Genomic DNA, 72,089 nt, shown 5'->3' with positions numbered 1-72,089 from the left:
TTGCAAGTTAGCAAGAATCAAAGTCTAAGTAAAAGAAATGATGCTTTTACAGAGAATTTCAGACAACATGAAGAAGAGGAAGATTCTTTGTGTTTGTTTTGTTGGACAAAATTTAAAATATTCGGGTGATTTCTGTACCATGTACATTTTATGAAGTCATAGAAGTATCTACATAAGTTTCTTTCCCGGGCATGTGTGCAACTATATAATTTACATACTGTATCTTAGATTATAACTTTTTTTGGCATTTGAAATTAGCATATTCAATAATAATTTTTAAAAAAGTTTCAATTCTTCCATATTGGTAGAAAGTTATGTTCAACTTGAAAATATAAGAAAACATGCTCTATTTTATTACTTTTTCACAAAATTTCATCGTTTCTGGCAATATTAAATCATTTTATCCCTTTCAAACATATTAGTGTACAAATATAATTTCAAAGAGAAATTTAAGGCATCCATGCTAAAATTTTACAATTTTAGCACTTTTTTTGTATTAGTGATTCTATTTGTGCGTGTAGTACATAATGTTAGATATAGTAGTATAATGGTATGTGACTTTATTAATGTGGCAGTTAAGAACATAAATAATATAAGGAAAATTTGGATATGCCAGAAAAAACAAATGCAAAAATTTAAAATCAATTTTTCAAGAAAATGCTGTAGCATATCTTTAATAATGTGTAGTTTATATTAAGCTTGGTTATAGTATACAGGATGATTTTAAGGAAATAATGGAATAATCTTCAAATATCAAAAAGTAACCACAATGAAATATAGGATTTAGGTCAAGTCTTTTCCTTGTGAAATATACAGATAACTGACCCAAGGAAATAGATTGTGGCGCAAGCCTTAATGCTCCGTTTCACTTCACTTTGGTGCTGTAGCAATAAGCATATTATGAATTTTTAAAACATAATTTACAAAGTAATGAACAAAAATTAGATCTAAAAATTCATTTTGAAAGAGGAAGTAATCAAACAATAAGAAACAGTTAATTTTTCTTAAATAGGATACAATAATTTTAGATACTTACTCATAACTAGCTATTTGTAAAATGGGAGTATATAGAAGGTTTCTAGCATTACCTAAAATTTCATAACAAGGTATAGCTTTTCTTTGAATAACAGTTGGTCTATCAGAGACCAATGATACAGTTTCTAAGTTTGTTGATTTTCAGTTGCTAAGAAAAAAAGGATGACGTTGCTTAAACCTGTTTACCCCTTCTTAGATTTTATTAACAAAATCTGTGATGTGTTTTGTGTACTTGAAAATATGATAGGCTGACAGGTGCTTCAGTGCTGAAACAGAAAGAATAAAGTATGAAATTTTATTATCTTATTTATTAGCCTCAGATTTTGTTTATTTAAAATATTTATTTCCTTAAGTATGAGTAACTTTTTTTAAAGAAAGAGATGGATTAAGTAATTAAAACATGAAGGGACTAAAGAAAAATTTCCCAAATTGTATAACTTTAAAAAATCAATTCCATTATGTTCGTTAAATGTATACTGGTTTTAGGTAGCACAGTGAGAACAGAGGTAATTTTAGTGTTTCTTTGAAGTTTACTCTTCTGGAGCCAGAAGGTAGAAGAGAACGTTTTGGAAGATGTCCAACATTTAATTACCTAAATTTTGATTTATGCTAATCAATGTCAGTACTTTTAACCAATTGAATTAAAATGCTTATTTTATTTATTTATTTATTTTAAAGATTTTATTTATTTATTTGACAGAGAGAGACAGCAAGAACAGGAACACAAGCAAGGGAAGTGGGAGAGGGAGGAGCAGGCCTCCCGCAGAGCATGGAGCCCGATGTGGGGCTCGATCCCAGGACCCTGGGATCATGACCCAAGCAGAAGGTAGATACTCAATGACTGAGCCACCCAGGCACCCCTAAAATGCTTATTTTATATTGTATGCTACAGAGAATATATCAAAACTAATAAAAAATATTAATGAAGGAAAGAAAATGGCTAATATTACTTTAACATTGTCCTTCTTTTTTTACTAGCACATTAAAAAATGCCCAGTCTGCTGTCTGTGAATATTCTTGCCTATGTATGCATAAATGGTACCAGAAATCATAAAGAATGATGGATGTTTTATTGGATTTTAATTAAACTGTGTGTAACTTTGAACTATAAAATAATCTAGAGAGATGAAGCAAAAAATTAACTATAGGAAGTAAAGCAGGATTTTTGTTAGTAGGAACATGTTTTATCTGCCAGCAATGCAGATTTCAGGTTTTCTTGCTGATTATTAAATTCTGTCTTCTAAGGATAAAAGAGAAATAGATGTAGAGATACAAGCTATAGCCAAAAAGATCTTTCAAATTGGTGAGACTACTCGTCCACCCAGCCCAGTAGTCTGTCCCTGATAATGAAACCCAGTTACTTTGTATAAGGCACCAATGTGGTTCTTAAACATCAGGGTCTGCATGGATGTCATAATGAAACTTCATCCTGGAGTACATCTAACTTCCCTGGGCATAATGAAACAGTTGTTTACACCACTGAATCTGCGGTGGATTTTTATGCATCAGTACATCACTGGGACAATATTCGGCATCTGGAAGTGAGGTGCTGCCATTGCTTTTGGGATCAGGCGTGTCTTCTTGTGTGTGTTTCTGTTGTCACATGGCATTCTTCCTGTGTGTGTGTGCCCAACTTTCCCTCATTTGAAAAGGAAATCAGTTGTAGTAGGCTCAGCCTAATGGCCTCATTTTAACTTGATTACATCTGCAAAGACCTTATTTCCAAATAAGGTCATATTCACAGGTACCAGGACAACAACCTATCTTTTGGGGAGGCACAGTTTAAGCCATAACAATGGAACACCAGAAAAATGGAGGGTATCTAGCCAGGCACCAACAGCATTGACTGCAAGATGTGTCTAAGTTCCCAGTTTCCTTCTGCATTTGGTTTTTAGATATACCAAATTACTGACATACTGAACAATTTTCAGATTCCAATTTTCATGTCTTTGCCTGTTGTTGCCTAAACCAGGTCCCTGGCATCCACTGCTTGGTGAAAGTTTCCTCACTTTAAGAAATTCTGTTGTATCCCGAGAGCAGCCTTCCTCCACCCTCCCAGTGTCTATACCAAGTCACTCATTCCATTCCAGATGAGCTTGTTCATTAATTCATTCAAAACATTTTAATGCATATAATGTGGTACAATGCTAGATATTGGGCATAGTGCTCGGTTACTAAGAATACAGACCCTGGCTCTAAGGTAGGTTACAGTCTTGTAGAATACATAAAATATAAATAATTATAACAAAGTTCAATAAGTGATAAGGTAATCATAACATGCTGTGGTCACTGAAAGAAAGAACAACTTGGCAGTGGCTGAGATAAAAGGGATGACACTAGGTGGAAAGATTTTGACACAATAAAGATTTACATTTTAAATGAAAAAATAGTTCTAAATCAGCCTTTAATAAAGTACCTAGTTTGACTCTATAAATGTTCTCTACTAGTTGTTTAACTATTTTGTTAATTCATTCATTAAATCATTCATTCATTAAATTCTACAGTTATTTCTAGAATGAGGTACTGAGTTAAGTTCTGTCACACATATGTCTGAGTACTTTGTATTTTAAATTGTTGATCGAGCTGTATTTATCTACAATTGATTAGTTCCCTAGAAAAAATTTTTGTAAATCTGTAATTTATATATCTCAAAGTAGTCCACAAATATACCAGAGGTAATTTTCCTAAACAGACATTTTAGAAAGCGTGCAATTAGAGCTACAAGTGATGACTGTCTGCAATAGTAATTTTCTTGTCTTAATGGCAATAAGCTGCTCATTATTTTTAAAAAAGTGTGCCAACCATTATTCCTGTTTAGAATGCTGCCTTTTCTCCAGAAGCTGATAAAACACTCTACTTCCCACTGACAGTGCAGTAAAGTGTGAGGGAAGATGCCAACCTTTGAAGACTGACATAATAGAAGTCCACGCTGAATTTTGATGGATTTGTTTTAATATTATTATCCTTAAAATAGCAATTTTCAGAGGTTAAATGCTTTACTTTTATATTTGTCAAAGGTTTATATTCATTCATATTATTGTTACTATTATTATTTTAATATTCTGTTTTTAAGTAATCTCCATATCCAATGTGGGGCTCGGACTCACAATCCCAAGATCAAGAGTCACAAGTTCTGTCAACTGAACTAGCCAGGCACCCCTCCATTCATATTATTAATACAAATGGAGACGTAGTATTTCACTAGTACATCCAATTTCTTGTATCCATAATATTTTTTTTTATTTTTTTAAAGATTTTATTTATTTATTTGACAGAGAGAGAGACACAGCGAGAGAGGGAACACAAGCAGGGGGAGTGGGAGAGGGAGAAGCAGGCTTCCCGCCGAGCAGGGAGCCCGATGGGGCCTCGATCCCAGGACCCCGGGATCATGACCTGAGCGGAAGGCAGACGCTTAACGACTGAGCCACCCAGGCGCCCCTCTTGTATCCATAATATTATAAAAGAGTAACATCAGTTGATTCTTCTTACTATACCCCTGCCTTATATTTACACAATACAATAGCAAGGGTGAAACAAAAATATCACATTGTTTAACAGGAGTCTTAGCTTTTTGTTTTTGAATGTCTCTAGAACAGGGTTTAGTCAAAAAAAATTTTTTTTTGTCAAGTATCTTTATAGCCACATTAAATAAAAGAAACGGATACACATTATTTTTTCTTTATTTTTTAAGATGACTTTTAAGAACGCTGAAATGCATATAGGTGAGACAATAGAAATGAAAAGATTTTCAGCTAGCCTTTTCTGTAAAAGTTGTTCTGCTAAAGATGGTTTTAGTTTTTTGATAGGCCATTAAACCTTTTTATGACAGTATCAACACTGGCTTCTCCTTGTTCATTTTGGACATGGGAGAAGTCAGTGGTAATTGCTACAGGGCCTGTATATTAGTGGTAACAGCTTAAAAAACAGTGACAAAGACAGTAAGACCGGGTGCTGCCCTGCTTTCACAGTGTATCCTACTAACAAGCCTTACCTATCCAACAGTGTTTTCACTTGAAATCTCATTGCTTTCCTCTTCTCTACCTTTTGTTTCTTTCTTTGTCCTTTCCCTTAAAATTTTTTTGGCGTGTGTTATTAACGGGAATTCATTTGTGGTGTGGCTTAACAGTTATTTCAGGTCATCAGATTGTGAGACTGCTTCCTTGAAACATTTTTGTGCTATTGTTTTAAAAAATAATAATTAAAAAAAACAGTTGGCATTAATAAAAAAATCAATGTGAAATTGAAAAAAAATGGCTCCAATATTCAAAGAAAACTGACCTCTCCAGAACACTGATTGCTTAAAATTACTCTGCTCCGGGACGCCTGGGTGGCTCAGTCGGTTAAGCATTGCTTTCGGCTCAGGTCATGATTCCAAGATCCTGGGATCTAGTCACGCATCCGGCTCCTTGCTCAGGGGGAAGCCTGCTTCTCCCTCTGCCTGCCATTCCCCCTGCTTGTGCTCTCTATCTATCTGACAAATAAATAAATAAAATCTTAAAAAGAAAATTACTCTTCTCCTACGTGGCAGAGTCTACATGAGTTTTGAACTCAGTTTAACTCCAGAGTCTGGGCTTTTAAATAAAAACCTGTGAAACTTGCAATTTTATAGGTAGAGAAACTTTAGTACTTCTTTCATTGTCTTATTATAATTTCATTATTTCATCCCTTTATCCACCCTTTGGAGCTGGCTCTAGGACTAACTGCTTTTACTTTCATATTATGGTATAATTTTAGGCAAAAACTTGTAGATATTAGGAATACAACTCTTTCGCCCAAAAATCTGAGAAAATTTGGTCACTGGATGCTCCATTAGGCTAATACGAATTGCCTCTCACTTTAATTTGTTACTTATATAGTTAGTAAGGATCAATACAGTTGGGTATTATTAGTGCTCAAATGATGCAGGAAGGAGAAGTTGCAGCACTCTACCATCTGGCAGGTTCTACAATGACCACTCTTTAATGTCTTTCATTTAGAGGGTTTTTTTTTTTATTACTTTGGGGGGGGGGCAGAGGGCGAGGAGAGCGAGACTCTTAAGCAGACTCAGTGCTGAGCATGGAGCCCCACATGGGGCTTGATCTCACAGCCCTAAGATCATGACCTGAGCTGAAAACAAGAGTCAGAGCCACCGACTGAGCCACCCAGGTGTCCCTCATTTAGAGTTCTTAATGAAGATCCACTTCATACAGCTGGGTACCTTACATACATCAGCCCTAGGGTGCAGGGAGGGGGCGTGGTAGGAAACCATTACTCCAGTTACTTAATTACCTTTTTGATCCCAATCTTGTCTATAGGGCCAAAGTTTTTGGATGAAGACATGTTCTGTGAGCCACAGATTTTATCTAAAAATGTTTTCCCCTCAAAAATCAGAAACCTACCTTTTTTGGTTCTTCTTGGTTTTGTCCTACTGGGGCATGATGGATCCACCAGCATACAAATATTTTCTGTGATCTTGCATCCTAGGAAATTCCTCCCTTGATTCAATATTTCAGTGTTACAACTGCCCTCTTTCTCTGCTTCAGTCCATAAATTCCTTAAAACCATTGTTTTCACACAGTATCTCTACTTTCTCATCTCACTGCAGTCTGGCTTCTGTCTCTACCCTCCATTGTAGCTGATCTCCCTTGTCAACATAACCAGGGTCCTACATTTTGTTAACTTCTCTGTTCATTTTTCTCTGGTCATTTATCATTTTATTTGAAAGTAGTTCAAGATATACTTGATTATTCCCTTTGTCCCAAGGTCATTTTTTTGGTCTTAAAAATAATGTTTCTCGCTGTTGAATGAAGAATGGGTAGGATAGGGCCAAAATGATTTCTGGGAGACTGGTGGGAAGGCTGTTAGTGATAGTAGAATTTGATGACAGATTATAGTAATTGGGCCCGGAAGCTCTCAATGGAGATAAAGATACATGAATAAGAGAACAATACTTAGAAGGTAGAAATGGAAACTGAAAAATTTTGGTTCAGTTTTGGATATGTTGGAATTGAGGCACTTTTAAGATGTCCAAATAGAGAAACTGAGTAGACATTACCCATGGTGGATATGGACCTCAGAGAAGAATTCTGAGATAAAACTAATTTAGAACATCATCAATTTAGAATTGACTTGAGGCCATGGACTTGGAGGTGATCACTTCAGGACAGAAGAGTAAATTGAAAGAGAGGTCTTAGAAAAAAACATGCTATAGACTGTAATGTATTCTGGCTCTTCATTCACTTAAAAGAATGGCTATAGAGTAAGTCTCAATATATAGGAAGTGACAAGATAATAACCCTTGGATTCTTTTTATTCTTTATCCCATGTGATACATTTTTCTTTCAGTTTGTGATGAGACTTAATGTAGTTGAAGGCACACAAGCAGTAGATTTTGTCACATCTGTCACTCTACTTTTAATAATACATTTTAGTCATAGCAAAGTCTTGCATGATGTATAAAGTCAATATTCAGTATAGTAGTGCTATATTTGATTATGATGATGAAGTTTCATATAAATATCTTTTTCCTATTTTAAGAGAAAAGTTTTGCTACCACTGTGAAATGCATTGAGTGCTTTGCTCTTGACTGGGAATATCATATCTATTTTTTTTCTTTAGCTGCCTTTGAAATGCTTTAGTTTTAATGGTTGAGGTTGTAGTAAATAATAGTGTTTCTACCCTAATCAAACAGGTTGTTTTTTTTAAAAAAGTCTCAGTAAACATATAAATCCAAGGTGAAAAACTAAATAACAAATGTATATCTCACTTACATTGGGAAAAAGCAATATATGCATATAAAAAGTATGTTAGCTTTAATACACTTATAATAAGAGAACTAGAAAATGGAAAGTATTCATTTGTCATAAAAGCTGTTATAGGCATTGGTATCTTCTTACTAGTCTAATGTTGATAATTTATGTGGATTATTAAGCTGTATAACTTCTTTTGGGATACTCTTTTTTCTTTTTTTTAAAGACTTTATTCATTTTAGAGAGAGAGAGAGAGCAAGTGCATACGCATTAACGGGGAGGGGGAGGGGCAGATATATAGAGTTATATATAGAGTTACTAAACTCTATATATCCTGGCTATATTGCAGTTTTGTTTAGCTCTGTAAACTACACTCTTCCCCACCCTCACAAGCATTTCCATGCTCCTATTTCTCTTAACACCTACTCCACCATCTACATACACAATTTATGCAACAGATTAAATAAACTGGTCTTATTTCATTTCACGGTATTTTTAACTAGTTAGAAATTGGGAGATCCTGACTTCTAAACAAAGAGTTTAGGAATGGTGCTGTACACTAACATTTAATATTTCAAAGAATTTCTGATTGAAGTAGTTTTTATTCTTAAGTCTGAATATTTTATAAAATAGAAGAAAAGACAAACTCAAGTGGTAACTGTATGTACAAATCTGTGTGTCCCGTTTTCCATTTATAACTTGGGGGAAATTCATGTTTTTATTAATAGAATATTCCAAATACACAGGAAACAGTGTAGCATAATTAACAGGGTGAATTAATGATGTCTACTAGCACCTGTTCTTCCTCTAAGAATTGACTTCCAGCCTTTGCACATTCTTCTAACTGGTTATTTACTTTTTATTATTGATTTTTAGATTCTTCATAAATTTCATGTAATAATTATTTGTCACTCATAGTAATAGCAAATATCTTCTAGTCTGTGGCTTTTTAAAAAATTTATTTATTTATTTATTTATTATTTTATTTATTTGACAGAGAGAGACACAGCGAGAGAGGGACCACAAGCAGGGGGAGTGGGAGAGGGAGAACCAGACTCCCCGCAGAGCAAGGAGCCCGATGTGGGGCTCGATCCCAGGACGCTGGGATCATGACCTGAGCTGAAGGCAGCCGCTTAACAGACTGAGCCACCCAGGCACCCCTTTCTTTTTTTTTAAAAGTTTATTTTGAAATAATTGTAGTTTCATAGGAAGTTGCAAAGATAATATGGAGAGGTCCCATGTACCCTTTACCTAGTTTCCTTGGAACGTAACTGTAATTCAATTTCAAAACTTGGAAAGTGACAATGGTACAATGTTATGCAATTTGATATCATATATGAGATGTGTAGATTTGTGTCATCACTGCCACAATCAAGGGGCAGAACAGTTTCATTAACACAAACATCTTCAGCATGCCATCTCTTTATAGTCACACCTCCCTCCCCTCTTCTCCATCATCCTGTAATCCTGGCAACTACTAATCTGTTATTCATCCCTATAATTTAATTATTTTGAGAAAGTTATATAAATGGCACCACACAATATGGGACCTTTTGAGATTAACTTTTGTCACTTAACATCATCTTCTACACAGACCACCATGTTTTCTGCAAACTGGCAGTTTTGTTTCTTCCTTTCCCATCTATATGCCTTCTATTTTTTCTTGCTTTATGTCACTGGCTTAAAGTTCTCATACCATGTTTAATGGCAATGGTGAGACTGGATATCATGCCTTTTTCTGATTGTAGGGGTAAGTATTAAGTCTTTCATCATTATGTATGATTCTGGTTACAAACTAAATTTGTAGATGTTCTTTATTAAGTTGAAGTCCTCTAATCCCAGTTTTCTGAGAGTTATTTTTTTAATCATGAAGGGTGTTTCATTTTGTCAACTGTGTTTTCTGTATCAATTGATATGATCATGTGATTTTCTTTTTAAGCGTGTTAATATGATGAATTACATTACTTGATTTGCAAATATTGAGCCAGTTTTGTACCTTGACCATTTGATCATGGAACATAGTTCTTTTCATATATTGTTGAATTCTATTTGCTAATCTCTTGTTAAGGATTTTTACATCTATATTCATGAGGAATAATGGGCTGGAGTTTTGTGTGTGTGTGTGCGTGTGTGTGCGCGCACATGCGTGCATGTATGTGTGTATGCACGTGTGTGAGTGTGCTGTTTTTGTCTGGGTTTGGTATCAGGATAATACTGACGTCATAAAAGGTAAGGTGACTGTGTAGATTAATGATCTGAAAATTTACTTTTTTCTTATGTAAATGTTCAGTGCTATAAAATTCTCTCTCAGCCCTGCTTTAGCTGGGTGCCACAAATTTTTCTTTTTAATACATAAACTTATTAAGTATAATAATTACATCTACCAACATATTTTAATCAATTTCTGTGCTCTCTTCAGTTTATTTATTTATTTTTTTAAAGATTTTATTTATTTATTTGACAGAGAGAGAGATAGTGAGAGCAGGAACACAAGCAGGGGGAGTGGGAGTGGGAGAGGGCGAGGGAGAAGCAGGCTTCCTGCCAAGCAGGGAGCCCGACGTGAGACTCGATCCCAGGACCCTGGGATCATGACCTGAGCTGAAGGCAGATGCTTAACGACTGAGCCACCCAGGCGCCCCTCTTCAGTTTATTATGTTACATTTCTCTGTCTTTTCTTGTTGGTGAAGTACATATTTAAATGTTATCTGAGTACTTACTATCTTGTAGATACAGGCAAAGAGTTAATTTGGGAATGTAAGCAAACTGAAACCATAGGAGAAATAACCCATGAATATCTATTTAATATTTTAAAAGTGGAAATAATTTCATTTGAAGGATTAGGTAACAGTCTTTTGCCTTTTTTATCTACATATGATTACTTTTTAAATATCTTCATAATGCATAATTTGGGAAATGTGTCATTTTGTATAATTATAGTTTTGCCATGCTATCACTGCAGATAAAAAAATTGGGGAATGGACTTAATTATAGTCATTGTCTCTCAAAAACTGTGCATCATTGACCTTCAAATTGTAAGTAAAAATTCATTAGATTTATTTAGCCTTATTTCTACTTAACCATATTGTCAAGCCTGAACATAGATGATCTCAGCTCAAAAACTAATGATGTAATGTATGCTGATTAACATAATAAAATAAAATTAAAAAAAAACCAAAAGCATCAGGACTGGTGGAAAAAAAGAGTGTAAGTATAAAAGGAATGATGTTTTTAGAGCTAGTCCAACTCCTTCCTGAGTTAGGTAAGCAATTTTCTTTTATGTTCACAAACAGCAGGGCTTATATTGTTTTTGTCCTATCCAAAATAATAGATACTGGATTTTCATCTTTGTTAGGTTTTACTGTGCATGTTTATGCCAAAACAAGGTAGGAAGCAAATAGTTCACGTAGTCTAAATATATTACATTTAAAAAAAAAAAAAACTTGATTTGTGTGTTTAAATGCCACATCAGTTTCTTCAATTAAATTTAACAAGTGTTTACCTTCTTACCATGTATAAAAAACTCTGAAAGACACTGGGGTATAAAGACACAACACTATCCTCAGCCATTTTTAGTCATCTCTAATAATTCCAGTTGCTCAAGAAAAAAAGGAAGTAAACCTGGCTTCTTGGTTACCATACACAATTTAAGCACTGACAAGAAATTACATTGATTCTGAAAGAGGGAAATCAAGATTCCATAGTTTTTCCTAAATGGAAATCAGCCTACTTCTAACAAAATGTATTTTTCTGCTACTCAGTGAGACAGATACCCTGGTTTTACAATGATTGTTCACAAGATAATGATTCTTATATTCTTTTGATAGGCAGTAACTTAAACAGATGGTGCTCCGTGCGGGCAGATTGTTTCTTACAAATGTCAATTAAGTCTTAAGGCTCCATGCTCTCTCATGTATGAAGCCAACTCTTATATAACATGAAGAGATGCCTTTCACACCTCAGAGTGCTGGCTGATCAGTAAATACATATATTTTAGAATATCTTGGAATGATTGTATATTTAACCTTGTCTCAAGCAGTGTAAGACCATTTACAGAGATTTGCCATATGAGTCTATAACAACAACAGTAAACCATCACTCTTCAGAGTGGGTGTCTTATTTTGTTTATGGATCTGACCCCTTTTGGGGTACTACAAAACTGCAAAACAAATGCCATTTCCAAAATACACTACGTGTATCAGTAAGAAAAATCAGAGACGGTTTAAAAAAAATTAGCATTGGCACCTAATATTTTGTCTAATATATTGTGGTCCCGAGACTGGAATATAACGCGAGGCTTGGCTTTTCATCTGAAACCAGGATATCTTTTCTTAAAAATCAGAATGCTGCAAACCATAGTTCACAGATGAGAGTTTCAATTTTTGAATGACATAATACATTTATCTTTACTGGGCAGATCTAATCTTATTGCCATGACAACCTTTAAAATGCACATACTTATGTGTGCTCACACACACGCTCACACATTCACAAAAAATACAGTGCCCCTGATAATTTAGTCACCTTAATGGATATATATGCAGGATTTCACATGGCAAATGTCTGACAGAAGAAATTCTAAATGGGGAAAAAATGATGGATATATTCTCAGATTATTCAGATCATGTAAATTATCTAGTTCAGTTAATTCTGACTCTGATCTTAAGCATGAGGTCTGTGAAAGGGAGAAATTTACACTAGAACAGTATGTTAGAAGGATGTCTTAGAAAATCATTCTAGGGACGCCTAAGTGGCTCAGTTATTAAGCGTCTGCCTTCAGCTCAGGTCATGATCCCAGGGTCCTGGGATCGAGCCCCGCATCGGGCTCCCTGCTCAGTGGGAAGCCTGCTTCTCCCTCTCCCGCTCCCCCTGCTTGTGTTCCCTCTCTCGTTGTGTCTCTCTCTGTCAAATAAATAAATAAAATATTTTTTTTAAAAAAGAAAATCATTCTAAAATATTCAGTTTCTATTCTGTAGACACTGGGTACATGTTGGAGATTAGACAGATTAGACTAACCCATTTAATCAGATTAAGCTATCTACTCTTTATTTTATTTTATTTTATTATGTTAATCACCGTACATTACATCATTAGTTTTTGATGTAGTGTTCCATGATTCATTGTTTGTGTGTAACACCCAGTGCTCCATTCACTACATGCCCTCCTTAATACCCATCACCAGGCTAACCCATCCCCCTCTAGAACCCTCAGTTTCTCATAGTCCATAGTCTCTCATGGTTCGTCTCCCCCAGATTAAGCGATCTACTCTTAACTGGTTATCTCCAAAATTTCAATGGCTTCACAAATTAACACATTTCTCCTGCTCATCTCATAGTATAGTGGGTCAATGGGAGGCTCTACTTCATACACTCATTCAGGGATCCAGGGATCCTTTCACCAGATCCTAGGACCTCAGTGTTTTCTACTGAGTCCTCGGCACCTAATTTAATATATGGGAAGTATTTTTTTTTTTTTTTTGTGGAGGCAGGACTGAAAGAGCATTTCTGTTCTGCCCACATTGTGTCAGAACTGATCTACATGACCCTATCTAATCTCAGAGAATGTAGAATAGGTAGTCTGGAAGAAATTGGGAATGGAGGAAAGAGATATGTTGAAGGTGGAGAGGCCAATTAAAAGAGAAATTTGATGGTCCAGTGTAGCATAGTTTGGACCTGGTTATAGAGAGAGCTAAGGCAAAAACTCTCAACTCATATTTCTACACTATTTATTTATTTATGAGAGAGAAGGGTAAAAGGGGAGGGGCAGAGGGGCAGGGAGAGAGAGAATCTTAAGCAGGTTCCATGCCCAGTGTGAAGCCCGACACAGGGCTCGATCCCAGGACCCTGAGATCATCACCTGAGCCGAAATCAAGAGTTGGATGCTTGGGCGCCTGGGTGGCTCAGTCATTAAGCGTCTGCCTTCGGCTCAGGTCATGATTCCAGGGTCCTGGGATCGAGTCCCACATCGGGCTCCCTGCTCTGCGGGAAGCCTGCTTCTCCCTCTCCCGCTCCCCCTGCTTGTGTTCCTGCTCTCGCTATGTCTCTGTCAAAAAAATAAATAAAATCTTTAAAAAAAAAAAAAAAGAGTTGGATGCTTAACCAACTGAGCCATCCAGGCTCCCCTACATACAACATTTAAAAGTGACCACATTTCTAATACAGAGGTACTCTGATATTGTTTAAAATAGGGTTTGTGAAAATTAAGTAAGGCACTCTTTGTATTCGTAAAAAATATATATATTTATAGCCTAAGTTTACCTCTGTTAACATCAGAAGATAATGACAGAGAAGAGAAAAGGCTAAAAATATTAAGCAGCCACTGGGGACAAGAGTGAAATTTTCAGTAATATAAGAACCACCTGTCAAGCCAGGGGGCTTTGAGTATAGAAAATGAGTAAGAGATCTATGCCATGTACAGATGTGGCGTAGAGAATCCCTATGTGAGCAGGGCAGTGCAATAGCTGGGATAAATAGTCTATTTTAATTTTATCACAATTGCATGCATTTGAAAGAATGAAAACACTGAGCAAGGAGCAAGTTTACAGATGGCTTTTATCTCCCAATGAGAAGAGAAGCACCACAACGTGAGCTTATTTGCCTACAAGCTCAAGAAGGTGTTTGGATCAGTCCTACCACTGAGGCCAGTTTCAATTCTTAAAAAAGGCTAAGAAATCCATAAACCAGAGTTGGGGTTCTTTACTACTCACACAATTACTTTTGCCTTTGGCTAATGTTGTAGACACAAAGATAATTATGTGAAGTCTTCCACTTGTCTTTGTCTAAGAACCGAAGAACTGGAGGTGGATATCGACAATAGTATTGTCTGAGACTATTCACTTCATTATTTATTCACTGTGTGACTTGGACACAAAAGTTTACTATCCGAAATAGAAGCACATACAACTGTTAGAGTAGCCGAGAGAACAAATGTCAGTGAAGTTCTCGGCCTAAAATATCGAAGTGCGTCCTTACTTTGCCCAGAAGCTTTAATAGTCTAGAATCTCTGGGAAACTACCCCCAATTCTCTCAGTCTGCATTAGTGAAATGGCTGGTTTGCAAAAACTTGCCAGGAAGCTTCTGTGAATCTCAGATCTATGCATGCAGTTGACTGTACTTACTTCAAGGAATCTGGATTTTCCTCTTCTGCTCTCAAAATCTTGTGCCAGAGCCTCTCTTTAGAAAATCCTAACCTAGAACCAAACAGGGAAGAGGATTCTGTGAAATGTAAACCCCGACTTCTCTCTGAGTCACAAAAAAAGATCTTGGAAGGGGGCAGGTAGTAACGCCAGACTGACTACACGTCCTCGTGACCCAGCATTCTGGCTCTTACCCGCTGATTTCCAACTGGGCTTCTGATATGCACTCTGAAGTTTCCCCTTTGTATTGTCAATCTAATTAGTGGATCTCTGGGTTCCTGAAGAAACTATACAATATCTCCCAACTCACAGATAAAGGAGGTTCTCTGGATATGAGAGAAAGGTAGTAGAAGCCTACTTAAGCAGGAGCCTGCTTAAGATTCTCTCTCTCCCTCCCTCAAAAGCCCATGGTTATATAACTCTAATTTTTACATATCCAATTTTTTTTCCAATACCCAAGCTGAACTTTGGGAAATTCCAAGTTTGGAATGACAGTCTTTGTGAATGGGAAAAAAATATTTATCCGGTAGTAACTCAAAGGTGGTAATAGGTTACTTGGCTAAACTCTTCTATGCTTGAGGCAGAATAAGAATCCAGGCTGGTGCTCTTCCTATACTATTCATTAATCAATTTAACACATGCTTGCTGAGTCCCTACCATGCACTATTACAGTGGAGAATCTGTACACATAGCTCCTATATTCAAAGTACTCGGTTTTGTGGGGAACACAGGCACTGTGGTAATTATGAAGGGAAAGATTAATTATTCTTTATACAGTATTTTGTTTTGTTTTTTCTCTACTGGACTGTGAGTTACTTTAAGGTGGTAAGACTGGCTACCCATACATGGTAGTCCTGGAAAGAACATTTTTTATTCACCTTGATATCCTGGGCACCTATTGCATAACAGGTTCCTAATGATATGCTGAATTGAGTTATTCTACTTGACCTTCCCCCAACACACAACTCAATCTTTATTTATTATTTCAGAGCAAGCTTTCAACCCACAGTTATCTTAGAATTCTTTTTTAACTTTTAACAGCTCCTTAATAAAATATGTCCCATCTGGTTTTATTAACTTCACGTAAAGTGCATAGCGCTTTGCATTTAGTAAGTCTAATGGGTCTTGTTTGTTAGTTTATTGGAATGATGTTTTATTTCCTTTCCACACAATTTAAAGCTGTTATTTATTATTTTTCTCTCCCCCCTCCCAACACTGAGATTTGTATTTTATGTAGTTATTAATTCATGGTTCACATTGCTATCTGTGGAGTCTGTTAATGTAACATCAATAATATGTATTTCAATTGACTTTCTTTCCCTGACAGCAATGCCAGAGTGGCTCTAAGAAAATAAGAAGCAGAAGAATAAGAATAAGAGAGGAGAAAATAATTAAAATTTCCTCTGAAAAGCATGACAATAATCCATTCTTTTGGCAATTTTACACAAGATAAAATAATTTAAATATAATTAAATACATTAAAATATGCATTTATAATTGGTAAAAATGCTTAAGTACTAATTTTTCCTGTATAGTGTGTTTGTTCACTTGAATTGTTTTCACTAAGGGGAAATAAATATTTGGCCCTCCTTGTTCATGCTCATTTATGGCAATTATAGTTTGGCAATTTCATTGTTGAATATCACAGATATAAATGTGAAATAGTGTCAGTATATATATATATATATACCTATATATTTCTTACACTATAATTGTTATAAAGATGGCCATTGGTCCCTAGGTTGTTTATTTCTTCACTGTAAGTTGAGACTTGTTGGCTCAAAAGCCCATGGTTACGAAACTCTAATTTTTACACATCCAGTTTTTTTTCTAATACCCAAATAAATAGATTTTTAGCCATTTAGAGCCTGTCTTCTTTTTGTACCTTGAGAAATCTTACCCACTTCTGCTGGCCATTGATACAATAGAGCCTTGTAGTTATAAGACGTCAAGCTGCTATGGCCTTTGGAGTCCTCTGACCCAGATACTCCCACCCACACTGTTCAGTAGCATCTCCTAGACATGTTAGCCTCCTCTGTCATACCCATCTCCCCCAAGTGTTTCCTTGTCCTCCTTGCTATATGCCTCTGGATAATCTCATGCTCTGAGGGACTTCTCTCTTATGCAACTCTGTCAAGTGCAGCCCCAGAAAGCTTGTGTGTGCTACATTACATCTTTTTCCTTGATCTGCCACCAAATTCTTCCATCCCCTACAGTATTTATTACTACAATACTTATATTTAAATATAAAGATTATGTAGCCTACTCAGTCATCCTGATAACTTTATTTTAATGGAAATTAGATACAAACCCTGTTATTAAAACAAATATATAATTTTTAAAAATAACGTGATTTATAATCAGCTTTGTACTGTTACTCATTTATTTAAATTTTTAAAAAGGATTTTATTTATTTGAGAGTGAGACAGAGCACGAGTGGGGGTAGGGGCAGAGGGAGAGGGAGAAGCAGACTCCCCACTGAGCACAGAGCCTGAGGCAGGGCTCGATCCCAGGACCCCGAGATCATGACCTGAGCTGAAGTCAGATGCTCAACTGACTGAGCCACCCATGTGCCCCTGTACTGTTACTTAAATGAATACAGAAGAGTCTTTTTTATATGGCATGATCCATAATTGCTTGAGTAACCAAAAAAATTGGCTCTTCTATTAAAATAATACACACACAATTAAACATTTTAACTTAAAGCACTTACATGTACTTTATTCATTTATATTTAGGTAGAGAGCTGAGACATCTTTTTTAATACATTTCTACTAATTGCAGTTCATTTTGTATTTCTTATGCCACAGTCTTAAAACATAATCAATAATTTTCTGTTTCTGTTTCATTCAAGCGGAGTGAGAACTTGGACACTTATGAGGTAATCATGGGTAGAATCCTTCCGGGTGTTTATAAGTTTTACTCTCATTCTTCTATAGTTGCCTCAGCTATAACTAATTAATTTAAAATCAATTCTGTTATATGACTTCCTTTCCAAACATTATAACTGGTCTTACATATAATGACTCTGAACTTTTCAAACTCCTATTTCATTGATCTGTATAATATCTGAATAAATTACTTAATAAGCAACCAAAACTAGATAAAAAGATTTGGAAATTATCATAGCTGACTCATGGTTGGTCAATTTAAATGGTGGATTTTGGTAATTTAAATGTGGAAGCAAAATTAGAGGTGGCCTGTTGCCCTAGGAGTAAACCCTACCAATAAGCATTTGGAGTTAGCAGGTTTCCTACAGTGGATTGAGATTAGCCTGTTAACTATGAACACCACTGAATAGTGAATTGTATCTCCCTAAAATTGAAGCTGTAATGCTTAATGTGACTGTATTTGGAGACATGCCCTGTCAAAAAGGTAATTAAAGTTAAATGAGATCATGGGGGGGGATGGCTAATCCAACAGGGCTGGTGTCATTAAAAGAAGAGGAAGAGATGGGGCACTTCGCTGGCTCAGTTGGTAGAGTGGGCGACTACTGACCTTGGAGTTGTGAGTTCAAGCCCCACGCTGGGTGTAGAGACTACTTAAAAAAAAAAAAAAAAAAGAGGAAGAGACGCTAGTTGTTCAGGTACATGGGCAGCTGTCTTCAAGCCAAGAAGGGAGGCTTCACGAGAAACCAACTCTGCCAGCAACTTGATCTTGAATTTCCAGCCGCCCCCCCCCCCGCCCCCCCCCCCGCCGCCCAGAAGTGTGACAAAATAAATTTCTGTTGGTTAAGCCATTCAGACTGTGGTATTTTGTTATGGCAGCCCTAGAAAACAGATACAGACACTGAGAGAAAGTATGATTTACATGGGAATGGTTCTTGTTAAGTAGCTGAGTTCAAATAAGTTTCTATTGCATTAGTAAGTATGTCAATATGGTGAACTGCTTGTCAGTGCTCACTGCCACTCCTTTTTAGGCATGACATTCTCATTCCTGGATTTTTATTCTTGTCCTTCAGATTGTCTTCAATTCATATGGTTAGGAAATATATCTGGGAAATGTTATCTGCACGCTTGCATATCCAATATCTTTCTGCTGCCTTCACACAAGAATTGAGAGTCTTCCTGGAAATAGAATTCATGGATAACTTCTTCAAAGTTTGGTAAATATTGTCTCACAGGCCCCTGGCATTTAGTGTTGCAGAGCAATCTGGGCCAATTGTATCTTATTTCTGGGCACATTATTATTTTTTTCCCTAGATGGCTGTAGGATTATTTCTTTACCTTTTAACTGTGACAATTCCACTAGCTATATTTTGATATTGCTTTCTTTTTATTGATTTCCTGAAATATAGCAGTTACTCTCAGATTTCAGAATGACGTTTTATTAGATGAAGAAACTTTCCCATTCTTTAATTATTGATTTTCCTCCATGTATTCTCATGTACTTTGATTAAACTTTACCAATTTGTTTTCCATATAGCTTGTTTTCTTCTCATTTTAATCCTTTTCTCTGTTTTAGAAGAATTTCTCACATTTTTCAACATCTTTGATTTTTTGTAGTATCTAATATGCCTTACACTTCATTATTATGTAAAATCACAGATCATAATTTAGAAATGAATAAAATGTGTGCAGTTATTCTTTTTCATAACTTCCCATTTTACTGGTAATTTGTTCTGGATTTAAATGTTCAGTGCCTCTGTGTAAACATAAAGGAGATTATCTAAATTTTTTTGTTGTTCTTGTAGTTTATTTCAAAGAAAAGCAACTCATAATCTTTACAGAAGTAAAGATTACATCCTTTGAAATTCAGAATTTCTTCATAGGCTATGATGTTTCTGTTTTTACTTATTCCTATAGGGGACAATGTATCCCAGCTCTGCCACTCACTAGCTGAGTGATCTTTGACAAATTATCTTAACTCTTTGTACCTAAATGTCCGTATCTATAAAACAGGGTTGGTAATGATAGTGTTCATCTCACAGAGTTATTTTAAAAATTGTTTATCAATATATTTTTAGTAATCTTCTTAGCTAAGAAAGTGCTTGGCATACAGTAGAAATGCACTAACCATGACAATGAAATGAAAGAACAAGATAAGTTGGTTTCCAGGAGAAAACATTATTCTTTCTATCCATCGCTCCCTCTAACTTGCTCTTTAGGGGTAGTCCTTTTTCACCAGTGCAAGTCCTGTGACTTTTCTGGTCCCTCTCTGATAGTTAAAACAATTCTCTGGCAATCTCAATCACAGAATCTCATTGTCAGATCTAAGATGTTTATAAGTGCATTGAAAGTTAAATCTCCTTTCTCCTGGTCTGAGCCTGCTTCAGGCTTGATGTCCATTGTGGGTAAGGTGTATTGTCAGCATCTTTCATATTTCCTGAGCCTTGTGCTCTTCCTCCCCGCCTCCTTACTCATTGGCTCAATTTCTGATCCTTCCAGTTTAGGACTATGGAGGGTGAGTGAGGAGAACTAACATGCAGAAGACATCTCTACTCACTAGTTGATTCTAACATGACCTGGTATTGGAGTGTTCTGGGCAGACAGATGTTCAAAGCTAACTTAATTTTTTGGCAAGCGTTTTGGGGTCCTTTAAAGACTGCCATGGGGACTGCTGTACCGCAAGTTTCACTGGCTTGGATGTGGAACACACTCTAACCCTCTCTGGACCTCCCACCCCTCCTTAGAACCTGGAGCTCAGTAGGTCCCTGCACTCTGTCAATTCAGAACCATTTAGAGTCAGTGGTCCTTTAAGACAAGTCAAGGTGGGCGACCTTCCAGTGCATCCTGGAAACTCCCCATCCTTGCCTTGCCAAACACGGCCGGAGAAAGGTCTCGGGGTCTATAGTGAGGGCACTGTAACAATCTGCCCCCACCCTCCAGCCCTCATCCTGAGTTCCTGAAAGAGAGAGGGTTTTAATAACTAACATACCTACTATGAGAGACAGCAGCTGTTTGGGACCCATAACAATCCCAAACGCCAAAAACAAAGAGAAGTATTGTTTTCCTCTATCAGGGCCATTGTGCAGCTTTGGCATTTTCTGTTGTCTGGAGCTTCGGTGGTGGAGCCTTACAGGAGAGGGTGCTGTCTGGAAGAAGATGGTGAAGGTTCTGATATTCGATCTTGAAAGCATCGGTCAGGAGATGATTTCAGCAGACAGGAGATAAACAGCAGTCATGCCTGGAAAAATGGAGTATGCAGGGTTGAAGCAGTCGTATTTCAGCTGCTGTGGTCACCCGAGAGGCAATGACATGTGAAAAATGCAGGGGTGCCAGGGGGTAGTAGTGGCACCATGGCTGAGAGGCTACAATGCCCAACAAAGGCAGAGCATTAAACGGACACTACTCTAGTCCTGAGAAGAGTTACCCTCAGGGACTTCTATGTTTATTTTGGGAGACTGTGAAATCGCTATATATTCACCTTTGTTCAGCTGACCCAGCTACCCCAAGTGAGTCATTAATACTATCATTATTTTTTAAAGATTTTATTTATCTATTTGTCAGAGAGAGAGAGCAACAAGCAGGGGGAGCAGCAGAGATAGGGAGAAGTCTGATACCAAACCCACTGAGAGTTTTGGAAAGTAAGAATGAAAGTCACAATGAGAGATTACTGCGGTGGTAAAACTGAAAAAGAGTGATAGCACCAGCTTGGGCAGTGATGGGCAAAATGGTACTTCCTGAACTTGCCATGGGAAAAGTGAGCTTGAGTGGCTTCTTGACAGCATAGTAAGAATAAAAAAATACATATACCTTTTGATCTGGCAATTCCACTTCTGGAAATGTATGCTACGGAAAAAAAAGAGCAAAAATACTTCAAGACTGATTATTATGGTATCTCTGTAGTGGGAAACACTGGAAATAAAGTAAATGCTCTTTAATAGGGAAATGGCTAAATATATTTTAATATATAACTTGAAATTATCCTGCCATAGGTCTGTAACATTCGGCTTGCAAAATAATGTTCAAAATTACATGAAGAAAATCTCCCTAGGGCCAGAGATAAGACTATAAAGATTACCCCTGGCCATCTGACAGCACTGAGCTCTCGCCTCCCCTAACCTCTTCTAGTACATGATCATCTAGAGTTTGGGGACACGCTTCCTTATATCTCTAGCCTAGATATTTTAATGTATATATCTTGTCTCCTTAGCCCTTTGATGTTTTATGTTTTCACTTTACAATGTAAAGGCTTTCTCTGGTGCATAGTAGGCAGACAGGAAAGCTTTTTTGATTGATCAGTTGTCTTCCTGAGTGAAACTTGTTAATGGATGACAGGCTCCTAGGCCTTGGTGTTTGTCAGTAAGACCGTTTCTTATTCTTGTCCACTGTGTACTCAGGGATACAGCTACTCTATTCAATTATTCAATCATTTTGCTGAAAACTTGGAGAGTCTATTTGTTACAGAACATAATAAAAATGTAAAGCCATTGCCATTAATAAATAACATAACATACATGTCTGTTTCCCAGCAGCAAGCAGACTGAGTATTCATGTTGTTCAAGATTAAGTAAATCACCACAGACAAGGAAAATTACGCCATTGCTTATGCGATCAGATCAAAACAGTCATTTTCTTCACCAGTGATTCCTATTAAATGAATTGTATGCTAACAGTTTCCAATAATGAGTTGGGTTTAATAAATTATGTACTCTTCATAACTTTTTAATGTACATTCTTCCAACACTGGCCTGTCCCCAGAAGGGAATTTATCAAACGGCTTCTGCACATCAGAAATAAAAGCAAAATGAATGAAATTGGAGTGGTTGAAGCATAACTAGTGGTAATGGGATTGGTTTTGCTTCACTTTCTCTGTCACCCACCAGACATGAAAAATCTCCCACGGGTGGTTCAGTGTTATCTTTTCTCCCTGTTTTTCCCATAAGTATCAGATATTGGCTACAGACCACAACAGGATAGTGTTTGTGATTGATCTGTGTACTGCTCTATTGCCCCCAAAACTTTATTTCTAAAATATGGTATGTAGAATGAGGCTGCTGAGAATATCCAAACACAGACACACACACACACTCACACACACACACATCTCTAAAGATGTACAGAAGAAACCACAGCTTATTCAACAATTCCTCTTGATCTTTAATCTTCATAGTGTAGTAAAGAAACATTAAAAATAAAACAAATCAAAAGTGATATTAAAGATACTTTTTAGGTTTTGACAAACCATCTAGAGAAAGTAAGTTCCAATGGCTAAGATTCACTTAATAAACATAACATTCACTTTTGCATTCTAAACCAAATTTTGAAAATCACCCTTTTTTATAATCTACTGTATCAAATACTCAGTCTGATTGAACAGACTTTTTTCCATTCAAAAATAAACTTGATCTTTGGGAAGATACTACATATTAATCCCATCTATTTTGTATCTCTTTCCAGTATGTAGACAGGATATCCCTAATTTTATTGGAGTAGGAAAAAGGATTCTTTGTGGACTATATATAAGGGGAAAAATTTATCTTTCAAAGCATAACACTATTTTTAAGCAAGCTCTACTGCCCAATGTGGGGCTTGAACTCATGACCCTGAGATCAAGAGTCGCATGCTCCCCTAACTGAGCCAGCCATGCGCCCCATCAAAGCAAGATACTCTTTTTTTTTTAATGTTTTTTTTTTTTTATTTATTTATTCATGAAAGTCAGAGAGAGAGAGGCAGAGGCAGAGGGAGAAGCAGGCTCCCCGCCTAGCAGGGAGCCCGAAGCGGGACTCAATCCCAGAACCCTGGGATCATGACCTGAGCCGAAGGCAGACGCTTAACCATCTGAGCCACCCAGGCGCCCCAAAGCAAGATACTCTTAAGGTAGAGCACTTTTTAGTCGAGTAGGTGGTATAGCAGATGATTTTTGTGCTTACTGCCCCACATCATTAAGCAAATACTGATTTTTTAAAAAAAGTTATATCATAATTGTTAAAGAAAAATTAGAGATAATACTATGTGTATGCCAAACCTCTTTCTTCTTCCTCCTGACACATGAATTGACTACATTTCCCAATTGATTAGGTGGGGTTACATGACAGAGGTCCAGGTATTGGAATGTGTGTGTCTCTTTGTTTCCTCATTACCTCTTTTGTCCCCATTATATGCCTGCATATAAATGAGGTGGAACCACACTGGTCTACGGATGGCTGCATGGAGCACAGACCTCTGCTGACTCAAACTTGACCGTAAGGTGAGCAAGAAACGAATTTCTATTGGCTTAAGCCACTGAAATCTTGGATGTTTGTTACTGCAGCTAGCTCTTCTGAGTAATATATTATGTGCCATATATGATGTTTCAGATGTAACATGAAGCCCAACTTAAAGTGACCTAAGCAATAAGGACATTTACAATCTCACAAAACAAGAAGTCTAAAGTTGATTAAATTCCAGTGTGATTAACTCAGCGACTGAATAAAATCATGAAGGATCCAGATTTTTCCATTTTTCACTCTGCAGCTTCTTAGGCTGGCTCACCTTTTGGTCACAAAACAGCTCCTACAGTTCCAGACATTACACAGAGATGATAACTGCCAGAAGTGGTAAAAAGACATTTCCCCTCTTGTCTCTTTTTTAAGAACAAAGAAACCTTTCCCACAAGCCTTCCTGCAGACTTTTTCTCATGTCTCATTTCCCAGAACTGAGTCAGTCACATGCTTTTTTCTAAACCAATCACTTGAAAGGGCAATAGTGTAGACTAATCAAGACACAGCCCTTGGGAACTTGTCTTTTCTGAAATACGTGGTCAGTAATACCTGAATGAAAGCAGTATTCTTTTAGCAAAGAAGAAAAGAGGGACAGCTTTTAGGTAACCAGCAGTATATATTCAGATCTTTTAAGGTTTATTAGAGTCAAATACTGTGGAAAATCTCAATCTATTCTTAGGTAATATAACAATGCACTAATTTAAGGGAGGTGCTTAAATAATAAAAAATAGAATTGACTATACATTTCATATATTCAAAGTCAGGTGGTATTCAACTTCTGTAGTACTAAAGGTACATATTTAATCTTATCAGAGGATTGTAGGTGCTGTTGCTAGCAACTTCGACACTGTGTAAGGACATGATAGCTAAGCATTTTTTAAAAAGTGTGGACAGATGTGGAAAACGGAAACTGTATTTGTTCAAATCTTCTTATTGAGAAAGCCAGAGGGATGAATACATTTACTCACTTTTGTTTATGACTGCATAAATAACATAATATATATTTTAGTCATAGGAATTAAATGAACTAGGTCAAGAAGGCAATTTAGAATTACTGAGACCAACACATATCACAGACAAGGAAATTGAATTCTGTCATGATGAAGTGACTTGTACCAGGTCATATAAAAAAGTCCAGTCCTTGGCAACACAGGAACCACAATAGAAATTTATCTATGTTCAGTCTGGGGTTCTTTCTAATGCAGGATAGTACTCTTAATGCACAAGTATCACTTAGGAAAGTGGCACTTAAAAGAGGAATGCATTACACATGTGCAAACCAGCATACTACGCAATTCTTAAAATAATGATGATAGTTAAATGTATTGAGCTTTCCCTGAGCTCTGCACTGAATTTTCTACATTGCATTAGTTCATTTATTTGTAACAACAACCCTATGATGGAAGTATTATTAATGCCCCATTTCTTATGTAAGATGAGCTTTCAGAGAAGGATAATCTATTTTATCATTCAGGATCCTTTTCCCATTTTTTGTTGTTGTGGACCTTTGGGTTAACAAATACTGGTATAATTTGAAACAATAAAAAATCAGGCAGATGTCACCTTTTTATCTTTGTGTGGCATAGGAGCCAGAGAGAAAGGCAGCCCAGTACCTTAATCCAGTCTTTTTATTTTTTAAATTGATTTTTAAAAATATATTTTATTTACTCTTTTAAGTAAGCTCTATGCCCATCATGGGGCTTGAACTCATGACCCTGAGATCAAGAGTCACATGCTCTACTGACTGAGCCAACAAGGCACCCCCAAGCCAGTCTCAAAAACAGGTATTTTTTGAGTCTCACAAGAAGCACCTTTTATCAAATACAAAATTACACAGTCTTTCAATATGACTCTTTTTCAACCCTGAGCCCACCCATACAAGCCAGTTGGAGGAAACATTTTTAGGGGATTCAGGATTAAATAGGTTGGCCTTGCAATCTTCAATATTTGTTTGGGAAGGTCCTCTTTCATTGTTTCCTTATGAATACTTGGATTTTTTTAATCATCAGCATCCATGAAGGATCTAGGATTGAGTTGCATCTGCCATGTTTGGTATCAATACTGATCAGCAGGACAACACCTAGTACATATCCAGCAAGGCCAAGATTATATGCAATCTAAGGCAACACAATACGAAAAGAGTGTACCTTCTTGGTGGCTGAAGACCAATGTCTAGCTGCTGGTTAAACTACACTTAACACATCAATCACCTGCTTTAATCACATCTGGTTTCATTGGGTTTATTTAATGAATGAGCACTGCTTTCCTCCTTTCTTAGCTTTTGTGACTGATAGAAAAGAACAAATCAAACTTTTTGTCCTGCTGGTTGTATCTCTCACCTACCCATGAGAAGGGTTAGATTGATGGCCTAATGGAATTTTAGAGAATTTTTCCAGGTGGTCCAGAATATATGCCTCAGTGGAAATGTAAACAATCTCAAATTTCTCCCATGCTGGTGCAACATATTCTAAAGAATGCTTCAATTTCCATTTATATGGGAAATTTGTTTTATTTATTTGTTTATTTATTTGAGAGAGGGCACGAGAAATTTGTTTGAGAAAGAGAGGGCACGAGAGAGTGTGAGCGAGGGGAGGGGCAGAGGGGATGGGAGAGAGAGAATCTCAAGCAGATTCTTTGCTTAGTGCAGAGCCCAAAGCAGGGCTCAGTCTCATGACCCTGAGACCATGACCTAAGCTAAAACAAAGAGTCAGACACTTAACAGACTGAGCCACCCAGATGCTCCTGGGAAAATCTTTTTTAATGAAATAGCCTTGAACATGACCCATTCCAAAAAAGTTCTGTTTTGTTCTGGGAGTAGCTATCATTATTTTTTGTACAAGAATAACTATCCTAAAATCTTTAGGTAGATTTTGGAAAGATGGGTATCCCAGCCTGCCCTAGTGAGGGGCTGCATGATGGTAGAATTTCAGCTTTGGTCATTAAATCTCAGCAAATAAAATCCAATTTTTATTTGTTCATCAAATGTAGGTATATATAAATATGTTTGTGAAAGTGTTATGTGTGAAAAATAGCTACTCAATGACCTGTTTGGTTTAATCATTTGTGTGTGCATGGCTACACAAAATGATCATTAATGAATGTAAAAGGAGAAATAAACTAGAAAAATTTAGAATCATTATTACATATACTAATACTTAATAAATGGTATATATTGAGTCTCTGAAAATCTTAGTGAGAGGGCAATGATATTTGCAGAAGAAGGATGCAAAATAGAAAATGTCTTTTCCATATAAGCAACAGTGGTGTGGGTGCTTATATTTTTGGCTTCCTGAGTCACTGTGGATATAAAATACTAACAACAAAGTCCTTGGTATTGTGCTTCAAATGACCATGGTTATTTATTTCCATTTTTCATAAAATTCTTAATTGAAAATGAGAAACATCAGAATGAATATATTGGCTTTCTCATGGACTAGTTTATAATTTTTAGTCACTTTAGATAACCAAAATTTAATTGGGTTTTTATTGATTTATGTGCATCAAATCTTTACTCATGGCTATTTAGATTTGTGTGTATGTGCGTGTGTGCAAAATAATTATTTCTACAAACATATAGACTCTGGTATTGTGAAAAATTATTAAATTATAAGAATTAATCAGGGAAGAGCTCAGAAAATTAATATTGAATTACAGAGTATTGGTTAACAAGAGGCTTTAAGAAGCTACACTGTTAATTCTGTTGTCTCCAAATCATCCAAAACAGATGATTCATCTTTCAAGATTTCCAGAGAACAGTGGATTCCATAAGCTTCCTGGATAACCTCTTCCTGTATTAAATAACCATAGAAATGAGAAGTATTTTTCTTTATTTTACTTAATTTCTATGAGGTACAATTAAAATGTTTGCTTCCTTTTCTGATTTCACTGGAGATGAAGAAAGCTGGTCACAAAACACCATTCAAATGTAAGACCACATTTGTCTCGTTCATCACTGTGTCACCTGTTATAGTAAGCGACATGTAGTAGTAGGTGCTTGATAAATATTTGTTGGAAATATAAATTAAAAAATAAAGCCCTTATTTAAGTTAATTTTCAATATTTTTTCCTTCAAGCCAAATAACCTCAGATCTTGTACGAACCTACAATACCATATTGACAATTCAGACGTTCCAAAATCTTGTATAAGAGAAAATTTTAAAACAAAAACCTCACGTGAGCTCATTTTTCCATGGCAAACTTTGATCTGAAGTGACATGAGGATATTTATAGCCTTTCTTTATTGCAGTTGGTGTGCATATTCCTATATTTTGTTGTAGAAATATTAATGTAATGCTGCCCCTGACCCTACCAGGGTGTTATATAACATAAGGTACATGTACTGTCCCTCCACACCTCTCTGAAATTCTATACATATCCACCTATAGCCTCAAAACCTTAAGAAATGGTGGAAATGAATTACTATTATCTCACTTTTTAAATTATTTTAGACAACTGTTCATAAGTTTCCTCCTATATAATGCTCAACTAAGATGTCAATCAATACACACAGATCAACATTAACGTCTCTTGTTTTTCTTATAATAAAGGTACATGTCAGACTTTTTCTAAGGTTTCCACATCTCTGCTCTTCAACCCAGAGGAACCACTTATAAGAAGGGGCAATTCAGTTTCTATGAACCTCCAGTTTTGACCTCTCTTTTCGGAGTGCTAACAAGGATGCCAATTAGTGTCAGTTTGGGTAGCAAAGTTTTCTGATTTTGACATAGTATTATTTTTAAAGAAATGGAGTGTCTCACTTACTCATCTCACATAGAATTGTGATGAGGAAGCTGTAATGATTTTGTATTCACCTCCAATATAGACAAAGCAAACTAATGATCTTAAACTCAAAATCTCTTAAATTCTGTATTTGATGCCTTGATTTATTGTTCTTGGTCGGCAGATACTTTCTAAATGCTGGCATACCTCCCTACTATGTATTTATTATTGTAATATTTGGGAAAACATTTAGCACATTCATGCAATTAAAACAAAGTTGCTCTAATGCAAACAGGATGTTAAAAACCAAAGTTTACATAGAAGATGTACTACAAAATTAGAGTAGAAAAAAAATGATGGAAGTGTAAGTTCAGTGAATTGAGTTAGCCTTGCATGTAGACCAAACAGTTTCTTTATGGTAACTTCTGTAAGAAATACACATATTTTACCCCCACCCCCACCACACACAAACACACACATTCATGCAGAAAGAAATAATTTAAGAACCACATAGATTTCTCCACTTTACTGTGTGAGCTTGGATGAGTCACTTGAAATCTTTAGCTTCTTCATTTGTAAAAAGAAAATAATAGTACCTGCTACTTTGAGCTGCTGAAATATTTAATGTTTAGTAGGCACATAACAAGCATTAAGTGATGGGAAATACAATAATAATGCTAGTGGTTGTTACCTGGATTTCCACTGTACTTGTAATTATTATAAAATAAAGATCTTCTCTGAGGATAATTTTTGGACTCTTAACTTACGTATTCTCCAGTCTACATCTCTGATTCCTTGGATATATGTTTTCATTTGAAGCATTTGAGTTGAAGCACATCTGGTATGTGAGAAGATTTAGAAGGACAGAATACTTCAGATAGGAAAAAGCAGAAATCCTGGAACAGCTGGGCGACTAAAGAAAAGCTTATCGACTAAATGTTACCAACTTTAGCTATGCTATTATGGCCTCATAATAAGAATGTTATCAATGCTAGAAATTGCTGTTATTTTCTTATTAATAGATTTTCATGAATGGTATTTGCTAACATTTGAATGTTCAGTTTTTTTTTACCTTTTTGTTTTATTTAATTTTTTAAAGATTTATTTATTTACTTTAGAGAGAAAGAGAGAGACCACGCACACAGTGGGGGGGGAGGGGCAGAGAGAGGGACAGAGTCTCAGACTCCCTGCTGAGCGTGCAGACTGATGCAGGGGTCAATCTCATGACCCTGAGATCATGACCTGAGCAAAATCAAGAGTCAGACATTTAACTGACTGAACCACCTAGGCACCCCTGAATATCTACAGTTTTAAATCATAGTTGAAATAGTTTTCAAAAATTTCCTTCACCCATAAAACTTGTTTGGTTTACATATTACCATTGGTCTGATCAATTGTGTAAAAGAATGAAAACATTTGCTTACATACAGTTATTTCTTTTTAAACAGAAATTCTCATTATATTCATCTCAGCCAAATCAGAAACATAGTACATAATCAACTTCTTGTTTCTATTGTCCTATTAGTTTTGGACATGGCCCTTTTTTAGCTTGCCCCTTTTTAAAAACCAACATCTATACAAAACATAATCATAAATGACACACACACACACAAAATATATATATATATTTTTTTTTTAAGATTTTATTTATTTAACAGAGAGAGACATAGTGAGAGAGGGAACACAAGCAGGGGGAGTGGGAAAGGGAGAAGCAGGCTTCCCGCAGAGCAGGGAGTCCGATGCGGGGCTCGATCCCAGGACCCTGGGATCATGACCTGAGCCGAAGGCAGACGCTTAACGACTGAGCCACCCAGGCGCCCCAACACAAAATATATTTTAAGATATAAAGAGTAATGCATTTTAGCAAAACTCTGAAAATCAAAATTATGGGTTACAATTAATATTACAAGTACTGCAATGGGGATGAGAGTTTCATTACATTCTATCAGTCTTTAGTAACAGTAATTTAGGTTGAGATGCTGGATCTCCAACACACACACACACACACACACACACACACACACGTGCCTAGCTGCTTTGCTTCTCTGAGCATGGAAGATTAGCACATTCTTTCCTTTTGAGTAAAGCTATCAAACATCTAAGCAATATCCTCTTTTGGACAAATGAAGCAGATGGGTGGCTGTATGCATAATGGTTCAACAGGCTTTATTGTAAATATGTAAATATGAGTATAAGCCTTGGCTCATTTCTTACTAATTTAGGCATATTACTTAACTGTGTTATGACTTAGTGCCCTTACTTCCAAAATGGGGACAATAATCTTTCATCAGAGAGTTGTTATGAAAACTAAATCAATCAATACTGTCATAGCCAAAGTTCTTGGCAGAAACTAAGAAATACATATATTTTAGCTTAAGTCTTGAATAGTCAGACAGCTAACAGACATAGCAAAAAATCATGAGTACACTAAGAAACTCTCAAAGTCCAGGCTGAGATAGAAGATAAGGAAGCTAAGGGACAGATCTCTACAGAGGGGGTTTTAGGGAATAGCAAAGTCCTGTGACTGTCAGGGTGGTTAGATTACTGCCCCCTAGTGGGAAAGGTGTACTATTTCTGGCCATGTTGAGAAGGACACAAATCTAGGACAGTCTGCCATTAGTCCTCAGTGAATTAGCCCCAGGTTCATAATCTTTCCATCCTTTCTGACCCCTATCATCAGCCCAAGTGATTTCAGTCTCTGCACTGAAGACATCAGGATGAAGATGTCTGTATCCCATCCTGTGCTCAACTGTTCCTTACATCCTGTTATTATCCTAATTGGCTCCACCTCTACATAGAAATGAAATGCTCTTCTCTCACTACTGAAAAAACTTTTATGTAAGTATGATATTTGAGTTGATTTCTCAGGACAAGTAGGAAATAGATATTCGGGAATTAAGGAGTCTTTCCCTTTCATGAATCCTGGAATACCATGCTGAAATTTCTCAGCAAATATATATACATCGTTGCTATTCCTCGGAAGAAGGAACAATGAAGATGGGCTATGGCATTCTAAGTGGCTAGGCAGCCACTTACAGTAATGATAACCATTCCGACCGAGGGCTTTAGTTCCAGCCACCAGCGAGAAGCAATGGATAGCGGTTTTGATCTTTGTCCTTCAACACAGTTTATGGCTCCAGAAGGAGTGCTTCCTTGGATGTCCCATTAACAAAAACAACATTGAGCAGAGTCATTAACATGTTATTTTGCTTTGGGAAAGGAATATACTGGACATTTTCATTAGTGTAAAGTATAGCATTATGTTTAACTCTCTTTCCCTCAATATTTAGGAGGACCATTTGGCACATTTTGCATTTGCCATGCCAATTATCAATTTCTTCTTTGTTTTTTGTTTGTGTCTGGTAAATACATCATAATATATTCATACTGTTAACTTGATGTGTGCTCTCTAATCACCATAGATCCAAAATATGTACTTTGGAATTTGTTTTTATAAATTGAAACTTTGTTCCAATGATTAGGTAAAGATGTCAGTGATTTAGGGAGATATGTGCAATTTTTAAATTCACAGATGACTCTTTTCTTTCTGAGCAGAGCTGTATGACAGCTGAGACTGAAAAAAATTTCTCCTCAATAAGAATCTCATTGCAGAAGACTGATAACAGTCCCCACTTGTAAAGAATGGGTAGCCTGAAAATAACAATGACCACCTTGGCGCTTTAAAACCATACAATATCCTGTCGACAACATAGTATTTCTGCCGAAGTGACCATCTGCTTAAGCATGTCAGAAAAACAACTCAATGCAACTTTCAAAATCAGAATGTCATGACTCCAGGATTATGTTTTAAATGATTCAAGGGTAAATTAAATTAATAATACAGAGAAAATGCATAAGAATTATTAGTGAGTTGGGATTCCTGTCATTCAATGAAGTACATTGAATGATAGTTTGGAAGGCTTAAAAATGGCTTAACTTTTTCAGATTATGTAATAATCTCAATCCTTGACATAAATATAAATTACTTTTATTTCCTCTCTCATAATAACTATATATATAATTTTCCTATTGGCATTTAGACCTTTAATGAACTTTTTTACTCTAAGAGACCTGGTGACTTGATTTACTTTTAAAATAGTATCTTCTCTGTGCTGATTTATATAAATTTTTAAAAATTCCCCAAATTAAAAATATTTTGTAGATGAGTGTAAATGTAAATTGTGAAAATCCTGATTAAAATACCTTTGACTAACAAATTCTTACTCAAAATGACACAAATACCTATTGGCATACCTAAAAATAGACCAAAAAAACCCAAGATAAGAATATACATTAATATTAAATTCTATGAATCACAGACAATATACTGCTAAGCTCTGGGAGAAATACTAATATGAGATCCATGGAACAAGATTTAGAAAATCAAAAATAAAATGGGAGTGTATCAATAATTTTTTTCTCATAGAGCATAAAAGTATGTCTACTTGACAATAGGTTTTCAGATACTTCATTGGTTTAGAAAAGGAAATATTTAATCTCAGACCAGCAGAGTCTTAATATATAAAAATCAAATAAACACTAGAAATTGGGTTATAATTCATGTACATTGATCTACCGGCTGCAGATTTAAGGTGGGGTTTCAACTAGCCCCAAAATAGACAAGTAAGTAGAGTCAAGGGCAGGCCCTGTCCACTATATTTTGTCAAATATCAGATTTTGCTAGGTGTCTCATGACATCTATGGGGAAATTACCATAGGTGAAAGGAAAGAGGAAATTGTCCTGAAGACTCAGAGGAAATATATATCTCTAAAATTTATTATAGGAACTGGAAAAATATTTTTGAAATTTTGCCCATTATGATATAGGAGCTAAAGCTATAAAGACAGACCAGACCAATATGACATTAAAGGCAGCTGAGTTTTTTTTTTTTTTTAATTTTATTTATTTATTCATGAGAGACAGAGATTGAGAGAGAGGCAGGGGGAGAAGCAGGCTCCCAAGGAGCACGGAGCCCGATGCAGGACTCGATCCCAGGACGCTGGGATCATGACCTGAGCCGAAGGCAGATGCTTAACCATCTGAGCCACCCAGGCGCCCGAAGGCAGCTGAGTTTTAAGAACTATTGGTTGAGATTAAAAATGATCTGGTTAAGGTTTGAAAAGTAATGTTAGGACATTTGGTGTTTAATTATAGAATTAAAGGATGTTCTGGTTTAAATAAAGACCAAAACAATGTCAAAATCTCATCAGTGATAGGGAAGATGGACTTTCCTAGCATGTACAATATAAGAACAAAAGGGACAAGATGATGATAAATATGGAGGAAAGAAAATGAGGAAACAACTTAAGATGGATAAGTGATACTAAGGAAAGAAACACCTTAAAACCAGTGTCTATCCATTCTTTTCTAATGTTCTCCATTCATTCTGATCAATTTACCATTCTTTGCCTAACCCACTCTGCATAGGCCTCCTTCACTATTATTCCACTGAATCTACCAGAATTACGATCATATTTATCTCTTCAGGCTAAAATCAGTAGTTACTTTGTAGACTTCATTTTTTATTTTTTATTTTATTTTATTTTATTTTAAAGATTTTATTTATTTATTTGAGACAGAGAGAATGAGAGAGAGAGAGCACATGAGAGGGGGGAGGGTCAGAGGCAGAAGCAGGTTCCCTGCCGAGCAGGGAGCCCGATGCGGAACTCGATCCCAGGACTCCAGGATCATGACCTGAGCCGAAGGCAGTCGCTTAACCAACTGAGCCACCCAGGCGCCCTAGACTTCATTTTTTAAAAAAAAGATTTATTTATTTACTTGACAGAGATTGAGAGAGAGAGAGTGAGAGAGCATACTCGAGAAGAGGGGCAGAGGGAGGGGAGACACCCAAAACCCCCGCTGAGTGGGGATCCTGCTGCAGGGCTTGATCCCAGAACTCCAAGATCATGACCTGAGCTGAAATCAAGAGTGGGACACTTAACTGACTGAGCCACCAGGCACCTCCTAGATTTCATTTAAGTCTACTTATCAGCATCATTTGACACAGTTTACTACTCCTTCCTTCTGAAAATACATCCTTCTCTTTACTTCCATGATGGCACACTTCTGAATATTTTTCTATTTTTTCAGGATGCTTTTTCTCAGTATTCTTTGGTATCTCTTTGTTCAACCATCAAATACTGGAATGCACAATGCAGTCCTGGGCCTCTTCCTTCCTCTGTCTACAATCATCTAACCATCTCCCCAGTGATCTCACTCATTGACAAGTGCATGTGTGTGCGTGTGTGTGTATAATTGCCAGATTTAGGTCTCTGATTCATATTTGTTATTGTTGATATGACTACTTGTTGAAAAAGTCAAATAAATTCTCAAACATGTTTCTTAACATGACATAAAGCTCCCACGAGGCTGAATTCCTATAAACCCATCCCCCCCTGAATCTTTCTCATTTTAGTAAAGGTTACCACAAGCCTCCCATTTACTCAATTTAAGAAACCTAGAATCTTTTTTTTTTACTAGCCTTCTCCCCCTGCCCAACTAAAACATCACTTCCCTCCTCATCCAGGTCCTCATCTTCTTCTTCTTTTTGCCTTTCAGACATTTTCCTGCGCTTATTGTTACTCATTGATGATCCACTTGCTAAACAGCAGCCAGATAATTTTCTAAAAACAAAAATCAGATCATGTCACTTCTTATATAAAAACTTACAAGTCCTTTCCAATGCACCAAGAATAATATCCAATCAGAATGACACAAAACAATTACTAATAAAATAAAGGGCAAACAAAACCAAAGGAGCCAGAATAGGAATATAAATTTCAAGCAAAGTAAAATCAAGATAATCAAATCAGTGACCAAAAGTTATTTTTAAAGTGATAAAATAAAATATATAATGAAAGTTATAAAATTCATAAGCATTTATGTACAAAGAGTATAATGAACATATGTAATGGTAATAGCTATAATTTGAATGCTTAACATATGTTAGGCATTATGGAAACTTCATTATTTTATTTAATTTTCAGAAAACATTATCGAAGAGTGGCTCAGTCATTAAGCGGCTGCCTTCGGCTCAGGTCATGATCCCAGGGTCCTGGGATTGAGCCCCGCATCGGGCTCCCTGCTCCACGGGAAGCCTGCTTCTCCCTCTCCCACTCTCCCTGCCTGTGTTCCCTCTCTATCAAATAAATAAATAAAATCTTTAAAAAAAAAAAAAGAAAACATTATCGAGGCCCATTCACTGGTTAAGGAACCGAGGACCCTAGTTACATAGGTCACAAGGGATGGAGTAATAGTACAAAGTAAGTTCTGGGTGTTTCCACAGATTATGCCTATTATACCAAACAACACAATGATACTAAAAAATAGAGGATAAATTGAACACAACTATGGTGAGAAACTTCAACTCTGTTTTGATAACTTTGACAGATCAAGTAGATAAAAACAAAGAAATTTGGATTATATAATTGCTATGGGAAGACTTTGGGACAACCTCCCAAATAGGACCTGATTTTGTTTCCTTTTTGTAGGGAGGAAATGGAGTTAATAGGTTGAAGGTATTATTTTTAAAGAAAATACATCAAGGCCTTACGTATCCAGTCTAGGAAATAAGTTGTGTGTTTTAGTGAAAGCAGTCTCCTTTAGAGAAGGAGACTTAAGTGGTTTCTGAAAGTCTTTCCATAAGGATTTTTGTTTGTTTTATAATTATGTTTCTAAAAGTCCTTTTTTTAAAAAATTTTATTTATTTATTTGAGAGAGAGAGCATGAGCAGGGAGGAGAGGGAGAAGGAGGCTCCCCGAGAGCAGAGAGCCTGACATGGGGCTCGATCCCAGGACCCTGAGATCACGACCCCAGCTGAAGGCAGATGTCCAACCAACTGAGCCACCCAGGTGCCCCTAAAAGTTCTTTATTAAGTGTCCTTCATTGGAGACTTATGCCAACTCATTATGTATGTATACACGTAAGATTGTGTATATATACAGATATATATTTATATATGTGAAACATGTTATATAGATTGTTAGAATGTTTTATTTCATGATACTGGCTGCCATAGCTGGTAACACCCTCAGATTTCCACCCTCTCTTTTGAATATTCTCATTTTGCACTAGTTCAGGAGCCTGAATATTTTTATATGGTTGAAGATGAGGTATGGTGTAGATATTATCTATTAATGTAATTTACCAGGTAAAAGGTAAGGCTGGTTCTCTTTAACAACTTAAATTTCCAATGTCTTACAATTTAAGGCTTCTTTTTTATGGATACAGCTACTTCACACGAAAACGAAAATGGGAACCACAAAGACAGTGAGGTGGACCCAAATGTGTAACAGACATTAATATGTAACAAGTACAGTCAGGGGCAAGACTCAGGTTGAGAGGTAGGTAGCAGATGTAAGCGACTCCAGGGGTCATAACCTTTTTGGTAATCAAGAGAAGTGTATCAGTCTGAAAGTTTGTGGTGGGTTTACCTCTAACCTAGAGCAGGCAGGTTTGTAGAAGTTCCCTTTGCCTTTGTGTTGGCTGTCTTTGTTCCTGATCTTAAGATGCAGTCCACCTTTCTAAGGGTTGTTTCGTTTCATGACAAAAAGATGTTAATCCTTTGGGTAAGTAAGAATTCCTTCCCAGATGTGTGGTTTACAGCATCCTATCTTGGATTTTTGCATAAAGATGTTGGAGGGGTAAATGTATGAATACAGAAGTGAAATCTATCCAAAATTCATGGATTGAAAATAAACTTTGACTTTTTTTTTTTAATTTGAGAGAGAGTGTGCACGAGTGGGGGGGAGGGGCAGGGGCAGGGGGAGAGGGAGAAGCAGACTCCTCACTGAGCAGGGAGCCCAACCCCAGGCTAGATCCCAGGACCCTGAGATCATGACCTGAGCTGAAGGCAGACACTTAACAGACTGAGCCAATCAGGCGTCCCTAAACTTTGACTTTTTTTTTTTAACGTTTTATTTTGTTTTTTAATAATTTTTTTTAAGGATTTTTATTTATTTATTGAGAGAGAGAGAATGATAGAGAGCATGAGAGGGAGGAGGGTCAGAGGGAGAAGCAGGCTCCCTGCTGAGCAGGGAGCCCGATGCGGGACTCGATCCCAGGACTCCAGGATCATGACCTGAGCCGAAGGCAGTCGCTCAACCAACTGAGCCACCCAGGCGCCCAAACTTTTGACTTTCTTTTTGCTGGTCCCGTCCAAGTTGAATTGAGTTAAACTGCCAAAACTGAAATTAATATTAACCATAAATTTAGCATATATTTTCTTTATTCCAGAGCCTATCACCTTAGGACCAGAGTAAGAACTTTAAACTTGTCAATTGTAAATTAGATATTTTAGAGATATAGTTGATTAACCCATTTCTCTCACCCTCCCTAAGAAAACAATGAGGAAAAATATCTAGATATGTTTTTATTTAAACGTGGGACAGGCTTGTAATGGTAATTAATTAATTGTTACTTTTACTCTCCACCTGTCCTTCATTATTCTAAGATGCAGCTTGATTATAAAAATTTATTAGCTAATCTTCTGAGATCAGATAAGATCAGGTATGTTCAGGGTGGTATGGCTGTAGACTAGCTAATCTTGATATCCAATATTCCCTGGCTTCTTCCTGTTTACCAATCACAGATGAGATGCTGGTCTAGACTTGTCTAAAGTAGTTTCTTATCAGGTGGGTAAACTTACTATATGAATTCCCTTCAGTCCAGAGAAATTGATCTCTATGTAAAACAAGTAAACGTTGCTCAATGATTAATCTCAAAAGAGCTAAGCCAACCACAGATGTGTGTTTTACTTTGTACCTTGCTTGGAAAGAAGAAACAACCACATAAAGCCCACAAACTCTAAGTAGTAATTTTACTACAAAGAATATGAATAGTTTGTTTTTCATATTAGTGCAAATAAATAATATAAAGAGATTCATAGGGATTTATTATTTCAGAAATAAACCAATTCTTCTGTTTTCTATTTTTTTCTCTCATGATTATATGATCTATAAACAACAACAGATTCAATGTACTTTTCTGCTCTTTAAAAAAAGATATTGAAAAAGATATTGATAATCTCAATCTTGTTTTCTAAATTAGAAATCCTTGACAAATTTTTAAGGTTTGATATTTTTTTCTATTTATTCTTTAATCAAATTCTTGTCAATATTAATGTATACATTTATATATCCATCATCAATTAATCAATTATCTTTAGTAGAAGATCTCCTAATTAATCTCTTAATTTAACAGGTGAATTAAGTTTTCCATATAGCATGCTGTCTAAGGCCCCTGGCATGCTGAAAGTTTATTGCTCATAGGGTATGCTCTGTATATACCAATAGTACTTGCTACTGCAATCACAAAAGTTTAGATAAATATAATATAAACTCATGACAAATGTATAGAAAAAGATCTTTAACTCAATGAAATAAAAATTGAATGCTTTGGAATGGTTTGATATATGTAAATGGCTAAAAATTTTGATGATTGTAAAGACTGGAATAAAAATTGGAAAGGTTTGACACTCATTTTGCTTTACAAGTATCTTCATATTCTGTTTTTACCTTAAAGACACTGAAGCTGAAAACTGGAGATGATGCATTAGAGATAGTTTATGTGAATGGTCAACAATCTAATTCATCTTTGGCCAATATCAAATTGGTGGATGGATGTTTCTGTTTTAAGTCTAAATATTATGTACAATGTTTTTCATATATTTAATATATTTATGTTTTTGTATCCTATATTTTTAGGACTTGCTACTGAATTAACTCTTTTGACTAACCAACACGGTATGTCTTTTGTGCAATAGGACTTACAATTTTTATAATTTATCTATTTGTAGGTTTTTTCCATATAGAGTTAAGGTGCATGATCAAAGCCATCATCAGGGTATTATATATAATGATACCACACATTATAACAATATATTCAGTTTATTATAGAATTCTTTTAAGTATAGTTATATGAATAATAATACTCACTTAATTTTAATTTAATTTAATTTTAATTCTAGAATTTCTATTCTTTATCATGAGAGAAGTGGAAATATTCTTAACCAGATGTAGGTTAAGTAAAAAGTTTGTCCTTTCTCCTCGTAGTAAAGTTCTAGGGATCCATTTCTTTCTTGCTTTTTTTTTTTTTTTTTAAAGATTTTATTTGTTTGACAGAGAGAGAGGGAACACAAGCAGGGGGAGTGGGAGAGGAAACACAAGCAGGGGGATTGGGAGAGGGAGAAGTAGGCTTCCTGCTGAGCAGAGAGCCTGACGCGGGGCTTGATCCCAGGAGCCCGGGATCATGACCCGAGCCGAAGGCAGACAGTTAACAACTGAGCCACCCAAGCGCCCCTCTAGGGATCCATTTCTTATGTCTCTTGTTATATTAGACCATGGGCTGATTGGATACCGTTTTTATATCAACATTACCCTTAACAGTAAAAGAAGTTAGGTTTCCTTGTCTGAAATCACTTACAATTTAGAGTTTAAATTTGAGTCTAAATCAACAGCATTTTTAAGGCATTTTTCTGCTTTCCAAATTGCCCAAAATATCTGTTAATTATCACTTGGTCTTTCTGCTTTTGTCTTTGGGCTACCATTTTTCTTTATCCCTTGACTGGACTGTGTTCTGATCTGCATTTCTTCATTTGGGCAAAAGCATGCTGCAGCTCTCTTACACCAACTCCTTCTAATCTGTGCATTGTTTGGTCAATTAGTTCTATTGTCCAAGAATAGTCAGATTTTCATTTCATTCATTTTGTGGGTACAGAATGACTTTTGATTTAAATCAGAGGTATATAAAATGATTGTCAGACAGTCATAGAAAGGTATGCTCTGCATTATAGAATTAAACATGCCCTCTGGCCATAGCATCTTGAAGTTTTACTATTTAATCTTTCATGCTCACTGTTGTGTAGACCATAAGAACACTCCCAAATTTTCACTTTCAGTGGCTGGTAAGCTTAGATAGTTTAAAATTTATATTAAATTTCATCTATCTTATCTTTTAAATTTATATCTGTATGTTTATAGCCATTATTGGTCTTTTATAAATATACATGTTCATATATATGTATATACATATATGTGTATATATATGTTTGTGTCTTTATATATTCCCTATATGTAGCATGGCAGGTATATGACAAATTGGCCACTTCCCACAGAAAGCAAAATCAGTAGTTTGATAAACAAAGGATAACATGTATTTTTCCTCTAAACATGATCTGAATTTGTAATTTTATAGAGACATCAAAATGAGCAACAACTCCTGAATGTATTATGAAATTCTCATTATGGTCCTAGAAAAAAAGTTCTGTGTATGTGCAAATGATATTTTATCATAATAGAGCAATATTCATGTAGTTCATCAGTCTGTGGTGGCAGTTTTCAGCCTGTCTTCCTTTGCTACTGGTTTTATTTTTAGTTTTTCTTTGGAGACAGACAGAAGCAGATATGTAAGTCCTCAGAATGACAATACCTTTCTTCTATAAAGCTCAAACAAAATCACACAATCATGAATCTCAAAACAATCCCAGATTAAACCTAGGGATTTACTATAAAGAGAACTACTTTAAGAAGAATTCTAATAAAATTCTTAGAAAAACTTATCTGAGAAAGATCAAGCTATTTTCTATTTGTTTAAAATTTTTTCTACCTCTTTTAAATTATTTTAAAAGGTCTTGTAACTTCTTAATATATAACAATAAATTTCTGCATTAACTTCTTTATATCTGATACAATGCTTGGGGTACACTTACCCTCCTGAAAACTTGCAGTATGACACAAACTTAAGAGGTTTTTGATGTTTACCTCTAGAGGATTTGTTCGTGAAAGAGTAATATGAAGTTTCTGTTAAGAAAGATAAACTTTTATTGTCAGTATTATTATTACTAGGAGAAATTTATGGTTAGCTATTTCTGAATGGGAAATGGTGCAAGTTTTAAATCAGCTTCCAGCTATTTCTTGCTTCTGATACCATGAATGCTTCTACATTACAGTTTCAGAATGATATACGTAAAATGAATATTACTGTTTAGCCTCAGCTTCAGGTCCAAATCCCTACCAAAATTCATCCCCTCCCCTATATATCTTAAAAGCTGTCAAACTAAGGCTTTTTATTCCCTGGCTCCATCTGGTCCTGCTTGACATTCCAAGGGCAAGGGTGCTTTCCAAAACTGATGTGGAAGAAATAACCCTTCTTCAACAGCCCCTGACCTGGTTTTCTCTACTTCAGTGTGTACCTCTTGAGACTGACTTTTCTTTCACAGTCTTTTATGCTGGATTCTATTTTGATTATTAAATGTTAGAATGTTACCCTCTGTCATTGAGCCCTCTTCTGCCTATATACTCTCTCTAGGTGGCTTCATGGTTTCATAGGTATAAATAAAATCTATGTGTTGATAATTCTTAAGTCTACAATTATATTCCTTACCTTCCCAGGAACTCTGGATTCACATATTCTGCGTACTACTTGATATATCCCCATGTGTAACCACTAGGCACCTCAAACTTAACGTGATCCAAATAGAAATCCTGATTTTCATTACAAGTCTGCTTTTCTCGTACTCTTGCCCATTTCAGTAAATGACACTACCATCCACTCATTTGTTAAAGCCAAATTTCTACAGCTGGGCTAACCAATATGGTAGCCACCACTTGCATGTGGTTATTTAGTAAAACTAAAAATTCCATTTCAGTTATATTAGTGACATTTTAAGTATTCAACAGTCACATATCTAATGGCTACCACAGTAGACAGTACAGATATAAAACATTTCTTTTACTTCAGAACATTTTATTTAACAGTACTGGTCTAAAGTCATCATTTCTATCTGTCTCTCCCTCACCATACATCTCGGGTCCTATCTGCTCAATCAAAATAATGTCCTCTACTCAAGAAACAAAAGGGTATCTAAATTCATTTATAATTATCCCAAATTTGTCCAGTTGATTTTTATCTCTCGAATTACCACATTGGTCAGAGCTGTCATAACTGCCTCCTGCAGCAGTCTTCCAACCTGTCTCCCAGGTTGTCCCTATCAACTGCTTCTTCACAGAGCAGCCAACAGGATCTATTTAAAACATAAATTAGGTTATGTTATCCTCTTGCTTTCAACCCAAATCCTTTGATGATTCCCATTGTTCAAAGAACAAAATCCAAACTTCTTATCCTGATGTACAAGTTCATTATGACCTGGCTTCACACTTATGTATTGTATTTTTCTCTATTGCTCTAATAAGAATTTAATTTCTTTGAGAACCAGAGTATTTCTTACCTGTTTTACCACTTTATCTCTAGTTTCAAAGTTGCGCCTGGCACACAGTGAAGGATTAAAACATATTTTCTACATGAATTGATGTAAAATGAAAGAACTATGAAAAGATAATTTTGACTTTCAAGATATTCCCATCTTTTTTGATTTTATATATGATCCATGAAATTAAAATGAGATGTGAACAAGAGTGTGGATTTTTAATCTCCCCATTTATGATTAGAAGATGTAGTAATAGTTGATACAATCGAAATGAGACTTTTGGAAAAATTCGTTTATTAATTCACTGAAAATTTCCTGAGCCACAGGGCACTGTGCTAGTTTTCCCCTGGGGGGGAAAAATGCTCCTAAGATTCACCATACCATTAATGAAAACCATGCTTAGTATGTTTTTTATTTATAAATCTATAATTTGACAAAACATAAAAGGAACTACAAAATTGATAGAAAGTCCTGAGTGATGAAATTCAATATTATTTCATTTTTAATTTTGAAAAACACGTAATTTATACTTATTGAACATAAAAATTAGTAAATATAAAATTTAGGTTTATGCCTTAATGCAATGTATATTCTTAATAACTTTTTATGTTTTACTCTTAATTATAAAATTTATATAAAATGTTGGAAATGCATAATTTTTCTTTTAGTGTTTCCATTTTAAATATTTCAGCTGCTCTTTTCTAGCCTTTCTTCATCAAAATTTTGAAACACACTGTATTCACATTTTATAAAACGGATGAAATAAAAATAAAGTCACTGAAGGATATAAAAGTATCTTAATCTCTGTTCTTGGGAAATAAATTTTAACTTTGGGGGCATCATCTTTAGATCATTTAGATTTCTTGCTATATGGTCCTCTGACTACCAACATCAGAATCAACTGGGTGTTTGTGAAAATGGAGATTCCCGAAAGTCATACACATAAAATTAAATGGGGGCATAGATGGAGCATAGAAATTCACCTTAAAACAACAGCAACAACTCATGGTGATTCACTTTAAATTTTCTAAAGTTTGAGAATGAATAATCGGTGTTTGTAATGAAGTTCAATGGAATCATCCAAAGCAGACTTTAATGGCTTTGTGTAAATAGCCCTACACTGTTATAGTTTGATTAAAAAGAATAGGAGCTGTTTTATCTGAAAAGTATGCAATATTATGTGACAGGGTGCCCTCTCTTAACCTCAAAGGCTCTACTCTTACATGCTCATCTTTGTACTTGGAAGTCTTTTATTATCAAGCTTTTAGGCTTAATAAAATCAAGTTTGGGTTAAAATTAAAATGCCTATTTAAGAAAATATAATTTATAGCTATTACTAATTCATCATGAATCCTTTTATTAGACTAATTTCAGGAACATAGCAGGACCCGAATGACTGAAACAGAAATTTGTGGAAAGAATTGAGAGCACAAGGAAATTTGGCTAAGCACAGTCTGAGTAATCAATCAATTCAATTCACAAATGAATCCTGGTAATTGTGTTAGATGTAATGGGAAAGCACAGAGATAACTTTATCTCCCACCAAGGGACTTAAAATACATGGAAGAGGTAAGTTATGTGCCCAAATATTCAATCACATTAAGTAAAAACTGCTACAAGAAATGTATGAAGAGTACAAAGGAGGCAGTGATTCCTAAGGTGAGGAAATATGCCTCACAAAGTTCCTTGCAGGAACTACTATTTATTTATTTATTTATTTATTTATTTATTTATTTATTTATTTATTTATTTATTTTTAAATTTTATTTATTTATTTGACAGAGCAGGAACACAAGCAGGGGAGTGGGAGAGGGAGAAGCAGGCTCCCCGCTGAGCAGGGAGCCCGATGCGGGACTCGATCCCAGGACCCTGGGATCATGACCCGAGCCGAAGGCAGACGCTTAACGACTGAGCCACTCAGGCGCCCCAGGAATTACTATTTAATCTTCACCTTTAAAGTAGAAAGAATTTGTGTATAAGTAAACTCCAGAGGAACCTAATACCACTGGGTATGGATGTTATAGTTGCTGAGTATCCACTAAGGGAGAGCAAAGGCCTAGAATAAAGAATACAATAAATACTGATGACAGAATACACTCTTTCATATTGAGGTTTAAAGAAAATTCAAATATGACATGAGTATGACATGAGGCCTTTTCTTATTTACCATTAAGATAATAGAAACCTATGGTTCCAGTCTAGTCAAAAGCTCTACCATAGAGTAACTGAACTCAGGCAGCTACTACCACAGTAGGTAGGCATTAAAAGTTGATAGTACTTCCTTCCACATTGCACATCCTAAAATGTTATTATTTTGGCTTCTTTACTAAAAATAATGCCCTTTCTAGAGCCTGACCATTATAGATATTAGGTATTAGAACCTGGCACTTATGCCAGAAAGAATATTCAAATAGCCCATGACAATATAACAATCACAGGGACATTTCCAAAGAAATTCCCATACTATTCACCAATGCCAATGACAAAATAGAAAATTAAAAACTCCAGCTGTTGTACATCTACCCTTTGTGAAATGAGAGCATGCAGAGGTTGTTAGAATAATCACCAAGCATACTTTTGAAAAATTTTCTCCAGGATTAGAATAATCAATAAAATCTGCGTAGAAGATGAGACTGGAACCTAATCTAATCTTTTCTTTTTAAAGGATTTTATTTATTTGAGAGAGAGAGAGAGTGTGTGTGTGTACAAGCAGGGAGAGGGGTACAGAGAGAAGCAGGCTCCCCGTGGAGCAGGGAACCTGACGCTGCTCGATCCTGATACTGGTCCTGGGATCATGACCCGAGCCCAAGGCAGACACTTAACTGACTGAGCCACCCAGGCACCCCAGGAACCTAATCTAAAGCTGTTTTTATTTTCTTATCTAAAAATGAACAAAACTAACTCTTCGGAGTTGAGACTGGAAATATACAAGTTTATAGAGAGAATTCAGAAAATATTTAAGAGTAGCAAAGCACAGAAAAAAGTTAATTAATACAGTAATTTGCCCTTCCCTGAGGAATCAGATACTCAGTGATTTTAATTTAAAATGTATTACTTATATAGGTTGCTTATACTAAAAAATTTCATTTGTATAGTATGAAAAATCAGATAAACATTGTACATAAGCAATCATTAAGTGACATTACAAATATAAACACATTCAGAAGACTGACTTTGTAGGAAATGCCGTGTAAAGAAGGAAATGGGAAATCTATTTCATGACTTGGAAAAAATGCAAGAGACAGTAGTTTATGATGTCAGAAATGCAAAAAGAAAGAAAAAAGGAAAAAATAAACAGCATCAACACTGGAGTAAATACACTAATTCTGAGGCAGAGGGAGAGGGTAACAAAATGGCCCCACAATGTGAAACATCTGGTCATTGAATCAAAAATGGACTTGAATTGGAAACAGACAGATGGCATAAACACTATTATCACAAAGAAAGCTGTTGCTTAGAATAGAGATCTAGGATATTGACTTTGGCAGTAGGTCTTTACTTTGCATTGCCAATGTTATTCAAACTGAATGGAAAATCAGGGAAGGTAGATCTCCTTGCTTCACATTTCTTCAGGCCCATTCTTGCTCTTTTAGATAGATAATCACCTACTCTCATGTAATTAAACAAATAGGTAAACCATCTCTGTTTTTGACACTATGCACACATACATATGGTAAAAGAAAGGGCTCTCATCCAAGCATTTAGCTTTCTTTTGGCAATATTAGCTCAAAATAAGTTTCTAAGTATTTTTATTATAAAGAGGCTAAAAATTTATCATTCTTAAAGTTGAAAGTAAGGATTCAGGAATAATTATCTAAATCATTTTTTTTAATAGTGCATATCAAAACACGGTAAGAAATTCAAACACAGTGAGATAACCAGGTGATAGAAATATTCTCATCTACCTTTGGTTTATCAGATGGGACTTACAGAGTTGTTAAAGATATTTAATCATTACATTCAAGTCTAATCTATAAATCCATTTTAAATAGGCTTTGTCACAGAGCATTTAGTAAAAAAGTGCCAGTGATAAGTGTTTTTAATAAAATTCTTTTCAGAAATATCTTATTTATGCACTGATTTTATCTTTTAGCTTTTTTGTACATGGAAGAAAGCATTATTCATTTAAATCAGTGCTCAGACTCCAATACTGATTTGTTTGAGAATCTGATGAAAATGAAGGGTATTCCTTCCTGAAGAATGCACATGCACACAGAATTTTTCAAATACTTTCAAGAAGTTTATCCTTTGAAATTCCATACTTGGGGTCCATGGATCTAGGGTAGAGAATCTCTGGTTTCAAACAAATTTAGAGATAATGTTAGCAATCCTTTATTTAACATTTATAAATATGGTAGATTTTGGGTGTAATGATAGAGCTCACTTTCCCAATTGCCTACTTAATTCACTGTTCATGTGTTTAAAATCCTTAATAGTTAATTATCTAACTTTCTTTTCTGTTTTAGTTGTCTATAAGTTCTACTTTATAATATATCAAAATAGGGGCACCTGGGTTGCTCAGATGGTTAAGCATCTGCCTTCGGCTCAGGTCATGATCCCAGGGTCCTGGGATCAAGTCCCGCACCTGCTTCTCCCTCTGCCTTTCTCTCTGTCTCTGTCTCTTATGAATAAATAAATAAAATATTAAATATATATATATAATATATCAAAATAGGTGAAATAGTTGAAAGGGATTAGGAGTACACTTACCATGACAAGCACTGAAATGTATAGAATTGTCTAATTACTATATTGTACACCTGAAACATATATAACACTGTTAACTATGCTAGAATTAAAAATTTTTTTAAATCACAAGAGGTTAAGAATTCTAACAAGCTGAGTCTTAAATATTACCTTGATAGAATTATAATCCAATGAATGTAGAAAACAAACAAACTTGGTGGACAAAGATATTTTAATCTGTTATGACCCTGCTTATTATCATACTTTTTCAGTGCTTTTGGAAACATGCTTTTTCTAATGGTTTTACATTATGGGTACATCCTCATAATTCCATTGTTTATTTATGATTTCCTTCCTTTAAATTGAACCAAATTTTATTTCTTCCATTTGTAAATACAGAGCCTTTGAACTGTATCTTGATAAAAATAATAGGCAACACTTATTGGGCACTGTGTTAAGCCCCCTACAAAAATAACTTCAACTGAATTCTCACAACAATCTAGGAGGTAATGAGGATGATTAAAAACAACAACAAAATAATAAAATAAAATTTGCCTCCCTATAATTTCCATTAATTACTCCCAATTCTGTTCTCTGGAATAATCTAGAACAACTCTATTTTGATAACAGATTTTTTTTTTTTAAGATTGTTTGAACATTAAAGAGGAGGAAGGAAACTTATAGATCATTTTAGATTAAATTTTTCAGTTTACAAGTGATAAAATTGAGACAAAAATAACTAAGACAAGATATGTATTACTTCTGTCAACAGCATTTTACCAGGATGCCCTATGTGCCATTAACCTTTCTTTAAAGCATGTTCTGTAGATGATTCCTTATCCATCCCTCCTCCCAATTGCTCTTTTCAAGGCTCTTCATTAGTGTGGCACCAGGAATCTGTCATAAGGCTTCACTTGGGGCTTGAACAGCAAGTAGTAGAATTTGTGCTTGCTTTGAAATGACCAGTTTTATTCAACAATTTTTTTTAAAAAATCTTTTAAGCAGCTGTATTTTGAGGATTTTTACAGGAATACCTGTCAATTGATCAGTTTTGTATATTTAGTTTTCCCGTTAATGGAATTTGTAAAATGTCAGACAGACCTAAAAAAGATTGAGTAAGAAAAATTAGAAAAATAAAACCACTCAATAATAGTTGGTCATATTTATTGAACACTCACAGTGTTTCGGGAACAGGATTGATCGCATTAAATGAACTATCTCATGAAATCTTCCCAGACACCTCATGCACTAGATACTATTTAGTACTATTATTAATGACATTTTATAGGTAAGGAAACTTAGGTCCAGACATATGAAAGCCACATAGTTTTAAGTGCGAGAACTAAGATTTAATCTCAGAAAACTCTCTGGGACTCCTAAATTTAGCCACTACATTATAGTACCTCATTCAATTGATGATAATAGGATAGGTATGTCAGTTCTTCAATATTTTATTATGAAATTAAAACTTAAAAATTTAAAGTACAGAAACATATGAGGCAAAAACTATGTCCACCTTCCAGATATTAACCACAATTAACTTAGTAATATTTTTCCAGGTTTTTCTAGATAAAATAAATTATAAATTTTGGGTGGTGTCAGAAAATGGTAATGGGTTAAAAGCTGAAGTTCAAAGATAATCATTTCTGCCATTAAGAAAGATATTTTCCGGGTGCCTGGGTGGCTCAGTTGTTAAGCATCTGCCTTCGGCTCAGGTCATGATCCCAGGGTCCTGGGATCGAGTCCCACATCTGGCTCCCTGCTCGGCAGGAAGCCTGCTTCTCCCTCTCCCACTGCTCCTGCTTGTGTTCCTGCTCTTGCTATCTCTGTCTCTGTCAAATAAATAAATAAAATCTTTAAAAAAAAAAGATATTTTCCTTTTGTGAAATATTTTAGAAGAGTAGGTTACATATAACTGGATTAACAGCTGCATTTCCACTGTTTATACAAGGTAATAAAATTGATTAGCCAATGCGATATTATAAAATTTCATAATCCACACATCTCCTAATATTTTTTAACTCTGAGTAGATTATTATGTTACATGAGCCACAAACTATAAAGGCTGAACATCCCGCAAACTGCATTTTACTGCTTTAATCAAATAAAATGCACATAAATTAATCTAGCATCTATTTAATGATATGCATAATTGCTGTTGTGCTACATGGTAATTAAACCTGAATGGACAACAGATGATTATAATTTTACATAGTCAAGCTAAAATTCTATAGCTTTTATTATTTCTTCAGTATTTTTATGACTGGTAGTACTGACAATTTTATCTGATGTCACGTAAAACTTAATCCTCATTAGTCACACATATACATTCTGACCCCATAGCTACTCTCCCGCTCCCAGCACCAAGGTCTTAATCTGACTCCTCCATTGTTAAGAGTTCTATTAATCCAAGTCTCTCCTCTCTTCTGTCTCTGTAGCTACACACCAAGATTAAGACCTTAAGACCTGTTTCTCTTCTCTGCAATCTCCCCCCCAACCTAAGAACTAAATAAAATAAAATTTTGAAAAAAATGGCTATGGAATAAGGCATTATCTGGCTTTGAATTTAATCTCTGCTTACTTCCTTTTGAATGAAATTGAACAATACATCTAAGCTCCTGAAACTCAGTTTATCTGTAAAATATGGGATAAGACTAGTACCTACTTGACAGAAGTATTGTGTGAATTACATAGCCAATGGATGTAAAGAATTTGGCCCAGGCTGTGACATACAGTTATTGCTCAATAATTTGTAACTGATGGTATTATCCTTGCCTCAGCCTAATTCCCTCTTTAGCTATCACAGGTCCAGAGAGCTAGAGGCTCTGTGGATCTGATGCTTGGGTAACTGGCTTGCTTGGCTAGGCTGACCCAGGATTGTGGCAATCCCCACAGACTCTCAGAATGTGGTCTGGGTACTTAGACTTGTGGCTAAGGGAAGTTATAGGGGAGCAAAGGTAACTGTTCACATAAGGAGAAGGAAGGCTGGTGAAGGAAAGTTGGAGGTTCTAAAAAGCAATGTCACCAATTAACTAGAAAGGTTGGTTAGAGTTGATTAAGTTACAGGCAAGCATGTGGGTGACTGCATATACAGTCCAGCTTCCAACAACTCATAGAAATAATACCATGGTAACTGCAGCTAGATTATTTCCAGAATCATTAACTTTATTACAAAAATGCTCCTCTAAAATAAATAAATTAGTTTTAGACTTCAAATAAGCCACAGTAGTGGTCATAATATTTCAAGGACAAGAAAAAATTACTACCTACTTGGGTCTCTGAAGGAAAGAAAATGTTCATCCTGTAATACTTTTATGCCAAGGCATAGCATACAAATGGCCAGGATTGAGGATACAATGAAACTCATTCACACTTAAATATATTTAATAAATTCGGAGACATAATGAGTTAAGCTATTTCTCACTTTCACTAGGGGTAAAGGATTAGAAAGCAGAGTGGCCCTGTAGATGTCCTGCCTTGGGTGTGAAGGGTAGATATCATTGAAGAGAGGGGAACAGGTGCAAAGATGGAATACTGGCACTCTGAAAAGTGACTTTGAAGGTGTCCAGATTTTTCCCAGGCTCTGCTTCTTATCTTAAAGGCAAATAAAATTAAGAGTTATGTTTTCCTGTCCATGATGTAGTTTAGGAAAACACTGTTCATTATAATGCTGTAGTGGAGAAATAATATAGAGAGTTGGAGGTGGTAACGATAGTGATAATATTTATCTGGATTTTACAATGCTCTAGGTACAGGGAAATTCTGACCCATGATTAGCAGAAATAAACAAACAGACAATGCAAGAAGGTTTTATAACTTTACCTGTTTTCCCACAAGTCAGTAAAGCACAATAACAAAGTACATTTTAATTATCAAGACACGATAGACTGTAACTAAATTCTGTATTAAAAAGTTATTGGTTATAAATCAATATAATTGAAACCATACGTGTGCTAATTCCTAACTGATGATTGAATGCATTTGTTGTCAGAGAGCCCAAGCAGAATAATTACATCCTGTCACTCCAGCTCTCAGGAAATTGAGGGCCCCTATCAAGGGAGAAAGTTCTAATTCAGGGATTTTCTAAGTTCTACGATCAAATTTCTGAGAGCACAATTGGGAATGTATTCTAGGTGCATATGGATTTTCTTATTAATTCTAACTGAAAAGTAACAACCCATATTTAGTCAACTGGAGCCAGATCATTTCATTGGAAATACGGCCTTCATTATGATATCAAATTGTTTTGGCTTAGATGGTCTTGAAATATTAGATCTCTTTTATTTGGTGGGATAACATCAACTGAATATAAATAAGTTATTTTAGGAATAATAGACTTCAAATATATTTACTTATCAAATCTAGAATCACAGATATGGCATTTACTCAGTCTACTAAATGCCATTTATGATAATATTCTTCAGTTATGGTTTTGGTATGAAGAATATGCTTGTATAAAAAAATACTGGACCAGGAAATCCAATTAAAATTACTACTAAAATCATAATTGGATCTACACATCCATTAATTCATTACTTCATTTCAAAAATAATTAGTGGCTATATTCCAGGCTTATTTTAGCAGTGATACAAAGTTGCATAAAATATGGAATCCATTTTTTTTTTAAAGATTTGTTTATTTTAGAGAGAGAGAGCACACAAGCAGGGGGAGGGGCAGAAGGAGAGAGAGACAATCTCAAGCAGGCGCAGGAGCCTGACAGCAGAGGCTGATCTCACCACTGTGAGATCATGACCTAAGCCAAAATCAAGAGTTGGTTGCTCAACCGACTGAGCCAGTCAGGCACCCCTGGAATCCATTTTTAAGGAGCTCATAGTCTACGTGGTGAAAATGGATGGGCAAATACTCCCTATGAAATATGGTAAACACATCATGATATGTATGGGTAAGGTATAACAATGGATAAGAAGAGTTAGTAATGAATTAATCAGAAGAGAGGTTGGACAGGTGAGGGAAACTTCAACAGACAAAGTGGCATAAACATTTCAGGTATACAAAGTACCTAATGGAGAACCCAACACCTATGCACTTAGTGCATCCTAGTGAAATATAGCAGCAACACCAGTAAGTAGTAACAACAAAATGCAATGGTAGAGTGGAAAGGGAAATACTAAAAGACATGCATCTAGAAAAGTAAGCAGTGTGTGTACCAGAGCATGCCAGAAAGTGCAGTGCAAATTTAGAAGTGGGGAGCCTTTGAAATAATTTAAGCAGGCAAGTAACATAATATTTAAGAAGTGCATTAATTTTTAAATTATTAAGAGACTACGATGAAAGCAGATGTTGACATTTTCCTTTCCTGAGGGATTAGACAGGCTGGCAATGACTGGTTAGTGGTCAATAGCTAGGAGTTGGGTACATTATGATCTACAGTTTGGTGAGCTTTTGAATATTCATGTTTCACAAAGATAATACTTGAGGGAGCACCATATTGTTTCTAAGCCTGTAAACTTTCCAATCCTTCTAGAATCTCGCCTTATACTTCTATCCACATTTTGACCCTGATAGCTATAGGCCTATTCTCCTTTCACATCCAAAATTCTCACTCCCACCTAAAATCTTGACTTCTAAGATTTCACCTTCCATTTACTTTGTTTAGTAATCTGATTCACATCCCCACATCCATTAAAATCATTCTTGCTAGGGCACCTTGCTTAATGTAATTGATAATTTTTTATTCCTTCTCTCACTGGGGCACTCTATAGCTTTGAAAACCCCAAACTCTACCTTGGTACTGGTGTCATTACTCTATCCATTTGCCCTCCTGTCACTCTAGCTCTTTCTTCTTGCTACCTCCTCTTCTTCCATCCAGTCCTTAAATCCTGGTTTTCCTTAGGATCCCTTCTTTAACCTCTCTCCTAAGATCAATATTCCCTTTTTTAAAAAATGTGTTTATTTAGAGAGAGAGAGCGCGCGCGTGGGGGGGGGGGGCAGAGGGTGAGGGAGAGACAGAATCTCAAGCAGACTCCCCGCTGACTGTGGAGCCCAACATGGGATTTGTTCCTATGACCCTGAGATCATGATCTGAGCTGTAATCAAGGGGCTGGCACCCAAAAAACTGAGCCACCCAGGTGCCCCTAAGATCCATATTCTTATAGTCAGTATTTTGCTAGATGTCAAACTTTTTTCTGAAATCTTCCTATTGAACTGGTAGCATTTTATTGTGTAAATGTGCCTTTATCACAGCAGCTGTTAAAACTTGACTAAGCTCATTTGTTTATACTTACCTCTTCATACCATAATAAGAAAATTTTAAGGGCAGGGATCCTTTATAGTTGAGCTATTTATTCCTTTCATTTTTACCCCCAGTGCCTGCTATAGAACCTATTTATTATATACCAGGCTTTACACCAAGTATTTTTTTACATTATCTCATTACCTCTACTAAAACATAGATAATATTATTCCCATTTTACATATGAGGAAACTGCCATTTTAGGAGTTGGGTAAAACTTTCAAGATCACATAGCTACTAAGTAGCAGAACAATGTTAGCATAAAGTCAGTGTGATTCTAAAATCCAATGTTAAATGCTTTATACATATATTATCAGTCATTAAGCCAAAGGTAGCAAATTGGTCACATATCTTGTGCCTCCTTTCATTGACCAATGGGGGCCACTGGGAGTGCTGTATAGAGGATTTTGAGGTTGAATTTGTACTCACTGGAAAAGAGTACTATAGCTGCTCAAAACTGTCCATGAGGAAGATCCAATGGGTAATGGCAGTGTGTTTGCAATCATTACATTTCTATACAGCCTTCCTACTTAGGAAGGATTGATGATTGGATAATAAATACATTTTATGGTTTTTTAACTAGTAGATCTTAAAACATTTTGTAATAGTTCTCCAAATAGGATAGTATGATTCCCTAGGATTTATGGTACTACTACTTGGCAAAGAAAAATAAATAAAAACATCACTTTCCTTATTCTTTCCTCTTCCCCCCTTCTTTTCTCCTCCACTCTCTTCCTTCATCTCTCCTCTCACATTTTATGGCCTCTGATGCAACTTTAATTCTCTTGAGGATAGGTAGTGTGTTTTATCAGTAATTATATTCTCTATAGTACCTTGCATATGGCTGGTATTGAACAAAACTTTGTTGAATAATCACTTAAAGGTTGTCATCTTTTAGATGCATGATCTCCTAATAAGCTTTCTTTTCCAGCCCAATAGATGAAAAGAAATTAATATGTTGATTGGGTAATTTTATTACCAATAATTATGATTAAAGCAACTAAGAGGACTACTTCCAGTTAATCACTTTTTTCGTTACCTAACTTACCCCTCTGACCCTGCTTGAAAATAATGTCTTTATCCTGAAGTCTTAATGAAGTTATTCACACTGAATACCCAATTAGATTGTACTTTATGTAATAAATCTCCTGTTCTGTGTTCAGCTTAAAGAAGCAGATTTCTGGGCTGCTAAAAGAATTAAATTTTTATCTGAGAATGGTTCTTACTGATGGACATAGCCTCATCTATCTAGATTTTTATTATGTTAATACCAAAACTCTACATTATTGTAGCTTATTATACATATGTAAATCTTAGAAAGACCAACACTTTAAGGCAATAACTCCAAAAGATTGTAAAGAAATAATGCTAACTGAAAAATTCAGTTGTTTCCCATGCTAATGGAAAATACTTTAGAATATGTAAATAAAAGTTAACAGATAATTTAGAACATAATTTGGTTCTAAAATTGCACTTGTTTCCAGAGTTATAATCTTTTTTTACTAGTAATGTTTTCTATACTGGAGAAAGTATTACTATTTAGGGTAGCAAAGACGGTTATAAAAAATGAAGAAATAATCTAGATGTTACAGAACTCTAAAAATAAACTATGGGGCGCCTGGGTGGCTCAGTTGGTTAAGCGACTGCCTTCGGCTCAGGTCATGATCCTGGAGTCCCGGGATCAAGTCCCGCATTGGGCTCCCTGCTTGGCAGGGAGTCTGCTTCTCCCTCTGACCCTCCTCCCTCTCCTGCTCTCTGTCTCTCATTCTCTGTCTCTCAAATAAATAAATAAATAAATAAATCTTTAAAATAAATAAATAAAAATAAACTATGAAATATACAAGATTTGACTCTGGATTAGAATAGGTAGGGTTTAAAAGTGATTTTTAGTCAGAATGAATAAATACAGCTCAGAGAACAGAATATATAGAATGCTAACATCAATTCTCACCCATATACATGGCAAACACTACTAACTGATCATGCTATTCTTTCACTCTAAGTGGGACTTCATCCTTAAAACAGCATTGCTATTCCTTATCAATATGAATTGGACCAAGAAATATAACCTAGTTACTCTTTGTAAAAGAGATCTCTGTCTTTTCAAATGACACCAGTAAGCCTTAAAAATCAAGGAAGGTGGCAAAATTCTCACATTCAAATCTAGACATAGCTCAGTCTCAATAAGATCTTTCATACACCTATGCTTCATCTTTCTTTTCCTTTTACCTAATTCTTTGCTACGCACCTTTCCAGGTATGATGATATGAGCAGCACTGGTAAACCCAGCTCATAAAAAAAATCGATGATGCTGACTGTACCCACATAAATCATGCTGTCCTGTGCTACTAAGATGGCAAGACAGTGAGACTCATAGGCTATTTCTCTCTATATAGCTCTTGCTCTCTAGCCCTTCTATATATATATATATATATATATGAATCTTTGAGAGGATTCACCCTAAAAGCTCATTTTACCAAATGATAAAACTGGGTCTACAAATGCCAGCTTTCTGAAGTTGTTGTTAAGTGGCAGAGATGAAAATAAGGTGCAAGTCTTTTGGCCTCAGGAATTAACAGTTTGGATCTGCTTAGGGTTTTGTCTCAAAGAATCACCCTTTGATTCATTAGCTCATCTAATCACAGAACCTATTTAGGGGAGAGTAAGAGGTCTTTCCTCTTTTTAGAAAGACTTTTTCTACAATCCGGGCTTGAAATTTCATTTTCTCTCCACAGCTCGATACAATCTTCCATTTTTAAATTTAATTCTTTGTCACCCAAACCGTACTGGCACAAAACAGAGCTTCTTCTTAACCCTGGCCTTGGTGTCTCTGATCCTATTTTATTGTTTCCTCAGTTGTCCAGGTTGTTATATGTTCCCCCTTGCACTGTGGTGTGTCTCCTAATTAGTCTCTGCACCTGGTCTTTGCTTGTCTTTTCACTCATAAACCTTCATTCGACTAATTTTAAACACAAACGTCATTGAAGCCATTTCCCATTCTTACTAGAAAAAAGTCAGATTTTCTCCATTTAGGTGTCCTAGTCCTCTATAATCTGACTTTGTCCTCTTTCCTACTCCTTAAAATATTTCCTACTCTAGACTAATCTCATTCTCTCCAGAAGGCACCATGCTTATTATCAAGTTCTTACTGTCCACCCAGAATGTTTTCCTGCATTCCTTCCATCCCAGTCTTTGTTGAGGTAACTCTTTAAAACTCCATGGAGCCAGGACGCTTAGGTGGCTCAGTTGGTTGAGTGTCTGCCTTCGGCTGGGGTCATGATCCCAGGGTCCTGGGATTGAGTCCCACATCAGGCTCCTTGCTCAGCGGGAAGTCTGAGTCTCCCTCTCCCTCTGCCTGCAGCATTCTCTGCTTGTGCTCTCTCTCTCTGACAAATGAATAAATAAAAATCTTAAAAAAAAAAACAACTAAAACTCCATGGAGCCTTCATCCAAGGATAATATTCCTCATTCTTTTTTTATTAATTATAACTTATTAATTTTCTTCTTTATAAAGCACAATGGTAGAATGTGGGCTTTGGAAACATACAGATGTGGATTTGAATCCTGACTCCAATACTTATCTATGTGAACCTGTACTCTGATGCAATCTCTTCACTTATGAAACGGGGGAGGACAGCACTTAGTTCTGGCCTTTGTTTTCAGAATTAAACGAGGTTAGTATAAACTCTCTACCACAGTGTTGGCTGGAGGAGAGGTTGGTGTCAAGTATCAATCCCAGTGTTAGTAAGAGGAAGCCTGCATAAATGGTAGCTGCCAATTCTCACCATACATATTATTACCCAGTTAAATTACTGCTGTGGGTATATCATGTTTCTCTAACTAGGGACCCTATCTTTTGTGTATCTGCTCAGGTCTATGATTTTTTGATACTGGAAAGAATATTAAAACTGTTTTCAGGGGCACCTGGGTGACTCAGTCAGTTAAGCCTCTGCCTTTGGCTCAGGTCATGATCCCAGGGTTCTGGGATGGAGCCCTGCATGGGGCTCCCTGCTTAGTGGGGGTCTGCTTCTGTCTCCCCCCACCTTTTTGTGCTCTCTTTCTCCCCCACTTCTTGTGCTCTCTGTGTCAAATAAATAAATAAAATCTTAAAAAAAAAACAAAAAACAAAAACGGGGCGGGGCTCAGTTGTTAAGCGTCTGCCTTCGACTCAGGTCATGATCCCAGGGTCCCGGGATCAAGCCCCGCATCAGGCTCCCTGCTTGGCGGGAAGCCTGCTTCTCCCTCTCCCACTCCCTCTGCTTGTGTTCCCTCTCTTGCTGTGTCTCTGTCAAATAAATAAATAAATAAATAAATAAATAATCTCAAAAAAATCCGAGAAGAAAAAAAACACAAAACCTGTTTTCAGATGGTCTAGTATTGTCCCCTATGGATATAAGTAAATAGCATAGCTTTTCAGCCTGTTTCTTCATCTGTCAAATGGAAACAATAATATCTTGTGGTCTATATTAAAGGAATTAAGAAATACTATATTCACAAACACACTTTAAAATTATATATTTGTAGGGGCGCCTGGGTGGCTCAGGTGGTTGAGCATCTGCCTTCGGGTCAGGTCATGATTCCAGGGTCCTGGGATCGAGCCCCGCATCGGGCTCCCTGCTCAGCGGGGAGCTGCTTCTCCCTTTCCCTCTGCCTGCCTCTCTGCCTACTTGTCTCTGTCTCTCTCTCTGTCAGATAAATAGATAAAATCTTTTAAAAAATAATAAAATTATATATTTGTATGCAATTTAAAGTATTATTGTTATAGTTAATGATGAATATTTTAATAATAAGAGAAAATAAATATTTTAAGAATATTGAATAAAAGGAAGGAACCCAATGTTCAAGATTATATTGCAACTTTGGGGGTCAAATGATACACAGGGAAAATATTAGGGCCTGTTTTTAGCTAGCTGAGATTCACTTAACATGGTAGCTATACACAATTCAAAAATGCAGTAATCTCAAAGATTGTTAGTAACTGATTTGAAGTCACAAAGCAATGTGCATATATATCAAACCTTTATAGAGTACATAGTGGAGCAATTCTCTACAGAACTTCTTCCTTTAACTGCAGTGTAATGATTGATGCCCTTTTTTAAGGATGATCCTTTACTGCTATGAGTATGTTAAGAAATTTTGCAGAAATGATGAATGTCCCACTTTAAGCATTTTGTACAGAGTTTTTCTCATGAATCTTGAACCCAGTGGTGGCTATGTATATGATAGGAACAGAAGAACCATAAAGAATATTAAATATGGCCCAGGCCAATAGTCTGGTTTATGTTGTAATTCTGAAAGTGGAGCAGGGTAAAATTTTAGCACTTTTGAATAGGATAATAACGCTTAAGACAATCAAAAAAGAAAATGATATGGAGATTCTGCCTTTTCACAAATATATTTTGACCTTCTAGGTACTAGGAATTCAGTGGCGAGCACCACAGAGTTCTCAGCCTCATAGCATTATTCTCCTAGTTAGGGAAGTACAAAAGAAACAACTCAATCAACAAATACATAATCCTATGTTAAATGGTCTGAAAAAAAATAAGGTGAGGGAAGGAGATCAAGAATGCTGAAAGCAAGAATTTGGGCTCTCTTAGATTGGGCTCTCAGCTTCTCGAGATGGTGTCATCCGAAAACCACTCCTACTGAAATGAGGGATCTGGCCATGCAAGACCCAGGGAAAGAGCAGTGAAGGGGAAGGGGTCAGACATTTCAAAGTCTGGAAATGAGATTTCAGCATTTTTTTGAAGAATAGCTAATACTCATTAAATTCTCTCTCCTCAAAAAGCTTTCTGTATCTGTTTCCTACAATGAACCTGACTGCTTCACCAAAAGAGCGGTGATCAAAGATCTGATTCAGAATATGTTTTGAGAGTTGGGCCAAAAGTCAGATAAGTTGTATCTGGGGTGTTAGAGAAAGAGAGAAGCTAAGGTTTACTAGTGGGTTTTCAGTCCTAGCAACTGGGTGAATGGCAACATCATTTACTGGATACTGAAACAAAGTAGGGATGTTTCTGTTAAGTTTAAGATGCTTCCTGAATCCAAATGGAGATGCAGAGTATGCAGCAAAGCATAGGAGTCTGGGTTCACTAATGATTTTTGGAGCCTTTTAAATCTCTTATCTTTTAAAAATAAATAATACAGAAACTGTCACTGCTGCAATCTGATTTTCAGTAAGATGTTCTGGATGATGCCTTCTGCCAATTTAGCAACAAGAAGAGCCAGAGAGTGAATTATTGAAGATAATAACTTTAAAGAATTGTGCCTAAAGAAGCATGGCTGGAAATACACTCAAAGCTTTTAGCAAACATTTTTTAGAAATAATTTACTGAAGTGGATCTGATCCTGCATTTATGTTGTACCTGCCTTTATAAGTAAATTGCAAAATATCCCGTTAGATTTTAAACTACCTCACCTTCTCTAATTTCTTGAATTTTTGTAATTCAATAACTAGTGCTCAAGAAGAAATGGAATTACCAGTGTATCAGTCAAGGTTCAGCTGAAGACAATAAAAACCACTTTAGTTTAAGCAAAAAGAGATTTAATATAGGGAACTGAATACTTACACAAAATTATTGAAAGGGCTGGAGAATACAGGCTCTAGGCTAAGCTTATACGAATTATTTCCTGAAGAGCATTGCAATAAAAAACAAATTTATAGTACTTCCTATGGTACAGGAATTATTTTACATTTTTACATGTATTAACTACTTCAATCTTCACTAGGCATTTTTACCTAGTGACTTGTTCAATATCACACAAGTAGTAAATGGCAGATCTGGCATTTGAATCTAGGCAATGTGGCTCCTAAATCCATGCTCCTAATCACTGGACTCTATTGCCTCTTTAGGCACTGACCTAGCATAGATAAGTGGTTATCTTTTGTCCGCCAAGATCAAGAACTTAAGGAATTAGGAAATGGCTGCCCAAACGGCTGGGTCTAGGACCGTACCGTTTCAATCCCATCCATGCCAGCAAAACAAATGCCCTGTGACTTGTAAAACCAGAGTCCAAACACTGGCATTTCTGATACTGTAACCAGTAGAAACACAGAGGTGGGACCTGATGGTACTTCATTTCAATTATTGAAGGAGTGAGTTGGCTTGGTGAAAGCTTGATGACTCGCAGAACCAAACGGAAGTGTGATATAGCCTTTAGCTTTCCAACCTCTTGATTTCTGTAGGACTACAAGAGACAGGAATGAGCTTACCTGCAGTGAAAGCCACAGCCAGGAATAATATTGTGTGGATAAGGTGAGCGGAAAACTAAGGCCAATATACAGCACTGTTCAGGAGGAGAGAGTAAACTTTATGTTTACAATTACAAATGGTTCTACATTTTCTTTGATGTCAGAACAATTATGACACATGGACATGTCACATCTTCAAATTATCCTGACACAATATGCACAAACTTGTCACCTTCTGAGTATTTCAGTGCTCTGCCAGCCTACTTCTACCCCTTGGCTCCTTCCTCCATCAACAGGACAAAGAGTTAGGCAGTGTTATATGGCAGATAGAACTGTGCACTATACATAGCTTTTTGATTCTTATTTTCCTGGTTGTATTAGGTACAAAATAAACCACTACCCTCATATGTTATTCTTTCTTTTGCCTGAAATAATTCTGGCTTCTTCTGGTTTACAGTAAAGGAACATAGATATATGTACAGAAAAGAGTCTTCCTTAGTCAGGGTCTATTGCAGCTTCTCTATTACAATTGTAAGAAGATACCAGGAAACTATAATTAATGAAAACCAAATAAAGTTGATACAAACTATCTTAAGGTTGTGATTAGAGTCCTTCTGTGATTGTAATATGAAAGGACATGAGCTCTGGGCTTAGCAGTTTAGCTCTGGGTCCTCCACTTACCTGCTGAGCAATTTTAAACATGTTACTTCTTTTTTTTTTTCCTTAGTCTAAGTTTCCTCAATCATGAAGGAGAATAACACCAGTCAGTCCATAAGATTGTTGAAAATCATAAGACATTTTCTGCAGAATAAATATTGCAGAATATTTAAAAAAAAAAAAAAGGAAATAGAATGGGACAGCTTTGATTCAATACTTGTGAGCTCTATGACCTTGAGCAAGTCATAAAACTTTGTAAACCTATGTTTTCTCATTTGTCAAATGGGGAAGTTAAAAGTAGAAATTTCACTGGGTTCTTGTAAGATTAAATGAAACAACGTAAGAGATGTGCTGGATCTTATGACTTCTAGGTATAAAATACTCATTAAATGTTAATTATTAATTGACTTCAGAGAAGATACACAGACTTCTGTCATTTCACTGGAGTTCTAATATTTATAATCATGCATATTCTGAATAACATACTTGCTGGAATATTCCAAATTCATGGCCTGCCTCCTCACTGAGCACTGCATTCCTGATCCATGGCTCTGTGTAATTTATTTTTTTTCTCCTGGTAGGCTTGAACTGGATCTAATTCCAAGTCACTTGTTTGGCTCTTGTAAGGTACATTTAGTAATAACTGTTGATAAAACAAAATTAAGACATTGGCATTTATAATGAAGAAACTTAGCAATGAGGATAGGAAGAAAATGCAACTCTTCAGGCAGAAGAGAGACGAAAAATTAAAAAATGAAGAAATGTCACTTTAAGAAAGACATACTCTTGGTGTTTGGTTTCTAACAGCAGAAGCCATAAAGGAAGATTTTTTTTTTTTGAAATTATATTGCTAATTAGTCCAGAAAAATCTTAGAAGCTTGACTTCAATCTGACTGCTATAGTGACTATTTGGAATGCTGAACAGAATTGTCATGGTTTACCTAATTCAGAACAAAGATGTGCCCTCAAGAACATGAGATAATACTCCAGTTTCAGTAATTCCTAATTCCAAATTAGGACTAACTATTTTTTATATTTCCACTGCTGGGAAGAAGGTAAATCAGTATGAGTATTGATAAGTTTGTTAGCCCTCAATATCCTTTGAATTTTCAGTATTACTCAGACTCTGGAACGGTTAATCTAACACACACACAAACACATGCTGACATTTGATAATTGAACTTAATATTCACACAGCCAAATTTTGACTCATTGCTGCAGAAAAAGGTATTAGTATTACATGGATGCTGGCTTTCTGCTATTTATATTCATTTAAAGATAAAAATAAAACATAGCAGATGTGTTAGAGCCTGAAATAGATAATGGTGTGCATCAAACTATAGGGAATATTATCAATACACTATTAATCTTATTTAGTTATTTGTACTGGTAGATTCTGTCATCAGTTGGAAGGTTCTTAATCAAGCTATTAATATTGCCTTCATGATTTCATATAGGTACTTGGAAGCTATGAAAGCCTAGACTAAGAAATCTGAATAATGTGAAAAAACTGTGGCAGCTAATTCAATTCTGGAAGTCCTTAAGTTGTTCATTAATGCTGTAGCTAAAAACTAAAATGTTTAATGTATCACTTATTATGGAAAAGAAATTTCCCACTCTGTGGAACTGTAGCATGGATAATACCAAATTATTTCAAAGGACAAAAAAGAGATTCTGGGTAAATAATAGTGAGTGAAATTCTCTCTCTCTCTCTAACTTAAAGGAGAAAGCATGATAATGGGCTCAAAATAAGTGGATTGACACATTCAATCTCTTGGACAAAAATCAGGAGTTTTATTTCTATTCCTTCATTCTAGATCAGAAATGAACCTGCCATGTACCTATGTATAGGGATGAGAAAGAAGTTCTTGGTTGGGAAATCCTAGTTGTTTGTGAGATTTTTGATCATTTCTCATACTAACATGAGAGGGATTTATAGTTCATGTTAAGACAAATTTCCTGACTGCACAAGCATAATAGAGGAACTGTTCACTGTCTATGGTGTTTCTAATTTAAGGTTAGATCTGCAGGGTGAAGCCTATTAGCCCAGGGTAGGCCTTTCCATCTTAAATGAGATAACAGATCATTATGAACTCTTTTTGTTTGAAACTTAACCTACAACTTTATTATCTTAAGCCCCTCTAAAAATTGTAATTAAATAGTCATCAAGCTACCTTCTTTTGCTGAGGACAACGACATAATTTCAGGGCAAGTGTTTATCAATTTAAGACTACTAATTGACTTGTTATAAATGAATATATGCTTTACCTTCCTTAACACTCCTCCAAGCCCATAACACAAAGAATTAAACTGGAATGAGTTTGTTAAATTGTGAAAAAATTATCTGAAAATGGTCTGGACCCATCCCTTCTCTTATCCCTCTGGAAATTATTTGCCACAGAGCAGCACAAATGATCTTATAACAGAATAACCATTAACAAATCATTTTTCACTTAAAACCCTTTAAAAGTGTCTCATTGCATTTAGAATAAAATTCACTTTCCTTACCAGGCACTAAAGGTAGGTAGTACCTTTATCTCAGTTTAGCTTTTCAGCTCTGTCAGCAGTGTCCCATTTGTTCAATATTCTCTAACAACACTGTCTTCCTTCTATCCTTAGAACATGTGACTCTCTCTGCCCCAGGACCTTTGCACATGCCAGTCCAGCTGCTTGTCCCCACTTCTCACATGCTTAGGTCTTTCTCTTCCTTCAGGTCTCAAATGAAGGATCACCTCCTTTAATGAGATCCACCTGTCTTAGCTTCTTTTTTTGTTTGCTTACTTTATGCCATTATCACAATTTATAAGTGTTTTATTTAATTGTCTGATGATTTTTAAATTATCTGTTGCTACTCATCCATACAGTAGATGCATCAAGAACTCGGAAAGAAAACTTCCAATCTTGTTCACTGAGAACAGTGCCTGGTACACAATAGTCCTACCAAATAAAACCGGGTTTGTTCTACTCAGTCCTATACTTGTTATGCTACTTTCCATCATCATAAGTAATTCTTCCTGCAGTGATCCAGTTTGGAAACTTTGGTAGTGCTATCGTTGGTTGGCTATAGTAAATGAAATGACAAGATAGCTGAATGGTTTCAAGCACGGGTTTATAACAAGATTCTCAGGGACTGGGTTAGTAGAACATGTGTAACTGCAGAGGGCAGTGCTGTCTAAAGTGCTGCGCAGCAGTTTCCTGACTCAAACCCAACGTTGTTTATTTCACATTCTGTGTCCTTTGATGGATGCTCTAAGATACTTTCATTACTGTTTTGGCGACGTGTTATGCAATTACACTTTGGAAATGACATTTCTTATAAGAAATATCAGAGTTTTAGCCATGGATGCGTCAGAGTGTTTCTTAAATTAACTGATAGCCCTTTGGAAATGATTTTTTGAAAAATCATAGATACTTTCATTTGGTTCTAACTTCTGACTTCACTTCCTTTAATCTCTTTAAAAAAATGCTTTTGGGATTTAATCAGATTTAGCGGTAAGTAATGCAACTTCCAAGCAGCCTCACTAATTTTTAGGTTAAAATAGATTTCAAGTCTAAAAGTGCTTTTCCTCATGCTCTTGCCTGTAAATTTTCTGGCCTCTCGTCCTCATCCCATCCACATTGTAACTCTGCCAGATTAAACTCCAAAGCATATCTCTGACCCTGTCACTCTTTTCTGAACAACGTTTAAAGGTGCCTGACTGCTTAGTATTACTTAGTTTTTAAGACCTTCCACATGTTGCCTGAAATCACCTGTCCAATCGTATTCTAATTGCTTCCCTAGCTATTTGAAAAGTCTTCAGACCTACCCAGCACTGGCCTTCCCCCATGGGTTTGCTTGTGCTCTTAGCAACTAGCCAAATCTGCATCAGGGAGGGATCCTCTAAAAATCTGGCAGAGAACTGAAAGGCCTGGGTTTCTGCCATTTCCTGGGTCTCAGATTTACTCTATGAATATTGGGAAAACTGCTTTTACTTTCATGACCTATATTACTGAATAAAGTCCCTGATATGAGGAGAGAGTGCTCCTTCTTAGGGTGCTGATCAGAGAAAGGTCTGAGATGCTAAATGTGGGGAAGGTTGGGATTAGTTGTTAGGAAAGTGGCTTGTCCTTGGTACCCTTTTCAATATATGACCCTCATTACTTATCACTATTTTCTATTTCTCCTATGCCCTTCAAAAGTACATATATGTGTGTGTATGTATACATCTCTATCTATAAATGTCATGAAGCTTTGTATGTCACATTTATTCACATGAGATAATCAGAGGATATTATGTTACCTTTTCTAGGTGTATTTGTATTTCAGCTCCAGTGAAATCGGGAAAAGCAAACATTTTATTTACCAATAACAGAACACATAATATTAATTACAAATTGAAAAGGTATTTTTTTTATTCTTTCTCTCATCCCTTTTCTCTTCTACCTCCTTCATTTAGACAGAACATACTTTTCGTTACTGATGAATCACACCATTAAGCAGTCACATATATGAAAGGAAGTGTAGGGTAGTACAGAAGCATTTTAAATATATTATTTTTGTATATTATCTATCTACTTAACTATAATCTATCTATATACTAGAAAGGCAATGCATTTGTATGACTAAAAAATTAATAAAATGTATATAGCAAAATCTTTCTTTTATGTACTCCATCTACCCACTTTCCAACCCACTACAAATAGGTAACCATGGTTATTGCTTTCTTCTCTACTCTTCCAAAGGATTTTATGCATATACAAGTAAATATATTTGTATTTTTTCCTCTTTTATATACATGGTACTATACCTGCATTTTTCATTTAACAGTATATCTTGGGTATCTTTTCATAGCAGTATGAAAAGCTTTCTTGTTCTTTATAGCTGAGTAGTATTCCAAAACACAGATATAATTTATTTAATAAGTTGCCCATTTGTGGGCATTTAAGAGCTTTCAGCCTTTTACTAGAAAGAGTAACAAGCAATGCTGCAATGAAAAACAATTTTCAAAAATTATTTAATATGTTTGCAGCTACATCTGTAGGCTAAAATTTCACTCCTAAACTATTATATTAGTTTTCTATCACTGCTGTAACAAATAGCCACACACTTACCATCTAAAAACCAATTACATCGGCAAATTCTCTTTGCCTTGTAATATAACATATTTATAGATTCTGGAGATTAAGGCATGGACTTCTTTGAGCAGCTACTCTACCTACTACATTAGCTTAGCCCTTAGTGTGTATAGTGTTGGATAGATTTTTAGATTTGTCTGCCAATGTTTTCTTTTTTTTCCCCCACAGTCAAATTTATTACTCTTTACTTTTGGGTTGGTGGATTTTTGAGTTGCTGTTAAGCTCAACTCTTAATTATTCTGCTATGTTTTATTCCAGAATATTAATTGTCTCAATTTCAAATTTAAGAATTTAATCCACTTAGAAGTTACCTTACCATAAAATGTGATAGAGATCCACCTTTTCTTTATCCAGATGGCTAGTTAACTGTCCCTATATAGCATTTTCTAATTTAGAGACTCTCAAGGCATCCATGAGTGTTTAATGAATCCCTAAAATTTCAGCAAACTTTTCCATGTATATGCATTTTATTCAAAGGGATGGGAGACTTACAAAATAATTTTCTCACTGCAGAAAGAATACCAGGACCAGATTTAGAAATCTAGGTTCCTGACTTTTGCATAGTGGGAACTGAAACTCTGAGTCTGAGAATTTTTACCTTAAAATAAGAGAGGTGTGATTATATGATTCCTAAAATTCTTTTCAGTTTCTGAAATATGTACTTCTCCAAACGAACTGACTTCAGTGTAATTACTTAGGGCTTTTGAAGAGGTATTTCCTCAAACCAAATGAATCTAATGGAGAAATGGTATAAAAATTTTGCATATTGGAAAGATTAGAAAAGTGTCTAGTTACAAGCCAAATTTTTTATTGTATTAGATTTTAATAACTGAAACATTCAGTTTCAGCCAAAATTTCTACAAATAGCAAATTGCAGCCTTAGAGTTGCTACTGAATTGGCAAAACATACATACACAAAATCCAACCCAAAACCTGCCATGGATTTATTATTTACACTTTTGATTTTGAAGCATTTTTAATATGTTGAACATAATATGTTTAATATTATGAAGTTATATTCACCAGCCTGATCATATTCTTTTTTTTTCTCCTCTTTCTTTTCCCCCCGGTTTCGGGTCTCTTCTGATTTGTATACTGTATATTTTTCTGGGGTTGTTGTTACCCTTTAGCATTGTTTTAGCATTTTGTTCTCTCATTCAACTACTCTCCTCTGGACAAAATGACAAGATGGAAAAACTCACCTAAAAAAAAAAGAACAAGAGGCAGTTCCTACTGCCAGGGACCTAATCAATACTGACATTAGTAAGATGTCAGAACTAGAGTTCAGAATGACAATCATAAAGATACTAGCTGGGCTTGAAAAAAGCATAGAAGATACTAGAGAATCCCTTTCTGGAGAAATAAAAGAACTAAAATCCAACCAAGTCGAAATCAAAAGGCTATTAATGAGGTGCAATCAAAAATGGAGGCTCTAACTGCTAGGATAAATGAGGCAGAAGAGAGAATTAGTGATATAGAAGACCAAATGATGGAGAATAAAGAAGCTGAGAAAGAGATAAAAAAACTACTGGATCACGAGGGGAGAATATGAGAGATAAGTGATACCATAAAGCAAAACATTAGAATAACTGGGATCCCAAAAGAAGAAGAAAGAGAGGGGCAGAAAGTATATTGGAGCAAATTATACCAGAGAGCTTCCCTAATTTGGGGAAGGAAACAGGCATCAAAATCCAGGAGGCACAGAGAACCCCCCTCAAAATCAATAAAAATAGGTCAACACCCCGACAACCCAATAGTAAAACTCACAAATCTCACAGACAAAGAGAAAATCCTGAAAGCAGCTCAGGACAAGAGGTCTATAACCTGCAGTGGTAGAAATATTAGACTGGCAACAGACCTATCCACAGAGACCTGGCAGGCCAGAAAGGACTGGCATGATATATTCAGAGCACCAAATGAGAAAAATATGCAGCCAAGAATACTATATCCAACTAGGCTGTCATTGAAAATAGGAGAGATAAAAAGCTTCCAGGATAAACAAAAACGAAAAGAATTTGCAAACACCAAACCAGCCCTACAAGAAATCTTGAAAGGGGTCCTCTAAGCAAAGAGAGAGCCTATAAGTAACATAGACCAGAAAGGAACAGAGACAATATACAGTAGCAGTCACCTTACAGGCAATACAATGGTACTAAATTCATACCTTTCAATACTTACCCTGAATGTAAATAGGTTAAATGCCCCAATCAAAAGACACAGGGTATCAGACTGGATAAAAAAACAAGACCCATCGATATGCTGTCTGCAAAAGACTCATTTGAGACCCAAAGACACCTCCAGGTTTAAAGTGAGGGGGTGGAAAACCATTTACCATGCTAATGGACATCAAAAGAAAGCTAGGGTGGCAATCCTTATATCAGACAAATTAGATTTTAAACCAAAGACTGTAATAAGAGATAAGGAAGGACACTACATCATACTTAAAGGGTCTATCCAACAAGAAGATCTAACAATTGTAAATATCTATGCCCCTAACATGGGAGCAGCCAATTATATAAGCCAATTAATAACAAAATCAAAGAAACACATGGACAATAATACAATAATAATAGGGGACTTTAACACCCCCCTCACTGAAATGGACACATCATCTAAGCTAAAGATCAACAAGGAAATAAAGGCTTTAAATGACACTCTGGACCAGATGGACTTCACAGATATATTCAGAACATTCCATCCGAAAGCAACAGAATACACATTCTTCTCTAGTCCCCATGGACCATTCTCCAGAATAGATCACATCCTGGGTCACAAATCAGGTCTTAACTGGTCCCAAAAGATTGGGATCATTCCCTGCCTATTTTCAGACCACAATGCTTTGAAACTAGAATTCAATCACAAGAGGAAAGTTGGAAAGAACTCAAATACATGGAGGCTAAAGAGCATCCTACTGAAGAATGAATGGGTCAACCAGGAAATTAAAGAAGAATTTAAAAAATACATGGAAACCAATGAAAATGAAAACACAACTGTTCAAAATCTTTGGGATGCAGCAAAGGCAGTCCTAAGAGGAAAGTATATAGCACTACAAGCCTTTCTCAAGAAACAAGAAAGGTCTCAAGTACACAACCTAACTCTACACCTAAAGGAGCTGGAGAAAGAACAGCAAATAAAGCCTAAACCCAGCAGGAGAAGAGAAATAATAAAGATCAGAGCAGAAATCAATGAAATAGAAACCAAAAGAACAGTAGAACAGATCAACAAAACTAGGAGCTGCTTCTTTGAAAGAATTAACAAGACTGATAAAGCCCTGGCCAGACTTATCAAAAAGAAAAGAGAAAGGACCCAAATAAATACAACCATGAATGAAAGAGGAGAGATCACAACCAACACCAAAGAAACACAAACAATTATAAGAACATATTATGAGCAACTATATGCCAGCAAATTTGATTATCTGGAAGAAATGGATGTTCCTAGAGACATATAAACTACCAAAACTGAACCAGGAAGAAAAAGAAACCTGAACAGACCTATAACCACTAAGGAAATTGAAGCAGTCATCAAAATCTTCCAAGAAACAAAAGCCCAGGGCCAGATGGCTTCCCAGGGGAATTCTACCAAACATTTAAAGAAGAATTAATACCTATTCTTCTGAAGCTATTTCAAAGAATAGAAATGGAAGGAAAACTTCCAAATTCATTTTATTAGGCCAGCATTACCTTGATCCCAAAACCAGACAAAGACCCCACCAAAAAGGAGAATTACAGACCAATATCCCTAATGAATATGGATGCAAAAATTCTCACCAAAATACTAGCCAATAGGATCCAACAGTACATTAAAAGGATTTTTCACCATGACCAAGTGGGATTTATCCCTGGGCTGCAAGGTTGGTTCAACATCCGCAAATCAATCAGTGTGATACAATACATTAATAAAAGAAAGAACAAGAACCATATGATCCTCTCAATAGATGCAGAAAAAGCATTTGATAAAGTACAGCATTCTTTCTTGATCAAAACTCTTCAGAGTAGAGGGATAGAGGGTACATACCTTAATATCATAAAAGCCATCTATGAAAAACCCACAGCGAATATCATTCTCAATGGGGAAAAACTGAGAGCCTTCCCCCTAAGGTCAGGAACACGGCAGGGATGTCCACTATCGCCACTGCTACCCAACAGAGTAATTAGAAGTCCTAGCCACAGCAATCAAACAACAAAAAGAAATAAAAGGCATCCAAATCGGCAAAGAAGAAGTCAAACTGTCACTCTTTGCAGATGATATGATACTTTCTGTGGAAAACCCAGAAGACTCCACACCAAAACCGCTAGACCTCATATAGGAATTCAGTAAAGTGGCAGGATATAAAATCAAAGCACAGAAATCAGTGGTGTTCCTATACACAAAAACAAGACAGAAGAAAGAGAAATTAAGGAGTCGATCCCATTTACAATTGCACCCAAAACCATAAGATACCTAGGAATAAATCTAACCAAAGAGGCAAAGAATCTGTACTCAGAAAACTATAAAATACTCATGGAAGAAATTGAGGAAGACACAAAGAAATGGAAAAACGTTCCATGCTCATGGATTGGAAGAACAAATATTGTAAAGATGTCAATGCTACCTAAGCAATCTACACATTCAATGCAATTCCTACCAAAATAGCATCAACTTTTTTCAAAGAAATGGAGCAAATAATCCTAAAATGTTTATGGAACCAGAAAAGACCCCGAATAGCCAGAAGAATGTTGAGAAAGAAAAGCAAAGCTGGTGGCATCACAATTCTGGACTTCAAGCTCTATTACAAAGCTGTCATCATCAAGACAGTATGGTACTGGCAAAAAAAAACAGACACATAGATCAACGGAACAGAATAGAGAGCCCAGAAATGGACCCTCAACTCCATGGTCAACTAATCTTCAACAAAGCAGGTAAGAATGTCCAATGGAAAAAAGACAGTCTCTTCAACAAATGGTGTTGGGAAAATTGGACAGCCACATGCAGAAGAATGAAACTGGACCATTTCCTTATACCACACACAAAAATAGACTCAAAATAGTTGAAAGACCTAAATGTGAGACAGGAATCCATCAAAATCCTAAAGGCGAACACAGGCAGCAACCTCTTCGACCTCAGCCGCAGCAGCTTCTTCCTAGAAACATCGCCAAAGGCAAGGGAAGCAAGGGCAAAAATGAACTATTGGGACTTCATCAAGATAAAAAGCTTTTGCAAAGCAAAGGAAACAGTCAACAAAAC

General features: G+C 35.9%; 2 long non-coding RNA genes across 2 annotated transcripts; both read right to left on the bottom strand.

Annotated features, from left to right (window-relative positions):
- Nucleotides 1-13,773: 13,773 nt before the first annotated feature.
- LOC123859687 (uncharacterized) lies at nucleotides 13,774-26,498 on the bottom strand. Its single transcript, XR_006794547.3, has 3 exons — nucleotides 21,591-26,498; nucleotides 20,773-21,021; nucleotides 13,774-14,949 (listed from the first exon to the last, which is right to left on the bottom strand). It is a non-coding gene; the product is annotated as an uncharacterized LOC123859687 (long non-coding RNA).
- A 3,712-nt stretch (nucleotides 26,499-30,210) lies between these two features.
- LOC135365397 (uncharacterized) lies at nucleotides 30,211-47,896 on the bottom strand. Its single transcript, XR_010413113.1, has 2 exons — nucleotides 41,467-47,896; nucleotides 30,211-35,383 (listed from the first exon to the last, which is right to left on the bottom strand). It is a non-coding gene; the product is annotated as an uncharacterized LOC135365397 (long non-coding RNA).
- Nucleotides 47,897-72,089: the final 24,193 nt, after the last annotated feature.

Source organism: Mirounga angustirostris, unplaced genomic scaffold (assembly GCF_029215605.1).
Source record: "Mirounga angustirostris isolate CCGP_5_RB_7025 unplaced genomic scaffold, mMirAng1.0.hap1 SCAF_7, whole genome shotgun sequence".
NCBI lineage: Eukaryota > Metazoa > Chordata > Mammalia > Carnivora > Phocidae > Mirounga > Mirounga angustirostris.
The sequence above is the reverse complement of the archived record's forward strand: the minus strand, read 5'-3'. Positions and strand labels throughout refer to the sequence as shown.